The sequence below is a fragment of the Gekko japonicus genome, unplaced genomic scaffold, assembly GCF_001447785.1.
Source record: "Gekko japonicus isolate JY-2015 unplaced genomic scaffold, Gekko_japonicus_V1.1 scaffold144, whole genome shotgun sequence".
Classification (NCBI taxonomy): domain Eukaryota; kingdom Metazoa; phylum Chordata; class Lepidosauria; order Squamata; family Gekkonidae; genus Gekko; species Gekko japonicus.
This window is the reverse complement of record NW_015162478.1, coordinates 494,317-565,795: the sequence shown is the minus strand read 5'-3', so window position 1 is coordinate 565,795 and position 71,479 is coordinate 494,317. Positions and strand designations below refer to the sequence as shown.

At 46.5% G+C, this 71,479-nt stretch overlaps 3 protein-coding genes across 3 annotated transcripts in view; all 3 read right to left on the bottom strand.

Annotated features, from left to right (window-relative positions):
- Nucleotides 1–12,535, bottom strand: part of SLC12A4 (solute carrier family 12 (potassium/chloride transporter), member 4) — an 83,370-nt gene extending 70,835 nt beyond the window's left edge. The window contains exon 1 of the mRNA XM_015405820.1: nt 12,314–12,535. Within this exon, the coding sequence (XP_015261306.1) occupies nt 12,314–12,461 (148 nt within the window). The 5' untranslated portion in view covers nt 12,462–12,535. The remainder of the gene's footprint in view (nt 1–12,313) is intronic.
- A 19,169-nt stretch (nt 12,536–31,704) lies between these two features.
- On the bottom strand, nt 31,705–64,360 carry LOC107105790 (dipeptidase 2-like). Its single transcript, XM_015405816.1, has 11 exons — nt 64,184–64,360; nt 57,049–57,316; nt 53,958–54,084; nt 50,732–50,861; nt 49,225–49,372; nt 46,805–46,874; nt 42,476–42,652; nt 39,171–39,258; nt 35,571–35,646; nt 34,671–34,806; nt 31,705–32,118 (listed from the first exon to the last, which is right to left on the bottom strand). Exons 2-11 carry the CDS (start codon nt 57,270–57,272, stop codon nt 31,933–31,935), a joined length of 1,362 nt encoding a protein of 453 aa, XP_015261302.1. The 5' UTR covers nt 57,273–57,316; nt 64,184–64,360; the 3' UTR covers nt 31,705–31,932.
- Nucleotides 64,361–68,513: 4,153 nt separating this feature from the next.
- LOC107105777 (dipeptidase 2-like) overlaps nt 68,514–71,479 on the bottom strand; it is a 26,976-nt gene continuing 24,010 nt past the window's right edge. The window contains exon 10 of the mRNA XM_015405801.1: nt 68,514–68,720. Coding sequence (XP_015261287.1) covers nt 68,619–68,720 — 102 coding nt within the window. The 3' untranslated portion in view covers nt 68,514–68,618. The remainder of the gene's footprint in view (nt 68,721–71,479) is intronic.

The following is a 71,479-nucleotide window of genomic DNA, read 5'->3' as shown; positions in this document are numbered from 1 at the left end:
CCGCACCTTCCCTGACAGAACCAGCATTACTGGAGATTTCTAAAAAGGCGTCAAAACACGTCTGCTCCTTCTCCTCTGAAGCTGGCGTTACTCGTCATCCTTTGAGGCAAAAACAGCAACAGCTGCCTCAGAGGAGCATTTTAATCAAGGGTGCATTTCTCCAATTATAAAAATGACATGAAAGGGGAAATCTGCCAACACCTGATAAGTCAGAAGAGCTTTATGGGGGAAAGCTACGCTTCCAGGCCACCTTCATAGCAAACACGACCGTTGAGATAAAAAATTTCTTTCTGATGAAAGTCCAACCCCCCTTTTTCATATTCTTCAAGAACTAAAAAGTTCCCTATTACTAGAAACCACAAGTTTTTCAGAAGTCTGTAATTTCCTGTTAGTATAAGAGTCATTGTTTCAGTTTGGGTAGAAAATAAAAGAAGAAACATATCATAACAGAAGTTATTCACTGTCACATTGATTGCTTATTTGCCTCTAAGTGCTACTACCAAGAATCTCCAGTCGTTCAGCTGTTTGTTTGTTTTTACTGCCCTGCTGCAGTTTAGAGGTTTGATTTTTATATTACCAATTCCTACAGCTTGCATAGGATGGCAAAGAGCCCTTTTTTAATCTTCAGATAGTTTGCCAATCTTTTCGCTGTGTTGATGCTATTCCTCTGGAAGTCATTCCTTACCAGACGGTTAGAAGTATAAAAATCAACTCAACACAAAGTCCCAAGGAAATCATTAAGGCTTTTGAGAACTTTTATAAAAATTTATATAAGAAAAAGACCACAATAGAGTCTCAGGAGACAACTAGTCTACCCTTGGAGAAAAAAGGGAAAGAAGCACTAGAGGGCGAGATTACAGTTCAGGAAATAAGAGATGTAATAAAATAACTTTAAAAAGGCAAATCGCCAGGGCTAGATGGTTTTACAGGCGAATGCTACAAAGAAATGATAGAGATTATAACACCCGAATTGCAGGTAGTATTTAATGAAATTTTGAAAGGGAAGAAGGTCCCCGAGACATGGAGGGAAACAGAAATAATATTGATACTAAAACCTCAGAAGGATCCAGAAGAAGTAGGTTTGTACAGACCTATAAGCCTCCTAAATCAAGACTACAAGATCTTTGCCAAAATACTGGCAAATAGACTAAAGAAAGCCATTCCGACAATCATAAAAGGGGATCAATATGGGTTCATTAAAGGTAGAAATATAGCACACCCCATTAGAAATATTCTAAATGTCTTATACCATGGCCAACAAAAGAAAATAGGACTACTAAAATTGGATGTGTATAAAGCCTTTGACACTCTTTCACATGAATATTTATGGCAAATAATGAAGAAAATAGGGATAGGGAAAGGGTTCTTACAGGCAATTCAGGAGACATATAAAGGAGGGAAGGCGAAAGTAAGAGTAAACAATGAACACTCACAAGCATTTCCCATACAAGGAGGAGTAAGACAAGGATGCCCACTATCCCCACTTATATTCATAATAGCAATAGAACAATTAGCGGAACGGATTAGAAATTCGGAAAGAATAGAAGGCTATAAGATAGGCAATGAAGAAATGAAGCTCAATTTATTTGCTGATGATATAATAGTAACCATGACAAACCCTAAAGAAGGAGGTAAAGAGGTTGAGATTATCCTAGAAAGCTTTGAAAAGTGTTCAGGGCTAGGAGTTAACATGGCAAAATCAGAAATCATATATCTTAATGTAAATAGAGAAGAAAGGCAGGAGTTAAATAGGAGCACGAACATAGGAATGGGTGTTAAGAAATTTAAATACTTAGGTATAGTTTTGCAAAAAATATTGACAAAATGATAAGGGATAATTATGAAAAATATGGGAAAAAATAGAGAGGGATATGAAAAGATGGAAATATAAAACACTAGAGATATCATCTAGAATAAGAAGTGTTAAAAAGTTCTGTGTACCAAAGTTAACGTACCTATTCCAAACACTGCCACTGGGATCGATGAAAAATTTTTTTTGAACAATGGAACAGAGTATTAAAAGAGTGGATATTCAACAGCAAAAAATTTAGGTTTCATAAGAGAATAATATATAGTCATAAATCAGAATTAGGATGGGGAATCCCAGACCTAAACAACTATTATGAAGCTTTTCAGCTTAAACCATTATTAGAAATAGGCGAGGAAAAGGTATAGAAGTGGGTGAATTTTGAGAACGAAATCTATAGTAATATAGGTAGATTTGGCATTTTCTCTATAGTAACGACAAAGGACTTAAAACTAACATTAGGCCCTAGAAGAGCATTTGGAAATTTGGAAGAAATGGCAACCCTATTGGCTAGGGAAAGTCTCAAGATGGGCTCCCCTCGAAACTATCAACAAGGAAGTGCAAGAAATTAAATGGTGGGAAATGCTAAAAATTAAAGGCTATTATAGAGTGGGCGATATGTTTAGTGGTGGAAATCTAAAACCCTTACAGGAAATAACAGAAGAGATAGGCAAAAAATAATGGTTAAAAATAGCAGGGCTATATAAGACAGTTAAAATGATCAGTGAAAAGGAAGACCTCTGGACAGACGCACCAATGGAAGTATTATACAAAGAAAAAGGGAATGGTAGGAAAAATATATAGAAAGATGTTAACAAATAAAGATAAAATAACAGAATACTTACAAAAGAGATGGAGCCACGAAGGTCAGATAACAGAAAGGATGGTCGATAAAATTATGAAAGGAGTGGAAGATATCAAAGTAACCAGGTTTAAAGAACTTGAATATAAATTCCTTAGAAAATGGTATAAGACACCAGCACAGCTAGCTAATATGATCCCAGGATTGAGTTTGGTGTGCTGGCACTGTAAACAGTCTAAAGGTTGGTATGCACACATGTGTTGGGAATGTGCAAAAGTAAAGTCATTCTGGAGGGAAATTGTTGAAATTATTAGAAAAGTATGCAACATAACATTAACTATAGACTTTAATCTAATGTTGTTAAGTACAATAGGAAGCCCGTTACAGGATAGGACTACTCAAAATTTAGTTAAGGCTATGCTACTGGCGGGAAAGGCGGTTATAGCTCTAGGTTGGAAAGACAAAAGTAAATGGACAATAGAAATTTGGCACAACTATTTGTTTGACTTTATACAGTCAGATATCGTGGCGTCAACCAACAAGGGAACAACATGGGAAGAAAAATCCACGGAAATTAAGACCAGATGGAAGACCTACCTAGATTGGATACTGAAAGAAAAAAGAAAAGACATTCAGTGGGAAATTAAGATTTTGTGCCCATGGCTGGGGTGAAAAGATTAAGATTAAAAGGGAGGGAGGGAGGGGTGAAATTGTATATAGCTACAAATATTTGATGTAACAGACTGAACAAACAGGGACTCCATGAATAAACCTGAGCATGCTCACAGCTGTAACACGGAGGTATAGAAGAAAAAGCAGAACGTGCTGTTGGGTTATGACCAACTCATAGCGACCCCAACCGTGGGGTGTTCAAGGCAAGAGACGTGCAGAGGTGGTTTGCCATTGCCTTCCTCTGCATAGCAAACTTGGTCTTCCTTGGTGTTCATCACCCAGTCCAAGTACTGACCGTGGTCAGCCCTGCTTAGCTCCCAAGTCCTGATGAGCTCAGGTCACACTAGGCCATGCAGGTTGCTAACTTTGAATAAGAGTAGAGCACACTGCTACCTTTGAAGTATAGTAGTGGATCACACTGTCCTCCAGACCTCTGGGAGCTCCTGTATTTCTTAGTCTGAACTTTGGCATTCATTCTCCCCCCTCATATCACCTTCTCTCACTGTTATTGGAATCGTATTGCTTTGTGACACACACAAAAAATGCAACCAGCACTGACCATACTCTGTGCATGCACAAGAGCCTCACACACAGAGATTCTCCCCTTCCCCCAGATCTTTGCAATTGTTTCATTGGCTGCTGATTATTTTAATTATTTATTTATCTGATTTATACCCCACCCTCCCTGCTTTATGGCGGCTCAGGGCGGCTTACAATGGTAAATACGGTACAGTTTATTTATTTATTTTATATATTTATACTTTAGATTTCTATACCGCTCCAAACCCCGAAGGGTCTCTGAGCGGTTTACACAGTTCTGAATTATCCCTAACTAAGGCCACATGTTTACAGAGGTCGGGGCTAACTATCGGCACCCAGGTGGCAGGGCTCGCTGTTCTCGGCTTTTTCCCGGGCGGTCTTTTTCGGGCGTCGGTGTTCCGATGTTCCTGGTGTCTCCGGTGTCTGGCGAGGTCTTTTCGGTCCGGCGGCTTTCTTTCTAGGCGGGCTCCTCTAGTGCGTGGGACGTGTCGACTTACAGCCCAGCTAACGTCCGATCCGGCTCCGCTGCACCTGTGCACGTCACCACGTCCTCCTATGGCTCTGCCTCCGTCTCTGCCTCCATCACTCTGCTACCTCGCTCCGTCGATCTGATGCCTCGCCATTCCACCGTCGCCACCATTTTTCGCCGCTGCTGCTTTAATGCTCCTGCCGCACACCCCCATATGGGGGAGGGTGCCCCCTGCCACCTAAGGGCAGGTACCCATTAATCTACTCGCAATATTTACTTGCTTTCGAACCGCTGGGTGGGCGGTTTAAAATCACATTAAATCATCTAAAAACAGTTCAACAGTAAACAATCATGATTTATAAAGTGCTGCATAATAAATAGTTCGTTGTTATAAGATGGCGTTCTGGTTCAATTTGAAGTATGGGCTGGTTACTTACAAAGCCCTCCCAAGGGCCTAAGACCTTTACAACTACGGGATGGCCTGTCCCATTATGCTCCACTGAGTCAGCTCCACTCATCTGAGTAGGGTCTCTTGAAGACCCTCGCCAGTAGACAAGTGTGTGAACCTATTACGGCCTTCTCAGCTGTAGTGCCTACCTGGTGGGACTACTCACCAGTCCGCTTGCCCTGGAGGGCCCAGGCTAGCCTGAGCTTGTCAGATCACAGAAACTAAGCAGGGTCAGCCTTAGTTAATACTTTGATGGGAGACCACCCGGGAATACCAGGGTCATTACACAGAGACAGGCAATGGCAAACCACCTCTGTTGCCTTGAAAACCCCACAGGGTCACCACAAGTCAGCTGTAACTCAACAGTAACCTTACACACAATTTATGGCTATGCCATGAAAAGGTTCAACTGCTCATTCCCCACACATCCAGTCGCTATTAAAGGGACAGCGGCCACTCTGCTCACCTGAGAAAGTTAGGGAAACAACCCCTCCCCCTGTGCTTCTGTCCTTCCTGACTATGTAAAACTGAACTTATGTTAGGAGAAATTTGCAATTAAAACAAAAGAACAAGAAATTATGTTAGAAGAGATGACTCTGCGAACTGACTTACTTTTTATCTTATTTTCCAGACAGTTTTTGTTATTTACTGGTTTTAAATATTGTGTTCTATGGTCATCTAACAGTTTTAAATAGCTTAAGCAAACTGCCTTAACGTTGTTTGAAAATACAGGCATATAAACTTTGTAAGCAAACAAACAGAAACTTGTTCTCCAATTCGACATATGCCCGAAGGCACCATTTCAGCAAAAAGACGGCCTGGGCATGTCTCCCATAGTGCCCGCCCCAATCAGCCTACCTCCTCTACTTGGCAAGGCACATACATGATGCAGGTACAACTGAGGCAAAGATTAATACCACCTGCAAACAAAAGGTTAAGTGAAAACACACCCAGATCCGCTGGTGCTTGAAGATCTAGCAAGCTTAAACACAGCCTCATCTGACTTCAGGAACTGCCTATACAGCAATGGAGAGAATACTTTCCGGAAAAAGGACTCTCAATTAATTGCTAAGAAACACATGTCCAAAATGCACAGATGTTCCACATCTGAGCCAGTCTCCTGCATCTTCACCAGCCAACAGCTGGCTACAAACACTCCATAACTGCCATAGAACATTCAAAGCCTTGGTAGTCTGTACCCACAAATGTGATTGGCTCAGACTGAGTGAGCATCTTTTTGGGTGCTCTGGTGGACGGATTGCCTGCCCAAAGTCCTGTGCATCATGTGCACACGCTTGACAGTGCTGGCAGTAACTAGGACATTATGGGAAGTACCAGCAGACATACCAGACAATGCCACAACGCCACGTCTGCTCCAGTGCATTTTAATCCCATCTCTCTTCCAAGCAGCTCAAGGTTTGTCTTTCCCCTCACAACCAACCCTGTGAAGTTAGGTAGGTGGGGAAAGGAAGAGGTGAAGAGAGGGGGAGGGGGGAGAGAGGGGAGATGAAGAATTGAGGTGGGTTGAACATATGAAGCTGTCTTCTACTGAATAAGACCATTGGTCTATCAAGGTTGGTATTGCCAACTCTGGTAGCGGCTCTCCAGGGTCTCAGGCGGAGGTCTTTGACATCACCTAACCCCTTTAACTGGAGATGCTGGAGACTGACCCTGGGACTTTCTGCATGCTCTGCCACTGAGCCACAGGCCCAACTGGGAACATGTATCGATGGATCCTTGCTGTCTCAGGATTTTACCTATCATGGCTACAACTGGCAGCTATGCCTGCTGAGCCTGCACATGTGCAAAACGTCCATGCCTGGCGCGATGCCCAGCAAAGCGTGGTTCGTGGAATGAGTTTTTAAATCCCCCCTATGTGATATCTGTGGATGTGTATTTAAAGACAAGCCAAAGGAAACAGAGTAAGCAGCTGAAAAGGAAAAGCAAACAGCAGCATGAGATTAAGGAGTTTAACTTACTTTTTAAAAAAACCGTGTTTACATAGTTTAAAGAAAACGGACTTCTATAAACGTGAATGTCTACTGAACAGTTTTTCCATGCTTTTCTGCCCAATCTGTCTCCTCATCCTGAATGGCTTTTGTACACATGGGTCCCAGGATCCAAAGCCATTGCCCCCTCCAATTTTCCCCCCCTACTGAGCAGAGCAGTTCACATCCTGAGCAGAATATAACTTCATCATAGGCCATAGGCAGTGCAAGACCTTGCATGGTTCCAGACTACTGCTAAGCGAGCGTCCTGTGTTAATGAGCACCTGCTCACCCACACAGCTTAGAGGAAACACTGTCCGTAGCTTAGTCTTCAGAGACACGAAAAGGGGCCCCTCTTTCTTTTGCCAGTAGAAAAGTGGACATGATCCAACCCACACCCCTTAGGACTAGATCCTCTAATTTCTTAGACCTTTGAGCCACACAGTTTGTACAGAAACCTCAGCAAATACAAAAGCAAACCCAGAGCACCCCAAAGTCCAAACGAACACCTGCACTGGTTGTTCTCTGGTGGAGGAAAATCACACCCAGAACTGCACTCGCACTCATTTCAAGCTGGACCAGGGTTATACTTTAAATTTTTTGCCAAGGACTAAAGTACCCCAGAATCGGTATGTGGATGATTTCACAGAACCACAGATACTACACGTTATCCCATCTGATGTGGTTCTTTCAGCATGTGGGACAGATTTTTGGCTTACACAAATCCAGAGGACAGTTATCCGTTGGCTAAATGGAACCTCCATGTTCAGGAGCAGTGTATCTCAAGAGTATTACTGAGAGGTGGCTTTGGCCTCTGTGTCCAGCCTGGGAGTCTCCTGGGTGTACCTGGTTTGCCACTAACCAACCATGATGCTGGATTAGATGGGTGGTTGGTTTGATCCATCAGAGTGTTTCCTCAATAACCCTTGTGATCTCCAGACAAAAAAAGAACCCAGAAAGGCTGGCTGGGAAAGACCTCTCAGCACAAGACTCAGAACCTACTGGACTGAATGAACCAGTCATCTGAAGGTGGTTGACGACGTCCCAATTTATTTATTTCTATTTATTATTTATTAAAGCATTTATACCCTGCCTTTCCTTGTGGTTCAAGGCAGCTGTACCCAACCACGCTATTATTCAGCAGCATGTTATCTCAAATTGTATTTAAAAGAATGAAATGAGAGGATCCCTATCAACACCACCCTATTCAGCAGCATGTTATCTCAAATTGTATTAACAAGAATGAAATGAGAGGCGTTTGAAAAGGGAAGGGCTATAATTCAGTGGTAGAGCTTTCCCAGGTCTCAGGTTGGGGGTCTTCCCTATCACCTACCTTTTTTCCCCTTGCCAACAGGTTGCAACTAACTTATGGAGACCCTGTAGGATTTTAAAGGCCAGAGACATTCAGAGGTGGCTTGCTATTGCGTGCCTCTACAAAGAGGCTCTTCAATTTCTTGGTAGTCTCCCACCTAAACACTAACCAGGGCTAACCCTGTTTAGCTTCTGAGACCAGGATATCCAAGTTAGGGCTATTGCCTACTACTCAATCCTTTTAACAGGAGATGCCGGAGATTGAACCCGGGACCTTCTGCATGCAAACCAGTTACTCTACCAGTGAGTCACAGCCCTTTAAAAAAGCTGCCTTATCCTGAGGCAAAACCACTGGTGTCATCAAGACCAGCATTGCCTGCTCTGACTGGCAGCTGCTCTCCAAGGTCTCAAAGAGAGGTCTTTCACATCACCTACCACCTGAGCCTTTTAGCTGAAAATGCTGGGGCCAGAACCTGGGACCTTTGGGATGCCAAGGAGATCTTCCACTGCTTTGCTACAGCCCAAACCCTCCCTGGATGTCTGCTGACATCCTCCCTACTGGGGGGAGGGCTGAGAGGGGATAGGAAGCATAGAAATCAAGATTCACACACGGGCACCACATTTGTTACTTCCACCTGGAATGCTAACTACAGTTTGTTGCAGATGTTTTGAATGCAGCCCAGGCGAAGCTCAGCAATCAGCGCAGCTTCTGTGCCGAACCTTCCACGTACTGGTAGAATGGAAAATGCCGTCATGTTGCAGCCAACTTTTGGCAACTCCATAGCGTTTTCAAGGCAAGAGACGAACAGAGGTGGTTTGCCATCACCTGCCCCTGCACAGCAACCTGGGACTTCCTTGGTGGTCTCCTGTCCAAGTACTAACCAGCCAGCCCTGCTTCGCTTCTGAGACTGGGCTAGCATAGATCCCAGAAAACCTATCTCATCCAAAACCTGGTAGAACTCTCTGTCTAATGAGACCCAGGCCCTGTGGGAACTGGGCCAGTTCCGCAGGGCCCGTAAGACCGAGAAGTTCTGCCAGGCGTCTGGTTGAGAACAGTGGTGACCAGTAAGATCTGCTGGCCCTCCCTCCTTCTTACCCCCTCCTCTATGCTGGCTGCCCCCCAGTTGTCCACCTGAGATGGGTATGAGGGTACCATCTGATTTGATGTACTTAACGAAGGGCTAGGTTTTAATCTGTAACAATTTGGTTTTAAAGTGTAATGTGCAGCTGTACTATTGTACGTTTAGTTGCTGGAAGCCCTGAGCCCTGCTTATGGGGAATGGAGGGGGGCATAAATCAAATGAAGGAATGACTACATAAATAAATAAAGAATTCCTAGAGCTGCATTCCCCTGGAAGAGAAACCCAAATCGCCATTTTAAAAGGAGAAGTTATTTGTCAGCTACCACAATTTAGAACTGCCCTGGGGCACAAATGCATCCCAACCTGCCACGTGCCCATTTCTCTGCAATTAAGGCAGATTTTTCTTGCCTAGAGTCACAGGGATGAACTGCTGAGCCAGCAGCCCAGGGCTCCACCACCCTCTGCCTGCCTGTGAAAAGAACAGCTGGCCATTCTTTCCCAGGATGGACTGTCCCGGACATCAACAGTCCCCCCATTCATGAAAAGTTGAAATGAACTGGCAGGGAGAGTGGAAGACGGGGGGGGGGGGGGGGGGAAAAAAAGGGGGGGGGGGGGGGAGAGAAGAAAAAGAGAGGGTGGAGGAGGAAAACGTGGAAAGATCTACATGCCCTCTGACGCCTGCAGAAATGCCTTTCACATTTATGATTCTCCAAAAGTATTTGGGATTACCCTGGTTTCTAAAGCACCTAAAAAAAGATTTCTAAATTCCCCAAATGTTTAGGCTTGCCAGAATCCCCTCATCTTGTGAGGCGATGTTTGTAAGGAAGATGATACCCAGAAAATTGGTACGGGACAAAGAAATGTGATGTACAGTGCAGGCCACTGGCCCAGGAAGAAACATGGGAGGGCTCAGTTTCTAAAGTGACAAATGCCAGCCTGGAAATAACATCCCCAGAATTTGAACACCCTGATCTTCAATATGTAGAGACTCCAGCTATTCAGCAGTAAGCAAAATGCATTCAGTACCTACTTAGAAGAACCTCTGCCTTTAAATACTTGGCAGGTGCACAGCACTTCCACGTGTGTATTTATTTTACTTTATTTATGCCCCTCTTTTCTCTCCAATGGGGACCTAAACTGGCTTACAACATTCTCCTTTTCTCAGTTTTATCCTCACAAAAACCCTGTGAGGTACATTGAGCTGAGAGTGAGTGACTGGCCCAAGGTCACCCAGCAAGCTTTTGTGGCAGCATGGGGATTTGAACCTTTGCATGCAGAAGGCCCCAGGTTCAATCCCTGTTCTCTCCAATTAAAAGGACCAGGTCATGTGGTGGTGGTGGTGGTGGAGGTGGAAAGTGCCGTCAAGTCACAGCTGACTTATGGTGACCCTGTAGAGTTTTCAAGGCAAGAGACATTCAGAGGTGGTTTGTCACGGCCTTCCCCTGCACAGCAACTCTGGGCTTCCTTGATGGCCTCCCATCCAACTACTAGCAGGGTCGACTCTGCTTAGCTGAGATCTGACGAGATCGGTCTAGCCTGGCCTATCCGAATTAAAAGGAGCAGCTAGTAGGTGATGTGAAAGACCTCCGCCTGGAACTCGGGGGAGCTGCTGCCAGTCTGAGTGGACAATACTGACCTTGATGGATCAAGCGTCTGATTCAGTACAAGGCAATTTCCTTGCGCGTACTATCCTGACCCAAATTGCTCCATACAAGGTGCTATTTGCGTTGCAGCAGAAAATCCAGGCACCGCCATCACACCTGGAGTTTGTCCTTCAGGTATCTGCCCTGTAGAGATCCTCTAGATTCCTACAGAATGGAGGTGGAATGCACCCCAAGGTCTCCCAGTCCAATCCCCCACCACGATAGAGGCAGTGTTCCCTCTAAGCTGAGTTAGTGTGAGCTGGCGCACAGCTGTTTAGCTTCCAGCTCACACATTTTCATCTTAGCTCAGGAAGGGATGGCTCCAGAGCAAACTGATTCATGCAGTAGCCAAATGGCTCGCTCACAACTTTAATGCCAGTAGCTCACAAAGCAGAATTTTTGCTCAGAAGATTCCACAGCTTAGAGGGAGCACTGGACAGAGGACGTCCCATACCACCAACCAACCCACATGCTTGGAATCTGTCTTTTCTTCACCCTTTGTTAACCCTTTAGGACCCTGCTGGGCCATTTTGAGCACTTCACTGCATCCGGATTCCTTTAATAAACTCAGAAGAAGGGATTAAGATGCAGGCAGGTGCTCCCTTTTCTCTCACAATAGAGTTACCCTCTGAGATTGCTCTGGGTACTCAACCGGTACCTCATTCAAACTTTGCTTCTGAGCCCTTTACATCCATTCATGCAAGGAAAGCCTACCAGCAGCTACTAACCATAACAGATGAATGACACCTTTATGTGTATGGGCAGTATACCTCTGGGCACTGGATGCTGGGGGGAATAAGAAGGCTGCTGTATCTTTCCCCCCGCACAGTCAGCCATCTCAAAGGCATCTAGCTGGTGGGAAAAGAAAGCCAGACCTTTGGTCTAAAGCTAACAGGGTATACATAAAACTACAGTCGATGACACCCACAGCTTACCACCTGAGGCCTAGCATCACCATTTCTCAGCTTGCCTCCTAGCAAGGGCTGCCGCTGAAACGCTACACATGCTCAGAAACGTTCATTCCGTGATAGCTCTTACAGCTTACCACCTGAGGCCTAGCATCACCACCATTTCTCGGCTTGCCTCCTTGCAAGGGCTGCCGCTGAAACTCTACACATGCTCATTAACGTTCATTCCGTGATGGCTCTTACTCGGAGTTACTCCAAGCAGTCAGACTAGGGCTGGTTTAAACCTCAACTGACACAAGCTCCACCCCCATCTTGCCTCCCAACTCTGCACATGCTCAGAAACGCTCATTCGCTCGCGTGAACCAGCCCTAGCTTCGGTGCTACCCAGCCCCTCGAACCCACAGGCGGAGTAACACCCCCACCCCACATCGAGCCTCCTTTCGAAAAGAGACACAACACACTGTCTGGGACAGACGGGCTGCTCTTCCCGACAAAGCTGGCACCCCGCCTGGCGCAACGCCGGAATAGCGGGACTTTCCTTCTCTTTAAGAGCGAGCGACGCCCCTTTTCGCGAAGCAGCCGAGACAAAAGGCGAACTTTCCCCGAGCAGGCGGGCGGCTCCGGGCCCCCCGCCCCCACTCACCGTCGGAGCTGACCGTGTCGTAGGCATCGCGCGGGTGCAGCTGCGCCGCGCCGCCGGGCTCGCTGTAGTCCACCCAGCTGAGCCCTTCCAAGTTGTCGTAGTCCGTCCGGTGCTTGTCCTCCACCGGCACCACCGTGAAGTGCGGCATCGCCCCGGCGGCCCCTCCGCCGCCGCCGCCGCCCTCCCTCTCGCCCTGGCCCCCCGCGGTCGGCGGCGCTCGGGCTTCCCCGGGGCGGGCGCTGCACGACGGAGCGAGCGGGAGACGCGCCGCGCAGCCAGGCTGGCATTCCAGCTGCCTTGGGTCACTTCCTTTCAGGAAACCCGGCTCCTCAACTCCACCCATTCCCCCTCCAGGCCCCGCGAGGGGAGCCAGAACGCGCGGCAGAGGCGGGACGGGGAGGAGGCCGCCGTGTGGACAGGGGAGAGGGGGAACTGGGGAAGGAGGAGAAGGCGCCGCCGCCGGCAGGCAGGCCCTTCTCGCTTGGGGGGCGCAAGGATTCTCCGACAGACATTGGGAGAAGGGGGGGGGGTCTGTCTATCTGTCTGATCGTCTCCCTCTGACACGACACCTGCTCAGAAACACTTCTCAGAAGCACAGTGTGAACCAGCTACTCAGTCAGTGCCGGATTTACGCATAAGCTAAATAAACTACAGCTTAGGGCCTCGCAATCTGCTGGGGCCTCAAGTAAAAATGATTTCAATTATTAAAAAGGCGTATATATTTTAAATTTTTCTGAGACCAGCTGATGTAATTTAAAACAGTAGGGGGCCTCTGGGTTTTGTATAGCTTAGGGCCTCAGCAAGTCTAAATCCGGCCCTACTCTTCTGGATCTTATTTCAACCTCTCTTTGTAACTTCTGTTGTGTATATGAATCGGCCCCTACCGCATCTCGCCTTGGGAAAGGTTACATTGAAATAAGTTTAGTTTGTCTTTAAAATGTCGCTGAACCCCTGTTTTTGATTTTCTTTCTGTAGACTCACCCACCTCCCTGTCTGAAATGAAGTCCTGGGTGTGTGAATGCACCTGTTCCACACAGCCAAATATAGCCCGAATTTCCTCTTGGCTCAAGGTAGCGTGTCTGTGTACGAGGTGACATGAAGTCCCAGCAGATCTGTGGTGTCTCCGGCAAGTGGCTCTCAAGGCAAGTGAGAAGCAGAGGCGGTTTGCCGTCGCCTCCCTCTAGAGTCTTTCTTGGTGGTCTCCCATCCGAGTACCGACCCTGCTTAGCTGCCAAGCCCTGAGGAGTTCAGGCTATACCGTGCCACCTTCCCTTCCTCAAATGACACCTTGCTGGCTCAAGCATGAGCTGATGTCATCTATCTGTCCATTTATCAATCTATCACATTTCTCCTATCCTTCTTCCAAGAAGCTTAGGGTGACATATTTCTCCTGTCCTCCATTTTGCCCCCACAAGAACCACGTGAGGTATGTGAGGCTAAAAGAAAACAACAAGCCCAAGGTCACCCAATGAGCTTCCTGGCCTAGTGGGGAGTGGAACCCAGGTCTGCCAGCTCCTTGCCCAATGCTCTTGGATGCTCTTTCATAATTCAAGCCGGGGTTCCATCCTGTCAACTGCTTGTAATGCTGGAGGTGGGCAGGTGCCTGTGTGGGGGCTTAGGTCTGTACCAAGTAAAATAATGATCAAAAGGGAGAAGGTTTCTGAGCACGCACAAGATGATTGTATTCCATTTCCCCCCCTTTCTGCCTATCCCTTCCCTCCAAGGCAGCTGGCAACAAGAATTATAATGTCAGATTAAACAGTTTAGGTTTTTATAGGTACTTACCATTTATATACCACTTTTAAGTGTGCTCAAAGGGCTTCATGTTCATTAGAAACAGGAGGCTTGTGGGCACCATGTAGAGGAGCACAATTTTAATTCTTGCATTTATGCCACGATTAAAAACTTAAAGGCCTTTAAAGGAGCCCCAGGCCCTCTGCTTGTTTTTGCCTCAGCAGACGGGTGTGGCAGCACTTCTGGAGTTATTGCAGGACTTTTCCATGGCTGCTGCGAACAGGGACCCCTCCTCAGTAGAATTTATTATCCGCATTATTCGACCATGTAGATATTGTCTCCACAATGCAAACGGGGCCAATTGGGGAAAGTCCCAGTAGGCCGGTAGCTGCCCCCCCCATACCAGGGCCACCTCCAGCTGGAGCCACCCAGGCCTCAAGTAAGAGGCAGGAGCCAGCAGGCCATGCCCCGGGAAGGTGTGTGGGGTATGGTGCGGAGAAGCGGTTATCTGGTCGAACCACTCCTTGCCTGGCAAAAGATGGGCCTGGCTTGGCCTTGCTTCGCCAGCGTGGGGCGGGCACGGCTCAGGCAAGGGATGGCCTCAGCCCTTTGCTGAAGGCACCTGGCCAAGACACATGGCGTGGGGCTGCCTGAACAGACTCCTCTCTCCTTCCTGGGGAGGGGGGAGGGTTGAGGCCACGGTGGGCAGAGCAGACTGGGGACGGGGTTGTTAATTTCCCTCCCAGTCCACTCCTAGTGGCAAATGGAGACTGAAACTTGCTTAAGTTCATGGCAGAGATGAGATCCAAATTGGGTCGTTCTGAATGTGTCACTCATCCTCTTTGGTTGTGCTTACACAAGGGAATACTTCCGTGTTCTGCTCGAATGGCTTTGGTGAACGCAAAAGCATTCACAGGGTAAACAGTGCTTCTACATGTTAAGTTATACCCTCCCCCTACCACCACCACTGGCAGTCGTCTTGCCATTTTTTATTGATATTCTGGATGTTGTTATAGTGTTTTAGAACAAAGTTGGAGTCCAGGGGCAGCTTTAAGACCAACAAAGTTTAATTCAAGGTATGAGCTTTCGTGTGCAAGCACACTTCTTCAGATAATTGTGATATATCTACTACTGTTGCTATTTGAAAACCTCCATCCATCCATCCCCCACCTTTCTCCACAATTGGGATCCAAACAGTTTACGTTATTCTCCTCCCCCTCTTCGTTCTATCCTCACAACAAGCCTGTGAGGTAGATTAGGCTGAGAGAGTGTGACTGGCCCTGGGTCACCCAGCAAGCTTCTGTCGCTTGTGTGGGGATTCAAACCTGGGCCACCCAGATACTAGTCCAACACTCTCAACCTCTGGAGGAGAAATAGCATGTGGGAAAGGAACTAGTGCTGCTGACTGGACAAGGAGGTGTGGAAATCTGCACTCTCTGTTCCATACTTCCAAATACAGAACCAGGGAGAACCTAGAAGGTTGGCTAAAGGATGATGTAGATCCTACCTGCCAGGAGATCCTACCTGCCCACAGCCACTTCTGACAGAACTTAAGGAGAGCTGACAAGACCTGATTGTAGAAACCACAAGATAAATACTTTGTATAAGTCGTTCACCTTGATTAAGATACAATAAAGTTTAATACAGTATTGGTCCTGGATATATATTTTTTTGAATTTTATTTTATCATCAACATGTAACATATAACAGTAAAAAACATAACAGAAATATAATGAACAAAATAAAGTTGGATACTTGATTCATTTCTTTGTATGTAGCAACATTGTGAAATAGTGGAACCATCATTGAATACAGAGTGTTTTGCTTGCCACCTGTGTATCTGTGGAATATATGTAACGCATTTGGAAGTTGTTGCAAGATTGTGATGTCATAATAAGAAGTACAATAATACACTTTTCATGTAAAAATTGAACTTTATTGTATATTAATTGAGATGAACGACTTATACATGATATTTATCTTGTGGTTTCTACTTTCTATACTGTGTGTCCCTTTATTTTTGTGAAGACCTGATTGTAGGCAGTCTTCCTCACTAGGTGAGCCTGCCACATTGCCAGGTAGGGCTTCAAAGAAACTAGCAATTTTCTCATAAGAGCAGAAATTTCTCTTACCAAGTCCCAGTATTTTTATGTCTATTAGAGTCTCTGAGTCGTTAGCATCAGGGATGAATAAGAACAGTTTTCTTTGTTTAGTTCAAAAGCACTTATTAAGAAGTCCTTCTTCAAATGTCCTTTTAAGCACCCTGCCGTATTTGCACTTGTAGAATCTCAAGAGGAACTGGGTTCAAGAAGATCACTTAAAGATTATGATAAGAAGGAGCATGCCTTGAAAAACAGATCTAGGCAGAACTAGGCAGGTTCAGTGGATGGAGTTTGAAGAGCTACCACTTACGGGTGAGGTAACCAGCCAACACTGATTTTTTAAATGCAGATTTTTTTCCTATTCCCATTGTTTTAAATGGATGCAGCCATGTCACACATTTTAAAAGAGCCCCCCCCCAAAAAAAAAACTAGATAAGGCAGATCGGTACTTTGAGTGGGGCAGTGTAGCTCTGTGACTAGACATGACCCATAGAGATAAAACCTCATCTTCTGCTTTCCCTTGACAAAACCCCAAGCTCTCCAAAGAACAGGAGAAGAAATCCCTTCTCTGCAAAGCATGCTTAGATGGGAAACAACCGTAGCCTGATTCCGTTCATGCTTCTCACAAGTAAATATATATATATATATATTTATATATATATATATATATATATATAGGATTGCAGCCATAGAAAAACACATGATCCCATTCCATTAGGTCCTGACCCTCCTTATTAAAGATTAACAAGGTATTTCTTGGAAAAACTAAAACTAGTACTCACAAAATTCCTTTCTTGTCTCCACGACTGCATCCTTTCAAAATACACAGACACATTGGCACCTGAAGGAGAACCTCTAGTCCACCAAAGCTTTAGATGGTATAAAATTCTGTTTGTCTTTCAGGTGCTACAGTGCTTCTATTGATTTAGAATCCGTTATGTCCCCTACAGATTACAGGTTGACAGGATAGCTCGAGCAGTGGTGTGTGTGTGGGGGCAGGGGTCAAAGCAAATTCAACGAATTCCTTTGAAGTACTGGGAGCGGAAGAGCAGGTTGATAACACTAGAGAGGTTCTTCCCAGGAGTGTTGATAAGAAGGTTGAGAAGGAGATTCTTGGAATGCAATGATAGTCTTTGTTTGGCTTTTACAAGCTGGGTGTGGAGTTTCATTTGATAGCTGTAGAACCAGAAACGATAACAGGGTAAGACTCAGGACACTGGTGAAGGAAAAGGTGAGGAGAAGACTTGAAATCTCTGATTTTCCCCAGTCTGTTTTTGTCTTTATTTCTCTTGTGAAGTTCACAATGTCTGCCACAAACCACCAGATAGGATTTGCCAAATTCTAGGGATGCACATACATCCGCTAGTTTTGCTCAAGATCCGTTCACTGGTCATGAACAGGGAACTGTTTTTTCCCCCCTCAAACAGTTCAGCTGTTTGTGAACAGTTGAGGCCCATTTACTGTGTTCCTGCTCATGTATTAGTACACTATGCACTGCAACAAACAGTATTTCACACATCTGCATTATCACAGGAAGTCAATTTCTGCCTGTCCCCCACAGATCTGTTGTCACTGGATGCCACTCAACAGCCAATCATATAATCATATTTCATCAAGTTGCAAGGGACTCATGACGCCATCCATGGGGTCTTCCAGGCAAGAGACAAGCAGAGGTAGTTTCCCATTGCCTTCCTCCACACAGCAACCCCCGTCTTCCTTGGTGGCCTTCCATCCAAACACTAACCATGGTTGACCGTGCTTAGCTTTCAACCTCTGATGAGCTCAGGCTATGCTGGACTATTTGGGCTGCTATCATATAAATAAATAGGGTGCAAATCAGTTGGGAAGCAATGATAAACATTTTTAATTGTACAGTTTGGTGTTTAACGCTGTGTTATCAATGTCACAAGCATTTTTGCACAGCATTGTTGGAGTTGTTCCCCCCCCCTTGTGTTATTTAATTACCTGCCATGACAAGCAATGACCCTGCTCACCGAATGCACAGATACCACAGATACTGAAGTTCCATCACAGTTACTGCACTGCTGCAAAGCTGTTTGACAGCCGTAGGAAGCAGACAGTGGACAGGTAAACAGATCGGATGTTTTGGACATGTGTGATTGCAGCTGTCAAACACAGTATGTCTGCCTGTAGGGCATGTTGCTGTGAAGTTTGTGGCATTCTTATCAAATTTATCATCTACCAGAGTTCCACAGGAAAGATTCCTCCCATAATATCTTTTGGCCTTGCAAAACTACATGGTGACTTGTAGACAGAAGCATGTGGGAAGCATAACTAAGCACATCTTTGTGGTATTTCTTCTGATCAGCTAAGGGCAATTCTAGGCATCTGAAATGTTTTTGCAGTTGTTTTATACATCTTGGTCAGAGATAAACGTCTCTTGCTAAAAGTGTTGAATTATCACCACCTTCTCCTTTCTTCCCAAGAATGTCATTCAGTATATGGAACTGTTGCAGCTAATTGATGCTTGGAGAGCAATTAATCCCAAATCTAGAAATTATACCTTTTATTCAGACAAATTTATTCCAGAACTAATATGTGTTGGATGTCCAAAACTTTAATCATGACTCTAAAAAATGCAGAGATTCAACCAAAGATCTTTGTGGACTGTAATCCTTTATGGATATCATAGCGAGGAGGAAGAACGGGGGAAAGAAGGTAGAGATTAAATGATGACCTCCTACTTCAAAAAGATATAATTGAGAAGTGCAAAAAAGGCTTGGTAGAGTTTTTTAAACTAACCACTACAGAAGAGGCATCAATGACATTAATCTGGGAGGGAAGCAAAGCTTTCATGAGAGGAAATCTTATAGCGATAGCATCTGAGAAAATGAAAGCCAGAATGGAAAGAACGACTAAAATAACATGTCATGTCCATTCCAGATTTGCCCATGGGAACCAATCTTTCTGCATTTCCCGTATATAAGTACTTCCTCTTCCCATACATGTGCTTCCCAGAATTGTGACTTGGACTTTTACATATTTTTTTTCTTGGTAAGTGTTGTATTTGATGTATTGTGGCCCTTGGGGAGCCACTGCTTATCAGAGTTCAGCACTGAGATACATCAGAGGTACCCCAATTATGTGAGCTAGTGGGTAGTGAGTTCTACCACAAAATGGCTGCCATGGGAAGGCATGGCAAGCCACAAAATGGCTGTCAAAGGGTCTGGGGCTAATCACATAGCGTTAGGAGGTTCCAAGCCAAGTATTCTCTTATGTTGCAGGCAGCAGTTTTGGAATGGTTGTTTCTTGCAGGCCCAAACTGATGCATCCTGGGCTCTTCTGGAATACCTCCAGTTCCAATGAGGGGGAGAAATGTCAGCATCAGCTTTATTGCTTTGGGGAAGAGATAGCTTGAGGTCGAAGGAAGTGGGTGCCATGAAACATATTAGGGAGACCCTGTCTCTGCCTGCTTTACCTGCTGCCATAAATAGCTGGGCCAGTGGCATGACATAATGAGATGATTAACCTCCAAAAGCAGGATGCTTAGGACAGCAAACTCAGAGAGCTGGGAGATTAGAGGTTAATGCCTCACTGTAAAATATAATAAATAAATAAAACACTCCTTGTAGGGGGGCAGATACATGCCAAAAGAGCATCCCATGAAGCTCCAATGTCATTTCCAGCCACTTTACAGGAACAGACGTCACCGTGTTCCGCAGGGCCTGTAAAACGGAGGTCTTCTGCCAGGCCTTTGGAGCTGCCACCACCACTGACATCTGGCAGCCTATAAAGAGCAACCCCGACCCCCTGGGCCCCCCAATTACTGCCCAACCTGATTGCCTTGGACATCTGAAGAAGATTAAGGAGCTGACCGTACACCAAGGAATTAAATGCTGGCACTTTAATATGTTGTTATATTTATGGTTTTAAATGTGTATGTTAATGGATTTTATATTGTATATTGTATTATCATATTGCATTGTTTTATATCATGTGCGTAAGCTGCCCTGAGCTTGCCTTGCTGGGTGGGCGGGGGGAAAATCTAACAAATAAATAAGCACTTTGATTGACAGGCTGCTGCCTGCATTGCACCCCTTTATCTCTGCTTGATCAGAGCCAGATGAGGAGAGTTTTATAAAAATCTCGTGAGTCTTATCAGAGGGTCAGTCGTCATTTGGATTTTGGCAATGGACACAACTGTACTGTACACCAATACATTTGGGGAAAAGTTCAGAAATCAGAACTTAATGTCTAAGGGTCAGCACAAGCTGAATTCAGTTTGTTTACAGTCTACAGAACTGGGGTTTAGGCTTGACAGAAAAGGCTGGGCAGTTGGTCGAAAACTGCCAGCCTAGCCAAACAGAAAAAGGGTTATCGCACCTAGGAAAGGGAGGATATCCCTTACCCAGTTATTCAGAGGGGACCTCTGGTTTGAGAAGTGAGAAGGGAAACAGTCTTAGACTCCTCAAGAGTACAAAAAGGGAAAATTATAATCCCAAAAAGGGAAGTATGGATATATAGGAAGAAAGTTCTAACTTCCAGGAAACTAAGACACATTGTTGCTGAAAGAAATCTGCAAGATAAACCAATCTCTCACAATAAAGAACTCTCTCTTAGATTTTAACCCTGTTAAGCCTTAGAATGTTGCCTGTTCAAGGTATTCTAATTTTCTTTCAAAGAACTACAGTTTCCTCAACTCATCGTCCCCTGCCCTATTCCTGATCCAACTGTGCCCGCTCAATAAAATCTGTCTTTTTGTTTCAACTTTACTTCGTGTCAAGTGCCATTTCCAAAGGGTTATATAAGAGGGCTCCTGCTGAGTTAAAATAAAACTCTGGCCTGGGCAAAAGCCAAATAACTTCTTTAACACTGGGTGGGACACAAAGAAATGTATAAGTTTATCATTCAAACACACTACTAAGAGGCGGCTCAGTCAGAGTGATGAACAGTGTTTAGTGGGAAAATCTGCCTCACAGAGGAGAAGGAGCAGGGGTCTCTCATGCATAACTTTGGCCAAATAACGAATTGATGTCACAGCACTGGTGCAATGCTCTAGGATTCACTGAAAACTGTGGTTTTACCAGCAGGAAACGGAAGAGGTAAGGATGGGAGGAAAGAGGAAATAGTATAGAGAAGGGAATGCAGGGAAAATGAGGTGCCTTCCCCCAAGTCCTTGTGGGTTCCCCACTGTGCATCTGGACTTGGTCCAGCAGCCAGCACTGTGCAACTTGACCATAGCTTTCCTGGGTAGAGGCTGCCAGGAGGAGGGAAAGCTGAAGATGGGGGGAGACAAAGGCAGGTTGGCTAGTGGGTCAGAAGGAAGCAGGAAAGGGAGAGAGGCTTTGGGGGCTTCCAGGGAAAGGAAAGGAAATGGTGGGGGAGGGGAATTGAGATATTTCCCATGAGTCCTTGTGGATCCACCGCTTGTCTAGATTTAATTGACTGTATTTTATTGTTGATTTTATATATGTTGTTTGCGGCTTGAGGAACTTCCTGGGTGAGGGTAGCATATAAACCTTTAAACCGAAACAAACATATACATAAACAGTCTGCTAATGTGGACCTTAAAGTGGTACATGTATGTTCTGTAGTAGTTACTCCTTGAGGACTAGAAAGATAGTTGACTTAAACACACACACACACAACCTTGTGAAGCTGACATTAGCATTCCCAAAAAAACATCTTGCAGTCCACTAGTTCAATCATACTGGAGGGCAGTCAGGAATCCGGGGGTTCTCTGGGAGGGAAAGGATTGTTAAACCTACTTCAAAAAAAAGGAGCAGGTCCACTTGAGACATTTCCTGATCTTGAAGGCTGTTTGCCAACTTTCTGGGGGAAGGGTTCACCAACTGCGGAAGACAAGTCCGCAATTTAGAATGCAAGCAGACTGGTGAACAGAAAGAGGGAAAGCAGAAATGAGGAAGGACACTTTGGTGGCATTAAGAGCTGAGTCATTTTCAGGCCAGCTGAAAAGGGGGATTTGGTTGGGGCGGGAGGGGAGATGGATATAGTAGGGAATCGCCCAAGGGATTTTTTAGTTCATTAAACATGCACACCAAATTAATGAGCCACCTGTGGGAAATGCCAGAACAGCTTACAGATTTTCCCATGTGAGTGGAAGGACTTCAAAGAGAGGGCGGAGGAGAGCTCAGAAGGTAAACCCCTGAGATGCTGGTAGCACTGCTGGGGCTTGACTTGCTCAGAGCCTGTCTGGTCATGTGTGGGCACCCCAACATCTCCACCTCCAGATACTGCAGTTTTTTTAGCACCCGGACCCAAAGGTTGCCTTCCATCGCAAACCCACGTCAAGCCAAGATTCCCAGGTTTGAATTGCCAGCCAATTATAAATCAGGATTGACTGAATGCAAGCATCACTCCAGACTACAATGGAATTTCCTTAGCCCCGTAGCTATGTGACTGTGCCATAGGAATGGTTTCCACAGGAAGCCACAGGCTGGAAGTGGAGCCAGCGTCAGCGTACCCCTAAGGGGGGGCGGCTGCCAAGGCCCAGGGTTCCGGGTAGGGCCCTCTGCTGCCAGCCTCCCACTCACTTATTTGTTAGCACTCCGCTGTATTCCCGGCTATGCTGCCCAGTGCCCCTGGGAAAAGGGCTGCATGCAGCAGTGAGCACGGGCAGGGGAGGGACACACAAGGCAGGTGGGAGGCACACAGGTGGAGGGAAGGGAAGGAGGACATGTGGGGTGGCGATGGGGGTGGATAGAACTCTCTGCCCAGCCCCTCCCCAAAATATGGACGTGGCCCCGCTGGGAAGTCTTGCATACAAATACCCAAAGGGGGGGGGGAGCATTGAAGTGGTTCTGTCCCTCACAACTTGTGACTTTTTTCTTTAGAAGTGAAACACGAAGGCAAAATCGTTGCTTTGATCAAACCATGAAGGGCTTCCAGTGGGCAGATTAAAATTCCTTTGTGGCTTGGATCCAGCCCAGGTGCTGCTGGTTGGCCAAACCAAGACAGCATGTCTAGAAGGCTGCCAAGTCTGCTTAGGATGGCACAGTCAGTGATTTCTAAAAAGACTTAGTTGAGGCCGAATCAAGAACGAGAAAGCTCGCTTCGTTGTGAGCACAGAGAGGCATTTTCAGGAATCTGCTTAAATTATTTATTGGATTGTTTATTTCTAAGACTGACATGGGGAAAAAGCAAGAGATGGAAATCTTGTTTGTTCTTCGGTTAATGAAGTTACTTTTGTCTCCCCCTGCTCCCATCTATTCCTCCTGCTGCTGATGGCGCTGATTCAGTAGTAGAGGTTGCGCCCTGGCCCCCGCCCCCCATTTAGACACTGTTTGGTCTCCTAGAAGAAAGTTATTCCACATGCCCAGAAGAGAAAGAGAAGGGGGGGGGGCACAGTGCATAGCAGAATGGCATAGACTGTGAAGTGCCATAGTGTCTGTCAAAGTGTAACCCCGTGCAGGTACCCCCGCGTAACAAGACGTTCCTTGACTTCTTCGGTCCAGCCTCAGCATTTGCAGGACGCAGGGGATCCCTCCCCAAAAAGAGGGGAGGGGTAAGTGGAGTGCTAAAAAACACAGAAGCCAAAAAAACAAGGGGACTCCTTGTAGGGGGGCAGAGACGTGCCAAAAGAGCATCCCATGAAGCTCCAATGTCATTTCCAGCCGCTTAACAGGAACAGATGTCACCATGTCATGGAATGCTCTAGGGTTTCCCTTGAACTCAATGAAAAAAATAATAAAGTATTTTGGAAATCCTAGGCCCCGGTCATACAGAGAATTTGCAGCGTGAAAGGCACGAATGTCGGGCGGATTTTCGGGGCGCGATCACACCGCAACATTTGGGAAGCATAGCACACCTGTGGCCAACCCATGGCATCCCGCCGAAGATGCGGAGTTAAAAAGTACCAAGGAAAGTGCACTAGTATCCAGAAAATGCGCGGCACAGGTGGGCGTCTGATCGCGAGAGCAGTAGTATCCTGTGGCATCCAGTGCCCGTCCAAGTTCCGTCGCAAACCGGATGTTTTTCGTAAGCGCATACGCACAAACACGAAACTGAAAGCAGTGCTGCTCTGCAGAACCGCACATGCGGACAAATGCAAAATGCTTGTGTGATCGCACCACACTGCTTCTTTGCCATGCTGCAGCATCGCCGTGTGATCGCCAGCTAACAGCTGAAACATGGAGACTCGGGGGACCGTGTGATCGGGCTACCGCGCTTTATTTTGCTCCGGGGCAAACAGCCATACCTTCCCCCCGCGTTATCTGGCCCATGTGACTGGGGCCCTAGAGCATTGCCTTCAACTGCAGCTGCAGTTGCAAAAGGCATCTGCATTGGCACGGGAGCTTCCACATGTGGGAGTCTTCAGCATACTTTTCTCTGTCTTTACAAAGTTTGAGCAAATCAAAGCAATGTCAGCTTTGGCCCAGTGGTGAGTTTCTCAGCCTAACCTGCCTCACAGGGTTGTTGTAAGGATCACACAGATGAAGGGGAAATGACCCACATTGGGTCCCATCAGAGGAGAAAAGCAGGATATAAATTCCCAAATAAATAATCAAACAATATTCCATGATGATTATAACATGAGACATTAATAGGCGTGTTGCAAAACCAGTTACGCATTATAAATATGACATAGGAAATCCCTTTTGGAAGTTATAAGCACCCCCCCCCCCCCGAGGAGGCCAATGTCTGTAAATAATAGAAAATATTTTGATCATAATAACACAACACACAAACATTGGTGTTATGGCACAATTGCAATGCTCTTTGTCACTTAGTAGGAGGGCAGTCAGCCTGTTTCATAAGAACTGAGTAATGAGTGTAAGATCCAGACCTTGCACAGACCCTGCAATCGATATTGGATAGGAAAGGCGACGACTTCTTCACTGGGTTGTTGCTTTAAGAAATTCCCAGGGACTGCAAAGTCCTTCCCCAAATCTCCAAAAGCTTAGGGAGATCTCAAGATCTGGTCCTGAGTCACTGATTAAAAGATGGGATCAGACAAAAGCTTCCCAAAGTAAACAATTTCATTTCCTAACAGGATTGCCAACAACCTGGAGGAAAAAAATGTCAAGTCCCTTTAATAGCAGCTTAAATGTGGGGAATAGTCAGGTGGAGGTTCTCATGGCACGGAGGTAAATAACATTCTAGTAAGCAGCTATTAAAAGGGCAGGAAATTTTTTCCTACCATTTCCTAACAGGATTGCCAACAACCTGGAGGAAAAAAATGTCAAGTCCCTTTAATAGCAGCTTAAATGTGGGGAATGGTCAGGTGGAGCTTCTCATGCACGGAGGTAAATAACATTCTAGTAAGCAGCTATTAAAAGGGCAGGAAATTTTTTCCTACACGTTTGTTAGCAACTGTATTTCCTACAGAAAAGTGTAACAGAAGAGCCACTCTGCTCAAGACACTTTTCAAGGTAAGAGATCTGCAGCCCTACGGGCACTGCTGAATAACTTCTTGCAATGGCAAGTAATTTAGAAGTCACTGGAGGAGCTGAGTGCCTCTTCAGTTACCCTTCCTTTTCCATGAAATCACACTTTCCCCCCCACTTTGTCACATGGCTTTCAATCAAGATTGCAGTGACTCAACAACAAGCCTTCAGGTACTTGCGTTCCTGCCCCAAAATAGCCCTGCTTATAACCATCCAGGAAACAGGGGTGAGCTTGACTGCCCTCCTCCTCCTGCTACTCCTCAGTCCTGTCATCCATGTTCCCCCACAATGCATCACTCCTCCCATGGCTGCCAACAAACTGGGGGGAATGTCCTGCCCCTTTAATAGAAGCTTAACAGGCTGTTATTTACCAGGTGATATTATTTACCTCCCTGCTATGAAAAGCTTCATCTGCTTATTAAGCCTCTATTAAAGGGCAAGACCTTTTCCCTCTCCAGGTTATTGGCCAACTGGAGGGAGCGTATAGCCGCTGAGAACACGCCAGTGGGGCCTGTCACTTCAATCCCAACCATGCTTTTTCTGATGATGATGAACCACACCAGGAAGCCAGCCCTAGACCATGAGAGATGCCGTTCCATATGCCTGCGGTGTCATTAACGCTTACCAAAACAAGATGCATTTATAAGTAGCCAAGGAGGGGTGGTTTGTTTTTAGGCAATGCAGTACCTGACTCTTTAGAACATATGGTCTTTTACCTCTTTTTGGGGCAGCAAATTTTTTTTTTTGGGGGGGTGGAATATGTAAAAATTATTGTAAATTTCAGTGGGGTAGCTGTGTTAGTCTGTAGCAGCAAGTTGTACACCACACCCCCCCCCCCCCCCCGGAATCTTGTGGCCCCTTAAAGGAGCATTTTATTCCAGCATGAATTTCTGTGGCTTAGAACCCATGATTAAATTTGAACAGTATATAACTGCAGTTTTCTCTGTAATTTGGTATTGCATCAATTGTTTTGTCAGCCATCAATCAAACTCTCCAAAGGTTGGCATGCACGCAAAAATTGGAACTCATACTTCAAGAAGTAGATTGGATTTTATTTTAATTTATTTTTGGATTTTTATCCCCCCGAAGGCTCAGGGCGGCTAACAAGGGCATAAGTGCCAGGTTAAAACAATAAAACAATATAAAATTACAGTAATACAATATAATACAATTAATAAAATATCGGTGCTCCTGTAATGCCTGTTGTGCTGTGTGATCATCCTTTGAGATCAACTTTAAGGTGCCACCTGGTTCCTTTTTTATTATGCCTGCTACTGATTTTATAGAACCAGTCTCCAAAGACTATAAATCCACTGCAGGCCTGAGTACTCATCAAAACCATTGCAAAACTTTCTGTACCGGCTGGTTTTTGACAGCCAGGCTGGTTAATGTGCAGTTGCTTTTGGATTCATTCATCATATTTTGTTGATTTCTGCTCTGTGGTTTTAATTTATTGTTAGTACTTGTGAGCCTTTGGGGTGACTTGGTTGCAAAGGGTTACATAAAATAGATGGTTTTCATTTACCGAAGGCCAGCAGAGGGCACTGATGTCTTGTACATGTTGGTTCCAGTAAAGGTTCCAGCTTAGAGCAGGAAAAACCAGGACACACAGAGAGAAACTCTCTTGTTTGGTGTAGTGGTTAAGAGCTGCAGAATCTAATCTGGAGAACCGGGTTTGATTCCCCACTCCTCCACATGAAGCCAGCTGGGTGACCTTGGGTCAGTCACAGTTCTCTTAGAGCTCTCTCAGCCCCAGCTACCTCACAGGGTGTCTATTGTGGGGAGAGGAAGGGAAGATGATTGTAAGCCGCTCCAAGACTCCTTTGGGTCCTGAAGGGTGGGGTACAAAATCTCCTCTTCTCCTTTTCCTCCTCCTCAAATTCAAAGCAACTGAATGAGGACTGAGCGTGCTGTAGAAGGCACGGGCTGTTGAGAGCAGTTGAGAGTCAGGTAAAGGGAAAAATAAGTGGCGGGGATAAGGAAATTCACCTGTTCTATCTGTTCAGTGGTCATAGAATGGGGAACTGGGGGGGATGTGAGCATGTGTACAGGTGAAGAGGAGGGGAATGTCCATACACTCTGCAATTACCCATGGTTCTCTGGCTGGTTCCTGGGTTTGCCAGGTTCCCCCGGCCACTGGCAAGGGGTGGTGGTGGGTAGAGTTGCCACATCCAGGTTGGGAAATCCTCGGAGATGGAGACTGGAACACCCGCGGGGGGTACAATGCCATGCAGCCCATCCTACAAAGCATCCCTTTTCTCCAGGGGAGCTGATCTCTGTAGTCCGGAGATGAGCTGTAATTCTGTGGGATCCCCAGGTCCCACCTGGAGGCTGGCATCCCTACTGATTCCCTCCATTCCACTGTTGCTGGTTTATCGTGTAGTTGACAACCTCCAGGTGGGCCCTGGAGAGCTCCCGGAATGCCAGCTGATCTCCAGACGGCAGAGGTCAGTTTCCCTGGAGGACATGGCTGCTTTGGAAGGGGGACACTATGTAGGACGGCTCGGCCTCCCATGAGGGTTGGAGGGACTCCTGCAGTAGCCTTTTTGAGCAGCCGCAAAAGATTTAAAAAAACCCCAAAACTCTCCCAGCATCCTCTGTGCCGGTACTTCAGTTCTGGCACTTCACTTCCAAGTGACAATGGGTGGCTCTAGGAATGCCCAGAAACTCCGTATTTGTACTCAGAAGCGACACAGTGATACCAGTGACGTTGCTGGCATCACATGGCCCCCACCCCTCCCGCCTATTGTCAGGCTCACCCTGGCCTCCCTAAGTCTATGGCATTACACCCTGCTGAGGCCCGCCCCCCCCCCAACTCTGCTCTCCCCCCAGAATCTCCAGGAATTTCCTGACCTAGTGTCGGCAGCCCCAGTTTATCAGCAGGCCAGCAAAATGAGGACACCCTCGGAAAATGGGGGATTAGTGCATACTCACTATGAGGATTTTCCACATTTTCCAAAAAACGGGTGCTTATGCAAAAGGAAAAGGACAGCTCCCGGAGAAGCCACACAAAGGAGGAATGAGCAAGCTTGTTGCCTTCAAAATGTTGAGAAGAGCTGAGAATCAGTTGAAGTATGTGGGGTGGGGGGTTCAGAGAGAGATGGGAAAGTGGCCTCTCAGGGTCCCGGGCCCCCCCCCCCCGGCCACCTGCAGGGTGTGTGTACGGTTGTCAGCTATGGGTCGGGAAACACCTGGGGATTTGGGGGATGGGGCCTGGGGAGGACAGGGAGCTCAGTGGGGTACAATCCATACAGTCCACCCTCCAAAGCATCCATTTCCTCCAGAGTAACTGACCTCTGTATTTTGGAGATGAGCTGTAATTCTTGGGGATCCCCAGGTCCCACCTGTAGGCTGCCATCCCTATATCCCTGTGAGGTTATAGAATCCTGGATGTGCAAATTTAGATGGGGTTCCCCCCCCTCCAGTTGTTTCTCTTCCCCTGTGATACTTCACAAGCCCCAGCATCTTTCTTCCAGTAGCAAACTTGTTAGCTGAAAGCCTATCAGGAAGGCAGATCCACAAATCTATACTGTTTTATAATCTTTGCTTTGGCAAACTTAGATTAACCAGACTTTACCTTCCCCTAACGATGCCTCTGAGCATTGTTATAAGTTCCTGAGGGAAACCTTTAGACTGTCAGTGTTTTAGTGAGAGGAGAGCCATGGTTACTCACATTAACAGCTTGTGTACAAATGCGCAAGTTGAGCAGATGGAAAGCAAGCAGGCAACCAGACAACACTAGTTCCAGATCCACTGCCTGGCAAAGGACACGAAAGGGGACCTAATTATGTTCTATTTGCTTTATGTTACTTTGAGCTAAAGAATGTGTGTGTCAGAAGGAGGGAAGAACCAACCTGGAGACAGGTGGAATCCAGCTCCTCTGTATTTCAGAATCCATCTTGCATTGAAGATATGTCGGCTAGCACATCTTCAAACATTTTCACCACTTAATGTCAAAATAGAAGATGACTTCTGTGGAATCAGAGAAAGAATCTACCTATGCTGCAAGCCTACAACCACTTTCCGGGGAATAAGCCCCATAGAATAATTGGACTTACTTCTGAGTAGACCATCTTGGGATTGTCGCCCTGGTCTACCAGTTTGTTTCCAACAGTGATCAGCCAGATACGGCCAGGAAGGCCACATGTAGGAATGGGGGGGAAAAACACACACCCAACATTGTTTCCTGACAGCAATCATATTCAGAGGTAGATCTCCTCCGATCATGAACGTTCTATTAAGCCAACAAGGACAGTAGCTGTCGACAGACCAATCCTCTAGTGATTTGTCTACTACCACTTGGACTAAATCAGTGACTGACACCACATCTTGTGGTAATGAATTTTGTATTTGAAATATCTCTGCCCCTACCTTTAAACGGGCAGGTCCCGGTGAGCCCAATCTTGTTAGATCTTAAAAACTAAGCAGGCTCAGACCTGATTACTTGCTTGGACGGGAGATCACCAAGGAATACCAGGGTTGCTATGCAGAAGCAGGCAATTGCAAACCACCTGGGTTCGTCTCTTGCCTTGGAAACCCTGCGGGGTTTGCCATAAGTCGGCTGCGAGTTGATGGCACTTTCCTCCACCACCACCCTTTCAACAGAACAGTCTCCAAGGCGGACAGTTAGAAAACACAGTCCGATTTTGAAATAGGCTTTGTTTTTAATTTGTTTGAGAAGTACAATAAGCAAAAGCAAACAAACCCTGGAACAATAAAGCAGCAGCAGAGTTAGATTAAAACAGCTGGAAATGAAACAATTTCAAATTACTCCTCGCCCAAAATTCATGTAAACGAATGGAGATTTTAATATTTCCAGGGTCGCGTCGGGAGGCTCCTGGACTCCAGATGACGTGGCAAAGACTACAAAAGTGAGCTGTGCATGTGTGCAGCTCAGACCACGGCCATGCATGAGGGGAGGGAGGCCACAGAACCTTTCCCAACAGGGCTCTCCCTGCTGCAGTTAGCATTTTAAGGGGGGGGGGAAGGAACACATCCTTTAAAACTCCAATAAGTTTTCTCCTTTAAAATGCTAATCGCAGCACAGGGAGCTCGGTTTTGATTTGAGATCCTGAAGGTTCAAATAAATCCCCTCTCTCCCTCTTTTCTGGGGCAGCCCCAATCTGAGTCCATGGCTGTGTAGAAGACACCACTGACCCTTTTTTTACTGAGACTGATGAAGATCTGTGAGGCTTCCTCATATCTGTTTGTGCATTGTATCGGATCCACCTAGGTGGTGGGTGAGTGGGGTTGCTAGCTCTGCATTGGGAAATACCTGGAGTCTGGAGATCTTGGGGGTGGAACTTGTGGAGGGGCGGGGTTTGGGGAGGGGAGGGGCTTCCGTGGGGTATAATGCCATAGAGTCCACCTTCAAAAGTGGCCATTTTCTGGAGGTTGGCAACCAGCCCATGTGCTCATAGACCACAGAAAGGAATCATTTCTACACCCAAATCTCCCCAAAATTTCCCATATGGAGTCAGCAACTCCAGTGCCATGTTCTATAATAACAGAAGGCGAAGGACAGTCTGGCAGGAGGCACTGCGTTCCTGGCCCCTGAGGTGAAGGTCAGAATAATTGTTAATGCCATCTGGGAGGTGAGCAGCTTCAGCCACAGGGGATCCAGGATGCTTTTCAGCAGAGCCATCCCTCTGCTCGAATGGCCTGACATCAAGTGAAAAGTAATCCAGAGATAAGACATGGCAAGGATTGGGTTAATGGGGCAGGGCAGACAGCAAGGAAAATGCGTGCCTTGATGTCCAAGCAGCAGCCTCGGACAAATCGCTAAAGTGCACGTGGGGCAATGCATAGAGTTGCCAACCTCCAGGTGAGGCATGGAGATCTCCTGGAGTTACAACTGATCTCCAGACTACAGTTCCTCAGGAGGAAAGAGAGGCTTTGAAGGCTGGGCTCTATGGCATTATACATCACAGAGGTCCCTTCCCAAGCCCCACTCTCGCCAGGCTCCCTCCCCAAATCTCCAGGAATTTCCTAACATGGAGTTGGGAACCACAGCAATGTGCAGAGCAAAAACAGGACTGGGTATCTTGGCCCCATCCCTGCCTAGGATCAAACTTGCTGGCACCATTCCCATCTGCAATGTGTACACACTGAGGCTCCTTCCCCCGATTGGAGCTACTAGAAAAACGCAGGCTTGATGCCCACATCCTGGCAAATGAGCACGGGTGGTGGCTGGTGTGTGTGTGTGGAGAACATCTGATCCTGTTCCCCTTCTGTGCAGGTTCCCCATATGTACTCATGTCGTGTGGACGGTGCTACAGTCTCTCCTTTTCAGTGTTAAAATTAAGAAGTAGGCGCAGCGGTTTCGGCAGATGGCAGCATCCAGTTTTCATATTGGAACTTCTCAGCAGGTGTATAATAGGCGGGTAGAGCCATGACTCTGTTGCGTGAGATGATCTCAGTGTGATACGACAAACATCCCCAAAGTGACCACTAGACTGCTCAGCTGTCCCCAGGAAGGCGCTGCGTAGGACCTGATGGTCGGCACAGGAACCTTCTTCAGGTCTAAGCGACAGGAATGCATGATCTTCCCGGGGGGAATCTCCTTTTCACTCGCCCTCTCTGATGATCTTTTGTGCCGCATCTAGAATTCACAGTCAGTGCAAAGCATAAAGACCTTTGTATCACTATGAATGCAGGAAACTGCCGCATATGGAGTTGAACCGATTGTCTGTCTGTCTGTCTGTCTGTCTTCTTCTTCACCATCATCACCATCACCATCACCATCACCATCACCATCACCATCATCTGACATATTCCGCCCTCCCCGCAAGTGGGCTCAGGGCAGATCACAACAACAATTTTTCAGTCATTAAACACAGCCATAATAATTAATTAGTTAAAACAATTAAATAAAAAGCACGTCATTTTTAACAGGTAGCACTAGAAATACAGAAACGTAATAGTCTCAAATGACTGGAACAGCTCGGCTGTAGCCCAGAGACTGTGGATCTTCTTAGCTTGGGCCGTATAAAGTTGGGGAGCTTCAGCAAGGGAGGCTGAATAGTTGGGCGCCTGTCGCCTCACCCAAAGGCCTGGTGGGACAGCCCTGTTTTACAGGCCCTGAGGAACTGTAGTAAGTCCTGCAGGGACCTGATCTCAGGTGGGAGTGCGTTCCACCAGGCTGGGGCTAGGGTGGAAAAAGCCCTGGTCCTCCTGATTAGTCCATCTAGTTCAGCCCTCTCTGTCCCTCCCTTTGATCCCCAACATTGCACCAACTAGGGTTGCCAAGTGGAACTTACCTTGGCGGCGCGGGACTCCTGGGTGGATCCCGGAGCGTGCGTGTGCGTGCGAAGTGCACGTACGCCGCACACATGTCACCAGGAAGTGATGTTATGACGCTGGGCATGCTGGGGGCAGGGCCACAACCATACAAGGGAAAACAATAGAGTTTTCCCTTGTATGGCCGTGGCCCCACCCCCAGCGTGCCCGGCGTGCCCGTGTCACTTCCAGATGACGCGCACATCGGGGAGGAGTACCCCCCGGGGCCCGATCCGGTGCCGCCGGGGAACGGGCCTCTGGGGCGGGGGTTTCCCCACCCCCCGGGGGGACTTGGGATTCCTAGCACCCACTGATATGTTTCCTTGAGCCCATTTGCTTCTTCCCCAAAGCTTCTTCCCCCCAAAGCAGAGTTTTTCCTTTCCTTCACTGGAGCAGGAGGTGCATCAGAAGATCACAGGAGGCATCACCATTGCGTTAGCAGGGGACAACTTTTAGGAAACAGATGTCTCCATGATAGGAGAATGCTCAGCTTCTGCCTGGCCCTGGCTCCCGTGGCAGCCATTTTGTGGTGCACCCAGGGCTTTGTTTTCTGGGGGAATGCACCAGAATGGAATTCCAGAACCTCTTTGACAAAATTCTTTTTAAAAAATGTTTAAAAGTTCATGAGTTTTCAATATACAGATTGAAAACTTCATTTCCTTCTTGAGAGTTCCGGCACCTCTTTTTTTAAAAAAGCCCTGGGTGCACCCATCCCCCGTTCTCAGAATTCCCAAAGCACTCACAGGTTTGATGGAAACTGGGGGACCCCTGATCTAGCTCATCCATCTAGATGGATTGTCCAGTGCTGTGAAACCAAAGTCCTGCAGCACCTTGGAGACGAACCACGTTTATTTCAACATGAACTTTTGAGAGTCACAACTCAGTTCTGGTGTTGCCTCACTCAGCTGCTGGGGATTGCTCTCTAACATCTCCAACATGAACACAGGGCAATGACATGGACAGGATCATGGGGAGGAAATCTTCCCCAGACCGGCTTCCTGAGATCTGGAGACTGAACCTGAGACCCACCTGAGATACAATCCCTGGAGCAGTAGTCAGCTCAAGGACAGGGGTGACCTGCCAACAAAAGTCCGCATGGTCAAAGCAATGGTATTCCCAGTAGTCATGTATGGCTGCGAGAGTTGGACTATAAGGAAGGCCGAGCGCCGAAGAATAGATTCTTTTGAACTATGGTGCTGGAGAAGACTCATGAGAGTCCCTTGGACTGCAAGAAGATAAAATCAGTCAATCCTAAAAGAAATCAACCCTGACTGTTCCCTGGAAGGCCAGATAATGAAACTGAAGCTCAAATACTTTGGCCACCAAATGAGAAGGGAGCAATCACTGGAGAAGACCCTGATGCTGGGAAAGATTGAAGGTCAAAGAAGACGGGGACGGCAAAGGATGAGATGGTTAGACAGTGTCATCGATGCAACGAACATGAAATTGAGCAAACTTCAGAGGACAGCGGAAGCCAGGAGGGCCTGGCGGGATCTGGTCCATGGGGTTGCGAAGAGTCGGACTCAACTGTGCGACTGAACAACAATTATTATAACAGTCTTCATCTATGACTGGAGAGTCAATAGCTATTAGTGAAGAAAGCCAGAAATATTTTGAGGTTGTATATTTTTTGATTATCAATCACTAGGTACAAACAGCAGGAGGCGGCAAACTTTAGCATGCCCTATGACATTCCAAGGGACCTCTGCCTGATGGGGCTGCTGAAATAGCAATGGGAAATGTCTGTTCTTATTCCTCAACGAGGACTTAGTGGATAACTCTTCAAGCCTTAGATGAACTCTGCTATTCCTGAGAAAAATACCTGAAATGTAACATGGGCTAAAAGGGAGAAAATAAACAAGCCCCAAACCTTACATTTTCTACCGCTCTGAAAACACGCAGAATGTTGTCTCTCAGAACACCACGCACTTCCGAATCGGTCCAGCGTCTCCTCAGCAGTTCCTCAATCAAAGCTGGGTATTTTGAAACATCTTCCAGCCCCTCTGGGAAGCTGGAAACAAAGACATTGTGCAATAACTTGACATGAAACATGGCCTGTCAGGCAAAACACAGACAGAGAAAGGATTTAACACAAAGAATCCTCCCAGGGGTCAATTGACTGTGAAACCTCACAACGGGGAGGTTTGAAACTTCCTTGTACTAAATAAAATTCAATACTTCAGCTCAGAGGCCTTGCTGACATCTCATCATTTCTGACTTCCCGCACTGTTTCAGTGTACCTTGTTATGTTGACAGAAAGGAAGAAGCAACAAAAGTGTGAGAAGTCTAAAGTCGTTTATAGATTTTAGTCACAGACAGGTTCAGAAAGCTTTTCTTGGCAGAACATGGACATTTAACCAAATAACAAGCCGGGGGGTTTCCCTGTACAGAAAGTCTCCGTGTTCTGGGAATGGAACAACCCATTAGACTCAACACTCTGCTGCCGCCAAAAATGGCATCCCTGAGTCAAATACTCCCCTCTGCCCCATAGCATATATATTCAGTTTTTGGTGTCATCTCATCATGACTTTTTGTGCTCCCTAATATACACATCATTTGTTGTCAATGGCAAATGCTGGGTGGCACACAATATGATGATAGCAAGAGTGAGAGCTGATTAATCCTACAGTTTTCAGGAGAGGACCTGACTTTTTCAGCAGTAGCCCTGCATGGCGCATAATGTATTGCTCTGCGAACTCTCATCATCATCATCATCATCATCATCATCATCATCATCAATAACAACAACAACAACAACAACAACAGTTTACTAACTTCTTTGCTCCTTCATAGTCACCGCCAATTCCTATTGATTTGAAACCTGCAATTTTCTTTATGTGGTCAAAGTGATCTAGGAATATATTTTGAAAAGATGGCAAAGCATCAATACACCATAAGGAAAAATTAGGTAATGGCACTTAGAAAGACTGACATATCCGTAACCAGTTCTTTGTTGATTAAAAACAGCAATGCTGTACATTTTCATTTACTTATTTTACTTATGATCACACATGCTGTTTATATAGATACTTTATACCCAGATTTTCTCCCCATTGGGAGCCCAAAGTGGCTTGCAATGTTGGTCTCCCCTCCTGTGTTTTATCCTCACAACAATCCTGTGAAGGAGGTTAGGCTAGGCGAGAGTGACTGGCCCAAAGCTGCCCATGGCAAAGTGGGGATTTGACTGCGAACCAAAGGGCTAAGCTAACAATGTATATTATAAAAGTACAAATATTTATTAGGGTGTACACATGTTAAAACATATACTGATAAAAATCTTTATCTAAGTATCAGACTTATAAAATCTTATCAAATATTAATACATGTGATGGGTAAACACTTTCCTACTGAAGACCAAATGCGTTTCGGCCCCTAAGGGCCTTCCTCAGTGGTCACAATTATCAATATAGTACAGACACACATTCATAGACCTGTATACAGGTTCTTTAGTCCTCATATATTAAAACCAGATGTTGTTTCCTTGTATATTCCACCAATTATTCTGGTAACAGAGATTTCATAGGTCTGAATGTGTGTCCCTCCATCAAGGTAAAGATTCTGTGATAATTGTGACCACTGAGGAAGGCCCTTAGGGGCCGAAACAAGTTTGGTCTTCAGTAGGAAAAGTGTTTACCCATCATATGTATTAATATTTGATAAAATTTTATAAGTCTGATACTTAGATAAAGATTTTTATCAGTATATGTTTTAACATGTGTACACCCTAATAAATATGTGTACTTTTATAATATACATTGTTAGCTTAGCCCTTTGGTTCGCAGTCTTATCTTGGGTTGAGTTTCTCCCCCCCCCCCTTTTTCCCAGTTAAAGTGGGGATTTGAACCTGGGTCTACCAGATTATAGTCTGATGCTCTAACCGCTATAAATTACCAGTAACATGCTCCTTCTTAAAAAGGAGACCAGGGAAGAAGTGTCCTCTCAATCTAGCTCCATGCCATAAAGCAAAAAGATCTCTGAGTACTTCTAGCCTTCAAGCAGGTCACGCTGGGTTCCCAGGTGGTCTCCCATCCAATTAAAAGAGCCAAGCCTTCGTCATAGACTTTCTCAGTTTGCTACTCTGAAAATAAACCTTTAATAGTGCAAGTTATCTGTGTTGATGCCATACATTTTCAAAGCCATTTTCTGGACCAATAATACTTCATGTTTATATATACACTCTGTATCACACAGTGGCCAGAAATACCAGTGCCATCAGGAGGTCCACCAGTGGGGCCAGGACATTAGAAGCCCTCCCACTGTTGACCCCCCCAAGCACCAAGAAGACAGAGCATCACTTGCCCCAGAGTCCCTATCTATACCTTGTGGCTAATAGCCACATCCCTCAATCACCTCAGTAATGTTGAGTAAAATTTCAGTCCAGTAACATTGAGCAAAATTTGAGATGTTAAAATCTGACAAGATTTTCAGGATATAAGCTTTGGAGACTCAAAGTTCCCTTCACCAGATATTGACAATGGGAGATTTCACTCTTGAAAGCTTATACGCTGAAAATGCTGTTGGGCTTTCAAGTGCTACTGGACTCAAATTCTCCTCAGTAACGTTTTATCTTGGAGTGAGTTCTTGCATCCCCAGCCATTCATCATTACCATGCAGGTTTCTCTGCCTTACGCCATCAGCTGGTGACAGCGAGCGAAGTTTGGTTTGGGATACTGCTGTGTCACATGGTGAGTGGTAAGCTTAATGGTTGTTCTGTCTCACAGACTACAGAAACAACGTATTTTCACAAGGTCACATTTTGCAGTGTTCCCACATACCGCAATGGCCAACAGCAAAACATTTGGGGAGGACAAAGCAGCCAAAATATTGCAATTGGTTCAATGAACAAAAACGTTTGATTCGATTTTAGGCCACTTCCCCCAGAGTGCCGGTTTAATTAATAATCCTTGTCTGGCATCATGACTGGATCAGTGCCGTGTTTCACAGATGCTCAGCCCCGCAGAACAGGGCCAGCTGGGGGACGCGGCAGGCCGCCAGAGCGAAGCAAGCCACAGCTGAAAATGAAAAATGAAAATGTTTATATCTGATGAAGTGAGCGCTGACTCATGAAAATTTATGCCAGAATACATTATGTTAGCATTTAAGGTTTCATGGGGCTTCTGTTTTGTTCTACTGCTACAGGTGACCAATGGCCAACTATGGCTGCCAATGTAACCCACTATGGTGGGTATTCTCCCACCACTGAATCCCGGTCCCTGTTGCTGCTTGAACGTGGGGGGGGGGGAGTGGGGGGGGACACACCGTTGACATCCATTGCAGCTAAAACATGGAAGTGACCTTACTGACTTCCTAGGATTTCACCGTTCTCTGCAGAAGCCTAAAGCAATAGTGGTTTACTTATTTTATTTAAAACATTTTGACGACATCTTTCTACCTGATCAGGGTCTCCAAGGTGGCACGCATCAAAATATTAAAACGTCTGAACAATTCAGAACATCATTTAAGATTACAAGATAATTCAATAAAAACACATCAACAAATAACACCAGAACCAGAGAGGAGAGCCAGTAACCGTTATCAGGGGGATGCCCAGTGGAACAAAGCAGTCTTCATCTGCTGGCTTAAGACTCCAATAGAGACAGATGAATCTCCATGGGGAGGGAAGTCGAAAGTTTTGGTGCCACGATCGAGAAAGCCCTTTCTCAGGCTGCCACCCGTCTAGCATCAGTTGGTGGGGGCAACCAAAACAGGGTCACTGGAGTGAGTACGTAGGTTGATATGGGAGAAGGCGGTCCTTAAGGTATGTTGGTCCCAGGCTGTACAGGGCTTTAAAACCTCGAATTGAGCTTGGAAGCAAATTGGAAGCCAGTGTAGACAAAACAAAACTAAAGTGATATGGTTCTTATGACCCACTTCAGTCAGTACTCTGGGCTGCTAAGCATTCTGTACCAACTGCAACTTCCGGCTGATGTCACTTCTAGGTTTTAGCTGGAAATTATGTCGATGCATCATCTGTTCCCTGCCTCCAGCGTCTCCTAGGGGTTCTAGGCTTGCGCCTGGCAACCCTAATGCAACCTACCTGAAGTTATCACAGCTGAAAATGCAACTCTAGCAACCAGCTGATAACAATTACATTGCTCACAGTATTCAAAGCCCTGACCTGGATAGCCTAGCTAGACCAATCTCATCAGACCTTGGAAGCTAAGCAGGGTCAACCTTGGCTAATACTTGGATGGGAGACCTCCTAGGAATACCAGGGTCAACAGTACTCAAAAGACAGAACGTGTTATTAGTGCTGCTGATAAGATCAAGAATCCTATGAAATGTTACCAAAGCAGACACAGATAATGGCTTTCTTGCTTTCTTCCCAAACAATTAGAGAGATGTACAGAAAGGGACAGTTCAGCATCTACAGACCTGCGACTGAGGAAATGCTCACAGTTTGGTCACCACAGGCCAGCATTGTAGTTGAGAGCGACACCATGATAATCCCTTTATTCTTTTTCTTAAAAAAAAAAAAAGAATAGGAATTTTTCAGCATCCCCTGAAAACAAATCAGCAGTAGCTACAACAATAAGAATAGATGGTGAAATTCCAGATGGCGAGGTTCCAGATGTAGCAGTCGGCATTGACCAAAGACAATGTAAGGTATATTTAGGCCCCTGAAAACAAATGTGTGGGTGGATAGAGCCAGGAAGTCTTCCACTGAGAAGAACCATTACCTTAAGGAGGAGATAGCCTATCATTTTGTTTGTTTGGAGGCATGAAATAGTGCCGATGTCATCTCTCATCTTCTTTTTCTTTTTTAAAAGAGCAAACAGTGATAAACAGGAAATCGTAGGCTGGATATTCCAGACCTGTAGCCTGAAAACATTTAAGGGGGGGGGATGACTACAGTGTTGGTGAACACATCGTAACTAATTAATTAATTAATTTTACTATGAATGAGCTATAAGGTTTAGGAGTGGAGGGAGCTTCCCCAAATTATCTAGGGATACATTTCTCCAAGATCTGTATTACAACCTCAGTTATTTTCCGTGTTCCTTGTACAAATTTGCCCCACTAAGAATTTTGGCAACATAATGCAGAGCTAAAGAAAATGATCTCGTGTTTTCTATACAGAGCATCCTGGTTTTCCCCTTTGCACTTCGTTATTGCATTGAATTCCTGAAGCTAATTGGCAAGCATCAATTTATGGAACAAGTTAAAGGTCAAGTGTAATTGCAAGAGTTAATGATATTTTTAGACTTGGGAGAAAGAAACGCCCTTTTTTTTGGCTGGAAAAGACAGCAGGTACTGGAGATCCCTTTTACAAAGTGAAGCGTTAGCTTGGAGCGCCAAACTCAGAATCTGCACAGGCTCGCTCTTTTCTAAACTGCCCTCCTGGCTTCAGGACTGGCTGCAAACTCTCCTTCGCTAAAATTTCGAACTTTGTGACAAGACTCCCTTACGTAAACAGAACTCTTATTTGACAGCCGCCACCGGAGCAAGTTTCCCCCGGAGGCCACACATTTCCCAAGCAAGCTTGTTCCTCTGTCAACTGGGCAAACAGCTAACCATCCCCACCTCTGTTGCAAAAAGCGGCTGGCCCGGCCTCCAGACCAGATCACTTTTGCCAGTGTAAAGTAAAGGTAAAGGTTCCCTTGCTCGAAAGCCAGTCGAATCCGACTCTAGGGTTGCGGTGCTCATCTCCGTTTCAAAGCCGAAGAGCCAGCGCTGTCCGAAGACGTTTCCGTGGTCATGTGGCCAGCATGAATAAACACCAAGGCGCACGGAACGCTGTTACCTTCCCACCGAAGTGGTACCTATTTATCTACTTGCAATTTCTTGCTTTCAAACTGCTAGGTTGGCAGGAGCTGGAACTAGAGACAGGAGCTCAAAAGAGCGGGATTCCCCAGCCAGATCGATGCAACAAACCCCAGCCCACAAACTGCCAAACAGACTGGCTGGGCTGCAGCTGAGCCTGCCCAAGAGAAAAGAAAGCCGCTATGTGCAAACACAAACTCAGAGTGCCTCCACTGATCCCGGATGGTTCTACTTTCAGGCCCGGGAGGAAACAAAAAGAGAGTGAGAAACCCAGGTGACGAGCGCCATGGAAAGGAGTTGACAGCCAAGCCGGCTGAGTGGGAGGGCTGGGCCACCCTGGGAGAACCAGTGGGGGGCAGGGCTCATCCGAGGTGGGGCGTCACCCTTGTCAGCTCCCCATGGCTATGGGCCTGGGTGGAGATTGGGAGGGAACCCAATGAGGTGTAATCAGGAGTCATTTCGTAGAAAAAGAGGTGCATGAGCTCATTAGCATAACTCATTAGCATAACTTATTTCCATATGCCACACCCCCTGACATAACCGGGAGTGTGTCAGAAGGCAACATCCACTGCTCAGGCTCCACTGGACTGTTTTGAATCGCTAGCTATTGGGGGGTGCAGACCTGCCCTGGCAGAGGAGGGAGAGCTTGTACCTGAATAAAACTTGGTCTTAAAGGTGCCACTGGACTCTCTTGGACTGGGGGGCCAGCGGGGGGCTCTGCAACTTACCTGGCTGCTTCTTGCTCTGACTGAGGGCTGCTGGGAGCAGGGGGTGGGGCTTGTTGCATGTGCCCACCCCCTGGGCTCTTTACTGCCGGAGCCCCGCTCCTGTGCGCTCCTGCAGGAAATGACCCCTGGGTGTAATGCCATGCAATTCACCCTCCAAAACAGCCATTTTCTGTCCGTGAACTGATCTCTGTTCCCTGGAGATCAGTTGTAATCCCAGGAGATCTCCAAGCACTGCCTGGAGGTTGGCAACCCTAATTAGTGGGACCAGCATGAAACAGCTGGAAATCACAAATTCCATCTGTGTAAGACCCAGAGAAGGTCAGAATGTTGCGAATGATCATTTTCAATTCTTTTGGTCAAGTTCTACTACTCAAAATAGAACTTCTAAGTACAGGTAATCAGAATTTCACTATTAACTTTTTATTTGAGGTTGACCAAAGAATCACTAGAAGGGGCGGCGGTGACTCAGAGGTTAAGACGCTGAGGTGCAGACCAGAAGGTCTGTAGTTCGGCAGTTCGAGACCCGAGTGCCGCATGACGGAGTGAGCTCCTGTCTCTGGCCCCAGCTCCTGCCAACCTAGCAGTTCAAAAGCAAGACATTGCAAGCAGATAAATAGGTACTGCTTCGGTGGGAAGGTAACAGCTTTCAATGCTCCTCGGCGTTTAATCATGCCGGCTACATGACCACAGAAATGTCTTCGGACAGCGCTGGCTCTTCAGCTTGGAAACGAAGATGAGCACTGCCCCCTAGAATTGGATTCGACTGGCTTTCGAGCAAGGGAAACCTCTACCTTTACCTCTAAAGAATTTACCTCTAAAGAACCTGTCCTCTGCTATGAGAATACGGGCTGATCTTGTGTTTAATCTACTCTGATAACCTCTTAACCCTTCTCTTTGTCTGAAGTTCTAGGTTGAATATAATAATATAGGGATATAATTTTAGGCAATTCGTGAATTACTGTTGCTTGTTCTGCTTTGGTATGGCTTGTGGGCCCTACTAAAGACTGACTGCTGTTATCTGTGGCTGGTGAATTTGAATAGGGATGTAGGCTTTTATATAAGGTCTTGTGTGGAACTGCTGCTCTAATACCGCTTCCTGGTGACTGCAGAACTGTAATCCTTCAGCAACACAAATGTTGTCCCCCCCCCCCCCTCTGCTGGATCATCCCAGAGATGCACTTTGCTTACCAGACGTTGTAGAATATCATCAGGGACGTTGCGTGAATGGTTGCAGACCGAGAAGGCGGAGGAATGGCTGAAAATGACCGGCGCTTTGGAGGTGCTGAGGGCTGCCCTGGCTGTTGCATCCGAAGCGTGCGACAGGTCTATCATCATCCCCATGCGATTCATCTCCTTTACCACTTCCTGGCACAAAGCAGACATACAGCTCTACTGCCAGAGCACGTAACTCAAATGATGTTTAGCTCGGATGGGGGTTCTAGAACACTGCTCCCTCATCCTTCATTGCATCCCTGCCTGGTCTCCCTAACCGAAGCTGGAAACCCTTTGACCACAAACTATGTCACGTCATTGAACAGCACCTAGCAAATCCTTTGCGATATGTAAGGTCACTTCCTCATGAGAGGGGCAAGTTGCCATTTTGGTCTTGTGGGCCTGGAATGACACAGGAACCTCTGCACAAGGCAATCCTCTGCTTTCCCCTCTTTTGCCTGCCGCCTCCACCCCCCCAAACACCACCTTTAGGAGGCTTTTAGCTGTTTTTGTTTTACTGCCAAACCACCTCTGAATGTCTCTTGCCTTGAAAACCCTGTGGGGTTGCCATAAGTCAGCTGTGACTTGACAGCAAAAAAAAGAAGAAGAAGTAGGAATGTTGCTATAGTGTCTTATCCCTGCTCACTCAGTGGCTCAAGAGCCACACCATGCGGCCCTTCAACGGGAGGGGAGGTTGGCAACCCTAGCATGTGGCTGTTCAACATGCCTCCTGTGGCTCTTCTGCGAGCAATTTCCCCCCATGTGGTACATGTTTCAGGAAGGTAGGCAAGGCCCTTACCTGGTAAAGATTGTGTTTGGCAGGTAGTTCCCACCTTGAAACAGCCACCATCAGAAGAATGGAGAGCCAGGGTGGTGTGGTGGTTAAGAGTGTTGGAAGCTCACTGGGTGACCTTGGGCCAGTCACATTCTATCAGCTTTACTTACCCCACAGGGTTGTTGTGAGGATAAAATGGAGGAAAGGAGTATGATGAAAGCTGCTTTGGGTCCCCGTTGGGGATAAAGGTGGGGAATAAATAAACAAACGTAATAAATAAATGAATAAAATAAACTGCAATCTTCCCTGAAGTACAGGCCCCATGCCAGGGATGGAAGTCAATGTGGCTCTTTTAGTTGGTATTAATTGCAAATGTGGCTCTCCATAATTTGTGCAGTGAATACCACCACACTACAATGATAAATTTACTACAGATATATATATAACTAGCAGTAAAGCCCGTTGTGAAAACAATACAACGGGATCTAGAAAGAGGCTCTGGGGGAGTGCTCTGGCTTTGGGCAAACAGTGTCAATTTGCTGTGGTGACCCCTGGCCCCACTGGTGGACCTCCTGATGGCACTGGTATTTCTGGCCACTGTGTGATACAGAGTGTTGGACTGGATGGGCCTTTGGCCTGATCCAACATTGGCATCTCTTATGTTCTTAAGTGACATATTGATGTCACTTCCGGGTGAAAATACTCTAGGAGTCACACCAACTTCTATGGTAGATGCCGTAGTAATTGGAGGGATGCCTAGTACAGAGTTGCTCAGTGCAGTGATGTCACTTCCAGGATTTCACCTGTGTTTCGCCTGCTATCCTAATGTTTTCTAATCTATTCCATTTTCTAGCTTAAAGTTTCATTAAAATCCCATCGGGGGTGTGGCATCATCCCGCAGGGCTCTTTTTGTAGCAGGAACTCCTTTGCATATTAGGCGACACACCCCTAATGTAGCCAATCCTCCAAGAGCTTACAGAGCTCTTCTTACAGGGGCTACTGTAAGCTCTTGGAGGATTGGCTACATTAGGGGTGTGTCGCCTAATATGCAAAGGAGTTCCTGCTACGAAAAGAGCCCTGGGCGACACACCCCTAATGTAGCCAATCCTCCAAGAGCTTACAGAGCTCTTCTTACAGGGGCTACTGTAAGCTCTTGGAGGATTGGCTACATTAGGGGTGTGTCGCCTAATATGCAAAGGAGTTCCTGCTACGAAAAGAGCCCTGGGCGACACACCCCTAATGTAGCCAATCCTCCAAGAGCTTACAGAGCTCTTCTTACAGGGGCTACTGTAAGCTCTTGGAGGATTGGCTACATTAGGGGTGTGTCGCCTAATATGCAAAGGAGTTCCTGCTACGAAAAGAGCCCTGGGCGACACACCCCTAATGTAGCCAATCCTCCAAGAGCTTACAGAGCTCTTCTTACAGGGGCTACTGTAAGCTCTTGGAGGATTGGCTACATTAGGGGTGTGTCGCCTAATATGCAAAGGAGTTCCTGCTACGAAAAGAGCCCTGGGCGACACACCCCTAATGTAGCCAATCCTCCAAGAGCTTACAGAGCTCTTCTTACAGGGGCTACTGTAAGCTCTTGGAGGATTGGCTACATTAGGGGTGTGTCGCCTAATATGCAAAGGAGTTCCTGCTACGAAAAGAGCCCTGGGCGACACACCCCTAATGTAGCCAATCCTCCAAGAGCTTACAGTAGCCCCTGTAAGAAGAGCTCTGTAAGCTCTTGGAGGATTGGCTACATTAGGGGTGTGTCGCCTAATATGCAAAGGAGTTCCTGCTACAAAAAGAGCCCCTGGATGTATCGAGGAGGGGCAGAAATCCACATGTTTCCTCCCCCAGTTCCCCCAAACCTGCTTTGGGTATGGACTTTTAGGAAAGACTGTGCCAGAACAACTTTGGGAAAAGTCACAGTGGAAGGAGTTCCTGCTACAAAAAGAGCCCCTGGATGTATCGAGGAGGGGCAGAAATCCACATGTTTCCTCCCCCAGTTCCCCCAAACCTGCTTTGGGTATGGACTTTTAGGAAAGACTGTGCCAGAACAACTTTGGGAAAAGTCACAGTGGAGCTGGGCGAAAGGCAGAAGGGGGACAACTGGATGGCAATGTTGTGAAGAGGGTCCCAGAAGAACCACTGTGGGTGGGGAGGAAAGTGCAGCAAGAGCTTCAGGTGGAAGTGACCTAAATCTTATATAGCTGGAGGGGTAACAGGGAGCAAGAAATTTTTCACTGGGGAAGGGAATTAAAGTGTGATATTAAAAAAAACCCCTAAGGGTAGAGTCTGGCCTGATTCAGACATGTAGAAATAGTGTGATTGCAGGGCTTTGTAGACTGTGTTGTTTCCAACTGCAGCTGGAGGGGTGTATGTTACGTTAGAATCTGCACATGAAAACTCATAGCCAACTTGATGTAGTGGTTACAGGATAGCCCTGACCTGGATAGCCCAAGCTAGCCTGATCTTGTCAGATCTCGGAAGCTAAGCAGGGTCAGCCTTGGCTACTGTTTGGATGGGAGACCTCCCAGGAACACCAGGGTCGTGATGCAGAGGCAGGCAACAGCAAACCACCTCTGAAATGTCTCTTGCCTTAAAAACAAGGCTAGCTCGCCACTTAGTGGTGAATAACGCTAAAGAGCTAGAACTTCTGCCTGCCAGACAATCTTAGGATCTCCTTGCTATTCTATACACAACACCGTACAATAATTATTATTAGTTACAGCATTGTGCTAGGACAGGGGAGACCAGGGTTCAGATCTTCATTCTGCTATGGAAGCTTTGGGTCTCTTTGGGCTAGTCACTCTCCTTCATACTAACCTACTTTCACAGGGTTGGTGTGAGAATAAAATCGAAAGAGGCGACACCTACTGATAATACTTCAGCATATCAAGAATGCTCTGTAAGGAAGCCCAGTTACTATGGGGGAGGAAATTCCCTGCATCTGCTCCTCCACCTAAAAAGATAGCCCTGGTTAAAGACTTGGGGGCAAATGTTATAAAAAGCATAGCTAACTGTTCCTCAAGAACCAGTCTTAGGTCTACTATGCTTGGGGGTTTTCTTTTTCATCCTGCATTGATTCCCCCCCCCCCCTTCAGCACTCACTTTGCTTTATGGGGCTTTGCAGCTGTTTGTCAGTTTCAGAAAAAGTCTGGTCAGTTTCAACAGTGGGTTTCCCCCCTTTGTCTTCCTTCCTTTCTGTTCCTTTTCATTCATGGAACTAATACTGAAATGCATGCACAAAACCTGACCACAGGATTTAAATGGAAGGTGCTTGCTGGATGCTACTGTGCAGCTGTGATAGTGCGATTGCATAATTTTTTTAAAAAAACTTTGGACGCCACCCCTCACACATTACAAGTGCCGTTCCTACCCCTATTGAGAAAAAACTGCATTTTTTGGTTGTAGCTGCAGAATAAATACACCGAAGAAAAAAGAGTGGTGCACAGGGCAGGCACAGAATTCAAAGTCAGGCTTAAAGGCTCGACTGCTCAGATTCTCTGCAGTAAGTTGTGTGTGCATCATAGGGAGCTTACTTTGCCAAAAGCGGTCAAGCCTTTCGTGCCAGGATAGAAATTGTGCACTTGTTTTGATGACGTTTCTGCCCTAAAGAGGAAACCAAAAGAACAGGAAATGTACTCAGGAAAGGTTTAAAAAGATGCGTATGATTAACAGCATGGCATTCGAAAATAAAGCAACATTTACAGGAACACACGCAATTGAATTCTAAAGGAGCAGCCCCTTCCATGATGCAGTCAAACGTTGTTCACATGCAAGCCCAAACCAGTACAGCTGATTAACTGGTCTAGTTGCTAAAGGAATGCCCTGTGATCTGGTGTAGTTGCTGAAGGAATGCCCTGTGATCTGGTGTAGTTGCTGAAGGAATGCCCTGTGATCTGGTGTAGTTGCTAAAGTAATGCCCTGTGATCTGGTGTAGTTGCTGAAGGAATGCCCTGTGATCTGGTGTAGTTGCTGAAGGAATGCCCTGTGATCTGGGCAATCCCTGGTTCAAATCTCACCTCCACTACATACTCATGTAGTGGCCTTAAGCAAGCCCTTCTGTCTCAGTCTCAGCTGCTATCTGTGATAAGGGAAGATAGTAACACTGGCCTACCTTTCAGGACTGTAGGAAAGATTACAAAAAAGACGATACGTGTGAAACATTTAAAACACTGAAAGCTCTAGAAATGCTAAAAATGATCAATACTTTGAATCCCCGAGGGCTGGATTAAGAACAAAAAGAGGGTATTGGTATATATTACAGGGCAATCCTTCAAGAAATCACCTCCTGAGCCACCACAAAACCACGTGCAAGAGAAAATCCTGGGGACTGCTATCTTGCCCACCCAACTCAGTAACACTCAGAGGATCCAGAGAGTGGGACTTCAGAGGTCGCAGGGAGGGTCTGTTCCCGGACCTGGGTCAACATGCACTCAGTGCCAGTTCTGCATGAAAAGTGTGAGCTGAGTTTGTGCCACCTCAACTTGCCTCAGGGCTCTGTAGGACAGGGAGAGGATGTTTTCCCCTTCAGCCTTCACTTGGTTTTTCTATTTGAAACTGGGCCGTCTGGTTTTGCTTAAAGCATTTAAAAAAAATATTTGTGTTTGTGTGTGTGTGTTTGCCTGGAAGTCATGGCTGACTTCTGGTGACCCATACTGGGGTCTTGGATGTTTCTCAGAGAGGTGGCTTGATTAGCCTGTCTCTGTGTCCCACCTCTGGTATTCCTTGGAGGTCTCCCATCCAAACACTTGCCAGGGTCAGCCCTGTTTAACTTTTGAGATCTGACATGATTGGGCTTGTCTGGACTATCCAGGTCAGGGCAGGTTTTGTTATTAGCATTTTAATGGAGGGTTGCTTTTAAAAGATATATCTTTTCTCCTTTAAAATGCTAAAAGCAAAGCAGGGACCCAGGTCTCGAACAGCAAAATCAAGTGGAGGCCGAAGGGTTAAACAAGCTTCCTGGCACAACCCTGTGACAAACTGAGGCTATGCAAGACTGCAAGTTGCATTTCATAAAGTATATGTCTGTCTGAGCCCCGAGCTCCAGGTGTTGTGAAAAACAGCTGGTGAAATAAGTTGCTAGTTCAAGTGCTTCCCACCCTGAACAGTTTAGAGATCTCCAGGCAGCCAATTGACAGACACACTAATTTCCCCTCTGTAACAGACATCCAAATCCTGGCAACTTGTGAACTGAACAAAGGATCAACTGCACGTCTTCTGTGTTGTTGGGCCTCAGTTGTCCACCTGCCCCTCCATGCTAGTTCCATCTACTCCCTCCCACCATTTCAGGCAGACCCACAGGATCTCTCCTTAACATAAAAGAGTTTTGTTGACCCTCCTGAACATGCTCCAGCAGCCTTTCGCTCTCGCACCTGCCACTCTGAAGGATTCCTGGCTGCATTGGCTAGCTCCCTTGCCTCCGTCCCGCCCACAGAGGTGGCGAGCTGGCCGGTGGCGTCTCTGGCTCACTGTGCTCTGAGCCGGCCAAAGGGATGGGCGCTCCGCTGGACGGAGGGTAAGCAGGTTCACTGGGAGAGGCGGAGAAGAGGTGCAAGAGCCCACACACATTTGTCGTCGTCTGGGGCAGCTGAGGTGGCTCTGACGCCACTCCGCGCTGCGTTCCGCCGCCACCACACTGACAGGCCATCCTGATGCGGGCCCGCTGCCATGCCCAGACCCTCCTCCTCTCTGACCCTGGCGGTGGGAGCTGGGACACAAGTGCCGGTGGAGCAGCTGTGCTCTACCCGCTGCTGGGCCCACCGGATGTGGCCGCCCCCGCCTCTTCTTCTCCCGAGGGGCGGGCTGGCAGGCGGTGGCCCAGCTAGAGCTCATTGCATTTGTCTCCGCAACGGGCCTTCTTCCTAGTAGAAATATATCACAGGACTATTAATCAGTCCTGGCCAATGGCAAGATGCCATCTTTTGAAGGGGAAAAGGGACACTTGTTTGTGGGTTACCAGGGTGTGTTGCAGGTGTGTGTCAGCCCCATGTACCGAACGCCCAGGTCGTAATACATCCGCAGAGCCGCAAGACTGTTGTCAATGGCGTGACCCCCTTCGATGCCGATCAAGCATGCAATCTTATTTTTTGGAATGTTTTCAATGCCTGGATTTTAAAAGCAAAGTTAAAGTTAAAAGGAGACAGTTACACAGAGAAAATTTTGCAATGGCCTTTGGCTATAGCAACAAAGTTTGATTGATGGAATACAGAGGAACTGAGCAGAGTAAAGATATAATGTGGTGTATTGGCTGGAGTGTCAAACTAGGATCTGGGAGACCCAAGTTCGAATCCATACTCTGCCAAGGAGGCTTGCTGGGGGACCTTGGAACAGTCACACACTCTCAGCCTAACCTCTAAAACATCAAATGTTCTGGGTCTGGATTATCTCAAGATAAAATCCCCCAAAATCTAAGACCAGCCCATAAGGCCCTGCTTCACATTCCAACTTTCACAGAAAGACAACTGGTTTCTGTTACAGCCTGGAACTCTGGAATGCTCTTCCAAACATGTTTGCTCCCCCCCCTTCCTGACAGAGTTCCATAAATTAGCAAAGATGGCTTTGTTCGGTCATACATTTGGGAAATGGCCTTTTTTTCTCCTGTAATATTGCCGTACTGTTGTTGAGGCTGTTGTGCTAAAACAATCAAGGCAAAATTATTGATATTAAATTTATTTTATGTGTAATTTTATGAACCAAAGGTGGCATATAAGTTTGGTAAACAAACAAATGAGTGAATAAACACGAGGGCTGAACTGAGTTTACTTAATCTTTTTTCCAAAATGTTATAGTAATGTAAAAAAAAAGTCTTGGTATTTCAATTATTTTTTCTGCAATAACCATGGAAGTACTTTATTACTTTATGTTGTTCTCATTTCACCTCTTCGGTTTATCTGATATTATCATACACCCAGACTTAATTGGCTATTTTAACGGTGTGATGCCATCCCATTTTCTGATTGGCTGGGATTGCCCACGTGATCTATTCATGAAGCATTGCCCTCCACTCTCATTAGATTCTATTTGTCCTCGGTCACATCATTAGGCAGACAAATTCAATCATGTATGCAATAACCTTAGAGTCCTGTGGCACCTTTAAGACCAGCAAAGGTTTATTCAAGGTGAGAGCTTTCATGTGTAAACCACACTTTTTCAAATAGTATGCTTTGCACATGAAAGCTCATACCTTGAATAAACTGTTGTTGGTTTTAAAGGTGCCACGGGACTCTGAATTTGTTCTACTGCTTCAGACCAGCACGACTGACTACTTGGATCTATGCAATAACTTGGATCTATGCAATAACCTGTTTGCTGACTGGCTGGGGATGCCCACATGATCCATCTACCAAAAAGAATAGCTGGGAGAAATGAACTGGGGCAAACCAACAGCAGAGGAGCAATGGTGAACTTCCTGATCTCTCATATTTCCCCCTGATGTTTCCCTGTTAGGACAGAGGTCGCTTTACCATGAGTAGTTGTCACCATCTCAAATTCCTCATAGGATTCACACATCCGCTTGACAACATCAATCTGCTCCAGCGTCAGGCGCACAGCATCTTTGTTCTGAGCGCTGCAGAGAATATACACTGACCAAAACTGAAAGATTGACAAGATGTATCTTTTTAAAATTTGCATTTCATACCTACTTCTATACCTATATATCTCCCTCTGCCAAAGAGGCAGATATGGAGAATTATTCTTGAGAGTTGTGCCACCAGAGGACTGCCACTCTGCAAATGGCTTGCCAAATAAGATATCCAACCTGTTTTTATATAATAATTCCTTCTTTTTGTAAAAAAACATTATACAATTTTATATTATTAAGCCACCATGTAACAATTGAACAATAACAATGCAACAATGCAACACACCTTACAGAAAGCCAATCAAGACTGCGGTCACATGGAGCATTAGCCACGCTACAGAGACGGAAGATAGGCGGATTTTCCGGGCGTGATCACACCGCAACATCTTGGAAGCGTAGAGCTCCCGTGGTGAACCCGAGGCTTCCCGCCGAAGATGTGGAGTTAAAAACTAGTACCTTCGAGGTACTAGTTTCCAGAAACCGCGGGGCAAGGGCTGGCGTCTGATCGCGTTTCCGGAGGTGGCATCCGGCGCCCGCCCATGTCCCTTCGCAAACAGGTTCCCCCCCCAAGTCTCCACAAGATGCGCACAAGCACCCAACGGCGCATGCGCACAAAGAGGAAAGTGAAAGTGCCGTTTCGGCTTAAAAACAACAACAAATGACCTCGTTTGTCACGGCAGCGGCGCCTAGCCATTGCTGGTGTGATCGCACCGCGCTGCTTCTTTGCCGTGCTGCAGGATCATCGTGTGATCGCCACCCTCGTTTACCCGCCGGCGCCAAGGGAAGGACCCGTGGTGTGCTGCCGGCGCGTCTGATCACGTAATCGCGGATCAAACTTTGCTGGGGCAATTAGCCACGCCTCCCCCCCGCAATATCCGACCCGTGTGACCGGGGCCCAAAATAGTTAACATCCAATTCAAGAGGAATTCATAGAAGAATGTGCCCTCTGCTTCTGACTTCAGCTTTCAGCTACTCAGCCAACGGGAGCAGGTGCCCAGTTGCTCCTTGTTTCAGTGAAGCCTTAATCAAAGCCAAAACCTCGTCACACATACATTCCACATAAGGCATGATACATTTGCTGAAAATGATATATCTATTAGTGAACTTCACGCAATGTCACAAACCACGAAGTTCCTAACAGCAGGATAATTGGACTTACCAATTATTACCTGAATATCTTCATGGAACATATAAAGCCATTAAAACTTTTCCGTAGGACATAGTCCTTTCAATATTATGACCTCTGGCAACAATATGCATATACAGGTACAAACGTTGACTAATAAATAAAGCTTAGCCTAAATGGAGACAGCAGCGTGGAATTAACTTGACATCTGACAGCAAAATTTAAAGCAACAGTAGTATTGGCATAGAAGACAATTTTCAAACAAAACACGGGAGTTTAAATTTGAATTTAAATCACTTTGTGACATTGTGTGAAGTTCACTAATTGATATATCGTTTTCAGTAAATGCATCGTGCTTTATGAGGAACTGCTGTGTGTGTGAAGACGTTTTGGCTTTGATAAAAGCTTCGTCAAAATGAGGCGCAATTGGGCACCTGTTCCCCTTGGCCGAGTAGATGAAAGCTGGAGTCAGAAGTGGAGGGCACGTTCTTCTATAAATTCCTTTTGAATTTGGACTTTATTTTGGTTGGCTTTCTGCATGGTGCGTTGCATTGTTACATTGCTATTGTTCAATTGTTACATGATGGCTTGATAATATAAAATTGTATAATAATTTTCTTACAGAAAGAAGCAATTACATAAAAAGAGGTTGGATACCTTATTTGGCAAGCCGTTTGCAGAATGGTTTTTGTTTTCCAGCGAACATTACCCTGTGTATCCTTTTCATAGTGTTTTCCAGAGGACTGCTTGAATGTCTGCAAATCAATGGGCTGGGCAACACAGACAGGCCAGAAATTATGCAGGACTATTGTTGCTAGGACAGTGGTAGCTCTCAGCTGCTACATAAGCTGGAGAGAGTGCAGCAGGAAGTGAAGAAACCTGGGTAAGGCTGCGAGCAGAGAGAACAGATGCACAGCTGTTCAATGAGCTGCTTTGAGCTACTCAGTGCCAAACAGGTATTGTAGCGATGGTGGAGCAGACAGCTGTCCCAAGCCCTGGTGGAGGAACCCAGTGGTACCTTCCTGGCTCTCTATGACTCCCGAGAATGGAATCTCAAAGGGCAGGAGGCTAAAGTCAGGAGCAACCCTGACAGTTCCACTAGCCAGTGGTCCTTTCTTCACTAGTAAAATGTACAATGCAAAACATTCTTCAGTGCCTGGGTGGTGAGGTGAAGACTGGGGCTGTACTTCCTGAGGCCATGGGCCCCAAAGTCTCCCAATGTGGAGGGATCATGGCCAATGCTTCCTCTAAGCTGTGGAGTCTTGTGAGCAAAAATTCTACTTTGTGAGCTACTGGCATTAAAGCTGTGAGCGAGCGATTTGGCTACTGCATAGATTAGTTTGCTCTGGAGCCATCCTTCCTGAGCGCAGACAAAAATGTGTGAGTTGGAGGCTAAAATGCTGTGAGCTAGCTCACACTAACGCAGCTTAGAGGGAACACTAATCATGGCTCAGTAGTAGAGCATCTCCTTTGCATGGAGGCAGTCCTGGGTTCAACCCCTGGCATCTCTAGTTAAAAGGATGAGGGAGGAGGTGATGTGATCTAGATAGACCAGGTTGTCTGACTCAGTAGAAGGCTAACTTCACGTGTTCATTGACTATGTAGTAAGTGGTTTATATCCAGACCGACAATGCATTTGCCACTCTGGAGAGCTGTGTCTGTGTGTTTTTAGATATGGTAAAGGAATATTTGCTTGATCCCAAAACACAAAAATTAACTGGGCCACACCGCTTTTACCTACATGGGGGCAAAACAGCAATTTTGTGGTCAGAATGTCAACATGGTGTGTGTGTGTGTGTGTTAAACACCCTCTCCCCGCAGTGCCACAGTCTTGATCTGAATTGGGCCCCCACAAACCTATTAGGTTTCACACATGGAACTTCCTCCTGGACCACGTCTGTGAACAGTCTGTGCATGGGGACACATGGATTTTGTAATGCATGACTCATACAACACAGACAAGGATATAAGGGATACCTGCCTGAGCACCAACATGGCCAGTGGTGAGTTTCTCGATATTTGTGGCTGTGGTGTTGAGTGTCCTTAGGTCAATTTTACTCAGCTTGTTTTGATAGAACCATCTCAGCTTCAGGGGCAGGTCATTGTGTCTAAAATGGCAAAAATGTTGGAAGTGAAGGACTTTGCACTGTTTCTTAGCCTCAGCCTACAAAGGAGGTCTATAAGAGAGTCAGAGAGAGAGAGTCCAGGACACTGACTATCTTTTCTTTCACTCTCTGATACTATCCCTTTGGTGTATAGATTCCTACTCTTAGGGAAACTTCCTTCATTCCAGCCTCACACACTCTCTCTCTGCACACAATGCCAGGTTTCTCCATTTTGGCACCATGAGAGCAGGACGTACTTTCCTGCATCTCTATCCACCTAGTTAGTTAGACTAGATTAGAATCCTATCTCTCCCCAATCCTGCCTAGAATAGAGTTCCATATAGTAAAGTACTCATTAGTTTAACAAAGATAAAAAGGCTCTGTGTAAAATTGTTCCTGCAGCACACACAATCCAGATGGGCTCTGTTGCGCTGTAAGCCCTGAGTACTCTGCTAACTACTAGAAATAATTCCCACATAAAAAGAGCAAAAGATGTTATACGGTGGCATACTAAGCAGTGTTACATCATTCTATGCTCATTGAATTCAATGGACTTGGGTGTGACTCGTTTTAGGATGGGAATGGTAGTCTTCGAACCCTTCCTTGCCTGGTCATCCCCTTCAGCTGCTTCACTGTGGCAGGAGGAAAAAGACAGACTGAGGGAAGTTCTCTTTTAGGACTGGTTCACACATGCATATTTCTCAGAAGTCCTGACATCCATCATCACCTTCATGGCCTGGATTTTTGGTGCAATGCTTGTGTTATCCACTTATAGCATCACTGCAGATCAAATACATGGTACTGCAGCTTTGCTTGCCCGAGGGCTTGCCAGGTGGCTATGGTGGACAACCTCCTGCCCTTGGCCCCAGTTTCCTGCTGGAATGGCCGTGGGAAAGTGCTCTTTGCCCCATTGCAGTGTGCCCTATCGGCAGATGTGAACCCCTCGGGGCCATTTCTGATCTGTTAAACAGTGGGGAGGCAAAAGCCCTTTCTTCTCGTGTGCCACAGTCCTGATCCAAACCAGACCCCGTGCATCTGGGAGCCGAGTTCCCATTAAGGAACTTGCAAGCACTCATGGAATATGTGGACCTAGGGAGGGACTGGAGAAAAGCATTAGGGGTAATTACACCTGAAGCCCATTGATTTCTGTAACTCTGCACAGGCCTTAGGGTTGCCATCTGGGCTGGGAAATTTCTTGAGATATGGGAGTGGTGCCTGTGGAGAGGAGGGATTAGGGAGGGAGGGACCTCATTGGTATATAATGCCACAGAGTCCACCCTCCAGAGCAGCCATTTCCTCCAGGGGAACTGATCTCTAACATCTGGAGATCAGCTGTAATTCTGGGAGATCTCCAGGTCCCACCTGGAGGCTGGCAACCCTAACAGGATTGCGTGGCATGACACCTGGTTTCCAGGAAAAGGCTGCAATCAGAAGATTTTTATTTCCCCAGAGACTCGGGAAATTTCCTCTCCCCTCCATCCAAAACGATGGCAATTGTTCCAGGCCAGAGCCAGAGCCGGAGAAAGCACAGGTGAAACAAAAAGGTGGGGCACCCATAAGCTGCTGGGGTAAGATGGCAATAATAGCCAGGCCTGTAATTCTTGTAAAAAGAACCATCCCTAGGAGGGACTTCCCTGGAGGGTTGCTTGCTGGCAGGGGGACTTACCAGGAGAGGGAGGCAGGCCTAGGCTACGTCGCCAGCAACATGGCGACATCACTTCTGGAGTGAACCGAAATAGATGTCATCCCATCGGAGCTGTCCAGGTGACGATGGTTGAAGCCATTTTTACCATAGAGCTTTTGCCCAAATACCAGAGCATTGTGGCAACATCACAGTGTGATGACATTGCTTCCAGCACATGCTGGAAGTAACATATCCATGTTGCCAGGGATGTTGCTGGGACTCCTGGTAAGTCACCCCTCCATCACCCGCCAGTTGCCAGGAGGTACGTGGCAACCCCACTTCCCTGTGTACACAACATTAAGGGTGTGTTCAGATGGGGCATTTGCAACGGTATAGGTGCCAGTTGGAATCCGTGTACTTACCGGTGTTCACATGGCGAACATCTGCCTTCCGTCCCTAACCGTTGCAAAGAGCTTTAAACCGGTGTATTCTGCCACTAGGTCCCCAAGTGGTGGTATCCTGAGTGCAACGGTTGTAACTGCTTTACCCCCCGTCTGATCGCTCTCCACCGTTGTAGAGCCACTTCCGTTCGGAAGCCCAAGGCTTCCGATTTTCGCCCGCCATTTTTTTTTAGGTCGGCGATATGCGCTTGGGCGAAGCTTTGCCCCGGCATTTGTTTTTTTAAAAAAGAAAAGGTCCTTAGTTTAACGTTTTAGAGGAGTCCGGGACCTCAGGGAGGCCAGTTTGCTCTTTAAACTTTAAAGGTAAATCCTCTCTTCAGGGCATGCTTTTGGGGACGGGGGGTTTTGTGCATGCGCGAAGATTGCCATTCTGTGGATGGCTGTCTATGCGCATGCGCAAACTGAGTTTAAAAAACCAAACAAACCGCCAACGCCCGCTGTGTGTGAACGGGCATACAGCGATGGGCTCCGCAGACAGGAGGTAAGTGTAATCGCGTTTATGCCGGCTGAAACGCCCCGTCTGAACGCACCCTAAGTGTCTTCTGGATGGAGGGGAGAGGAAATGTCCAGCAACAATCAGCAACATTTACAATTAGCATTTATTTATTAATGCGATTTCTTCCCCTCCCTCCGCGCACGCTCACACACAGACGAAATAATCCACTTTTAGCGCACTTTCCAACTGGATTTTGCCAGTTCACACAGTAAGATCCAGTCGGAAAGTGCACTGAAAGTGGATTGAAAGTGGATTATTTAGTCTGTGTGTGACTGCAGTCAAGAAAAACAAAACAGTACATTGTACCTGAACAAGAATATATAGAATCTGGCCCACCTGAGTCCAGGGTTGCCATACCATACTTAAAAATAAAAAAATCCACATACCCATCAATTAAACGTGAACTCCTCATGCGCGCAAGAGCCCGGTTCCTCAAGGATGCATCAGCTCCATATCCCAAATGATCCACAAGTAGCGTCAAGAAACACAGAAGTATTTTCGGCAGATCCCTCTTTGGGCCCACAAAGAAGTTCATTGGATAGAGACATCCGTAAAATGGCATCTTGGCTAGAAAAGAGCTCCAGACTGGCAAGGTTTGCAGAGGTTCCATCGGACTTTCATTCACACGCTGATGAGGGCTGTTGTCTTTGGCTGCTGTATGACCAAAGTGGAAAAGAAAAGAGCGAATAATAGAAGGAAGAAAAGTATTGCAGACTCAGCCAATGGTACATTTCAGTGATGACTTTCCAGTTCAAATGAGTCACCAGCTTTCAGGGAAGCTACCGGGATTCCCTCCCACACAGGAAAATGGTGCAAATGTCCCTTTTTAGGAAGGATCTTAGTTAGGGATAGCCTCATTCCAGTCCCCAGAGGGGCCTAGAAATCTCCCCAGGCAAACAGCTTTTGCGTGAAATCACACACAACAGGAAAGAACTGGTGAGAAGAAACGGGTTTCTGGTCATTTAGGAGTGGTAACGGCATGAATGAATAATGTGTCGTTCATCCGGAATGAATAATGTGTAGTTTTGAGCACTTTTAAATTGTATATTATGTTTTTAACTGTACTAAAGTATTGATGTTTTATTAGCAAGTTTTTTTCTTGCCATGTAGGCCGCCCTGAGCCCCACGGGGAAGGGCGGGGTATAAATTTAATAATAAATAAATATAAATAAATAAGATTAAAAGACGGCTCTCCCCTCCCCAAATGCATTTCCCATATTTAGCAGAGATAAAGCCCTGGCGGTCATCCCCATCTGAACAGCACAAACCACCTGGACTTAAAAAGAGGGTAACTTGTCCAGAGAAGACTCTATCCTTTTGAGAAAATAGTAAACATTCGCACATCTCTGGTGCTGTTGTTTTCAGATCCCATGAAGAAGATACGTAGATACTCCCTGAGTCTTAACCTAGGATCACTGCCAGAGTGCCTCCAACAAAGTGTTGACAGATTTTTCTTCTTCTGCTGTATCCTGGATTCTACACAAGCCTGCATTGCAGTGACTCAAAGACAGAGAGGGTGTTACAGCTTTTGGCTGACATCATGCTTTGATGTTAATGTGTTGAGTCTTCCAAACAAAGCTGGAGTTGCCAACTCTGATTTGGGAAACCCCTGGGGATTTGGGAGTGGAGCCAAGGGAGGGAAGGGACCTCAACAGGGTATCAGGCCGTCGAGTCCTCCCTCCTCCAGAGCACCCATTTTCTCCAGGGGAACTGATGTCTGTAATCTGGAGACAGCTGTAATTCCAGGAGATCTCCAGTCACCACCCGGTGCTTGGCAACCCGAAAACAAACATTGCCAGTTGTAGCATCCAGCAAAGACAGCTGCTTACGGCATGGTGTATTAACATTCACCATGTGCCTCCTGTGATAACGCACCCGGCCCCTACTTGAATTGGACTGCTGGAAGCTGGCAGATGTTGTGCAGTGTGAAGCCTGAGATTCCACATGCAGCAACTGGTGAGGATCATTCCAAATGACAGATAACATCAGAGAGGAACATAATATTTCTCTGGATTTGTTGATCCTAGCTTTTGAATCTCTGCCGGCCAGGCTGGTGCAAAGCAAGTGAAGGCAGCACAGAGCAGGCGTAGGAAAGAACAAGAGGCAACCCACAGGGACTTACGGGGTGGCATCTGATTTCTCCTTCCCACACTATTTCCTGTTTCCTGGCAGTCCCCACAGCCTCCCCCCTTTTCCTGCTTCTTTGTACTCTCTTTCCCACCCAACAGCCAATCTACATTTATATGCTCCTCTGTCTTCAGCTCCCACCAAAGCAGACTCTACCTAGGAAAACTATGGACAGTTGTTTGGAGCTGGCTGCTGGGTCCAGCCCACTTGCATGGTAGGGAAACCTCAAAGACTTGTTGAGGGAAGGCACATCACTTTCCTCTATATTCCCCTCCCCACATCATTTCCCCTTTCCCAATCCTGGCAACCCCTATATCCTCTTCCCTTTTCCTGCCTCATTCTCTTCTTCTCAGACATTCACCAACTTACCTTCTATCTGCCTCTCATTTTCAGCTATATTTATTTACTTCATTTATACCCCACCTTTCTCCACAGTGGGGTCCCAAGCTTCTTACATAATTCTTCTTTTTTATCCTCACAACAACCCTGCAAACCTGAGACTTTTTTTTCAGGTTTGTATAAAGATCTTTCTTGTCCATTCATGGTTTCCAATAACTGGATTTAAGTAGCATCAGATCTGGCAGATTTGGCTATTACGACATACAAGTGGGAACTCACAAGAAACTTGCAGGGAGAGTGCATCCTATTCCCCCCACCTTTACTCCCTTTCTTTCCCCACTTCTCAAATAATCATCCACCCCTTCTTTCTCCCCCTCCCTGACAATCTTACCCACCCCTTTCTCTTTCAATCTCCCCTCCATTTTTCTCCCTCTCCCCTTCTCTGACAATTTACCCCCCTCCCTTCCCACCAACCCTTCTCTGTCAATATTCCCCCCTCTGCCTTTTCTTCCCCTCCGGTCTCCTTACCTTGATCTCTTCATCTGCAGGCTGACCGGTTAGAAGGGGGGGGGGAGTTTGAAAAGGACAGCTGTGCCGGTGACTGTAGAGGGGTGTGAGTGGGGTAGGAAGCTATTCCCATCCCTGTCTCTGTAGCTGCTGGCTCAGCTTTTAAGGCTTTCTCCCAGCAGCAGCTCTCCCAGCCACCCACCCGCTTCCTCTCCTCAGCAGTGGAAGGGCCCTGGCAGCAGGCAGGGTCCTCTGGAGCTCTTGCAGCAGTGGCAGGGCCCCGGGAGCCATGGCAGGGTCCTCTTTAGGTAACCGCTGTGCGCCTGTGCAGGAAATGTTTATGTTTTGGGGGATTTAACCCCTCCCAATGTACTTTTTATTGCTTTTAGATTTTTCTACAAACCTGGGGGTTCTCACAAGTTTGGAGAAAAATCTCCCTTCTCTCAGTGTGGGCCCGATCTGCAGATTTAGGCATCTGCAGATCTGCCCACACTAAAGAAATAGATATATAGATGATATGTAGAAGTGGAAGGAGAGAAATATGAGGAACTGCAACTCTGACAACTCAAGACTAACAACATCTTAAAATTCCACAAGGGTCATAGGAGGGATGACAGCCTCCAGGTAGAACCTGGAGATCCCCCGGAATTACAACTCATCTCCAGACTACAGAGATCAGTTCCCCTGGAAAGAATGGATGCTTTGGAGAGTGGGCTCTGTGGTACCCCACCAAGGCCCCTGTCCACCTCAGGCTCCACCCCCAAATCCCCAGGAGTTTCCCAACCTGGATCTGGCAATCCTACCCCCCCCCCATCCCCTGGTGGTGGCCAGGGGGGACCTGGCAACCTTAGGCTGTAGCCATGCCTATCTTCTCCAGCCAAAAATAGCAAAACCAAGAATGGTTCAAAACCAAGAATGGAATCTTAAGCAGAGCTACAGCTTCCTGAACCTACTGACTTCACTGGCACGTCTGTTTAGGAGTGCAGTGTAACAGATTCATTATGGGATTCCTTATTCAGAGGTGTGAAGTGTTACATTCAGTTGGCAGAGGTTAATACCCAAGGCTTTAAACAGCTGGGTGGATCCAGGCAGCTTTTTCTCTCCATCTCACCCAGTTCCCCTCCTGACTACAGACAGATGTGGCTTTTGTTTGTGCCGCTCCCACGGTCCCCAGCCCAGCCTTTTTGGTCAAAGGGGATCCTTCCTTAGTGCCTCCTTTTTCACCAGCAGACAAAATCCACCCCGCAGACAGGAGTGGGAGAGAACTGTTACTAAGGAAGGGCAGAATGCTATTTCCCTTGACATTGCAGAACAAAGAAGAAAACAAGACCTTCTCAAAATCAGGACAGCAGCTTACCAGGAACTGGTGCCAGAGAATATGGACTGCTTTTCTGTGTGGAAATAGATCAAAAATTCTCACACTTCAGGAGACAAAATTCCTGAGAAAGGGAACTACACAATTCACAAGGACAACCAGTGTGGTATAGTGGCTAGAGCACTGGTTCCCAAAGTGGGCAATACTGCCCCCTCAGCGGCGCTGGAACGATCCAGGTGGGCTGGAACGATCCAGGTGCAGATCCACAAACTGCATCTTTTTGTCCACTTCTTGAAGCTAGATGTCCAGGGGGGCGCTGAGTAATTTTTTTCCTGAAAAGGGGGCAGTAGACCAAATAAGTTTGGGAACCTCTGGGCTAGAGGATCAGACTAGGATCTGGGAAGACATGGGTTCGAATCCCCACTGGTGGCATGGCAGCTTGCCTGGTGACCTTGGGCCAGTCACACACTCTCAGTCTAACTTACCTCACAGAATTTGTTGTGAGGAAAGAAAAATAATGTCAGCCCCTTTGAATCCCCATTGGAGAGGAAAAGCAGAGTGTAAATGAAATAAATAACTCAAACCTCTTAACTCCTGAGCTCTGAAATCAACATCTGCAATGTGTGTATCAGGAAATCTTGGAAAACACAGCAACTTATGGTTAACCGCCCCATGAAGTTTACATTCCACATGGAAAAGCTCATACTCTTTTCTAACAAATGGCTGTTGTGTTCTCAAAGCACTGAAGCAACACATCTGTCACTTTGTCAACTTCCTAGAAGTCTTGCTCAAACACAGCAGAAAGCCCGCTGAAGATGCCAAAGACACCGCCTGTCCTCTGTTGCCACTGCTTATTATTTACTAAAAGGGCTTATTATAATGATCCAGGAGCTGCGCAAGAATAAAATCAGGGCCTTGGCTGACAACAAGGTAAAAGCAGTCGGTCGGCAGGAAGGAAGGAAGGAAGGAAGGAAGGAAGGAAGGAAGGAAGGAAGGAAGGAAGGAAGGAAGGAAAGAAAGAAAGAAAGAAAGAAAGAAAGAAAGAGAACCAGGAGAGAAAAGTAAAAATCTTGGCACTGCCTGGGAAGGCTGTACCCACAAAAAATTAATTTGATCATTCCTTTGGAGTGGGTGGGGACAAAGTAGTTTTCCCAGGGCTCCTTTCCTACTAGCATTCATGTGGGCCCTAGATAGTTCCCCAAAGAGATTTTTCTCCCCAGTCAAGGAGTGGATAAAGAATGCCACTAAATACCCCAAAGCATTCTAAAAGATCTTTGAAGTTTATATTTTTGTCTATTCACTTATTTCGAATATTTATTGGTTGCTTCTTTTTGTTATACAGCCAGTGTGGTATAACGGTTAGAGAGCCAAATTAAGCTCTGGAGGATTTGGATTCAGACCCACATTCTGTCTAAAGACTGTGATTAGAGCCCTTCTAAATCTAAACCAGTGGCCCTTCTCGTCCGGCCTCCTGTTTCACACAACATTTGAGTCTGATAGTGCCTTAAAGACCACCAAGATTTCCAGGGTCTAAGCTTTCAAGTGTCAAAGATGAAAGGAGTTTTGGGGTGTGGTCACACGTGTGAGATAAACTGGGGGAGGGGGTAGCGAGGCTATTCCCTCTGGAGGAATAAGACCCACAGTTGCTCGATCACACAGTCCTTTGAAGCTGCAGGGGCAGCCCGCCACTGCGTGATCAGGTGCAACCATGGGTGAGTCGGGTTTCCCTCCCCCCCATTTGTTCTCGATGTGCTTAAATCGGGAATTGATGAATCACATCTCAGCACTGAGGGCTCCCTATGGAGTGTGCGATGATGTGCATACTGAGAGGGGGAAAAGCCAACGGCACGGAGCCAGGATGGCCTGATCAGACCATCCCGACGCCATGAGAGCACGCTGGAGCGATCAGACAGGGGAAAGTCCGTCCATGGCACGTCGCAACCCATTTGCTACCAGACTTTCCCCGGTGTCTTTTTACTCTGCTTCTGCGGCGGAGCAGAATGGGCTGCCGATGGGTGCGGGGTGCTTCCCAGATGTTGTTGTCTGATCGCGCCCTTTAAATCTGCCTGGCATTCGCGCCTATGGCGTGGCTAATTGTGCGTGTGCTCATGCCCTTGAGTCTCGAAAACGTATACCCTGGATATCTGGTGGGCAATGCTCCCTCTAAGCTGTGGAGTCTTGTGAGCAAAAATCCTACTTTGTGAGCTGCTGGCATTAAAGTTGTGACCAAGCCATTTGGCGACCCCATAAATTAGTTTGCTGTGGAGCCCTCCTTCCTGAGCGAAGACAAAAAGGTGTGAGCTGGAGGCTAAAAAGTTGTGAGCTGGCTCACACTAACTCAGTTTAGAGGGAACGCTGCTGGTGGGTCTTTAAGGTGCTACTGGACTTGCTCTTCTACTTCAGAATGACATGGCTACCCACCTGAAACTGTTTCACCCAGTGGCCAACCAGTTTCCCTAGAGGTCAAGGAGCAGGGCATGGGTAGCCAAAATGTTCCTCTGATGTTGCCTCCCAACACTGTTATTCAGAGGCTGACTTCCTCCAAACATGGCGGTTCCCTGTCACCACTATGGCTATGAGCCACAGATGGACTTGTCCGTCATGAATGTCTATTCTCCTTACACAATCCCCCCATGAAACTTGCTTGATGACCTTGGGCCATAAGAGCAGAGCCTATTTTGTTGCTATGACGATAAAAGGAAGGAAGGAAGGAAGGAAGGAAGGAAGGAAGGAAGGAAGGAAGGAAGGAAGGACCACGTATAGTGCACCACCCTGAGCCCCCTGGAGAAAAGGCAGGGTAAAAATATACCAACTAGGTATAGACAACCTGTTCTTATCAACTTACACTTCTGATGCTAACAATTTTCAGATGCCTGAGCAAGGAAAAGGGGTTATAGAAGTGAGTAAGTGACATGAAAAATGGCTGATTTGCCATTTCATTATGTGAACCAGCCTGCCCCACCAAGATAGGCTACAAACCTGAGGTAAAATATCTTATAGCTCTGTGGCAACGAAATACTCAATGGAAAGTATGTAAGCCATTCGTGCCCAGTTTAAGGTACTCAACATAGCCCTAACCCAAACAAGGACACAAACTTTGACTTGAATGTATTTAGAAGGGTAGAACTCTGATTAGGTTTGCCCTGTAAATCTAATATTTTCAGTAGACCGCAGCAGAATCTGGCTTCGCCTGTTATTTCAAAGCATTTCTTGTCCTCATATCCCCCACTTACTTGTTCCATGTGACTTCTCGGGCAGTCGCACTCACCAGTTCCTGCTGCCGTTTGACGCACAAGAACTCACACCTTCTGGTATAGTCTGTGTAAAACCAGCTCTTCCTTCCTCCCCAGAAACTCACAACTCTGAAAAGCTAATTTTAGATTACAGAGGGTCTCTTTTCTCAGACTGCATCAGCATCAGACCGGGACTAGTAATTTTTTGCAGCTGGGACACAGCAGCCCATGACGTTGCTACTGATGCCTGGAGAGAGATTACGAAGGGAGTCACTTGACTTCTGCTGCTATTGCTGCCTTCTCACTGAAAGAGGGAAGCAGAGAGGCAGCCTCATGTTCTTTGGAAAGCCTTTCAGTACAGGCCATGAAATGATACACGGGGCTAACACATGGGACTTGAAAGGATGAGCAGTAATTTCCTCTTCTCTGGAACCCTGAGATCAGCTAGTGCAGATTCTGTCCTCCACTAAGACAAAAACAGACATACACCCCCCACACATCCCACACTTCCAATTTCCAGGATCCTTTTAGGGAGCAGAGCTACTTGCAAACACCCCATCTCACGTTTGCAAATGCTTGAGAATATTTCCCCCTGAATGCATAGGAAGAGAGTAGGGTTGGCCAGCTCTGGGTTGGGAAATATCTGGAGGTTTTTTGGGGGGGGGGCTGAAAAGGGTTGGGTTTGGGGAGGGGAGGGACTTCAGTGGGGTATAATGCCCTACACGTCGCCTTCCAAAGCAGCCATCTTCTTCGGGGAACTGATCTCTGTCACATGGAGATAACTTGTAATAGCAGGAGATCTCTGACCACCACCTGGAGGTTGATAACCCTAGGAAAGAGGCACCATTTCACTAGGCACCAAAGAAATGTAGTCTTTTGAGGGGGACAGAATCACAGCACAGGTCAAAGGTTTGGTCTTGGATAGAACCCAGAGTAAACTCAGGAAGAAAAACAGACAGTGTAGTTGAACAGAAGCCCTGACGTGGACGGCCCAGGCTAGCCCAATCTCCTCAGATCTCAGAAGCTACGCAGGGTCGGCCATGGCTAGTATTTGGATGGGAGACCACCAAGGAATACAAGGGGTATGATGTGGAGGAAGGCCATGGCAAACCACCTTTGAACGTCTCTTGGCTTGAAAACCCTGCGGTTGTGACTGGCACTTTCCACCACCATTTGAACAACATGCTTTATGCCAATAAAGGTGTGTGAGAGTGAGAGTGTTCCCTCCTGACACAAAAGTGGAAGAACAACATTCGTTGTAATGGGGGGTGGGCAGAATTGTACTTCAGAATAAATGGAGATGTTTGTGTTCTGAAAGAATAACTACACATAGAATTCTCCCAGAATTGTCAGTGATCTCCAGATGACAGAGATCAGCTTCCCTGGAGGAAATGGCAGCTTCAGAAGGTGGACTATTTGTCATTATATCCCGTGGAGTTCCCTCTCTTCCCCAAACTCCACCTTCCACAGGCTCTTCCCCCAAATCTCCAGGAATTTCCCAGACCCTCTGAAGCATTTGAAGGAGGGCGGAATAAACTTCTACATTTTCAACTAGTACAATAGTATATGCTAAGGAAGTTGTAAATTATATATATATATTTGCGGTCAGTGCAGTAAAATCAGTTAGAAAATGAGTAGTGCATATATTTCAATTGTCCCCAAAATGACATTCCCCCCCCCCCTGGGGAAAACTGGTTCCCCCCCTCCCATGGCTTCAAATTATTTTGCAAATTTTATGTCTACAGTACCTAGGGTTGCCAACCTCCAGGTAGTAGAAAGGAAACAAACAACTGTGATGTATTGTGCCAAAAAAAGTCTTCACAGACTTGAAAATTCTTTTTCCAGTATTCAGTTTACTTGAAGCAATTCAAATGCCATCAACACCCGTAATTGCTGCCAGCCAGCCGTTTGTCAGACCTGCGTCTTAAAGGGACAAAACCCATCTACAAAGGCAGAATGCCCTGCGGAGGTTTTACAAGCAGTTACCATATGAGGTTTTACAAGCAGTTACCATTTCACCTACATCAGGAATTGCTGCCAGCCAGACAGTCAAGCCCTTTTACAACACAAACTATTTTACCAAGGACAAAAAAAGGTTTATGGATTCATAAGCTCAATTCTATTGCACCTAATGGGTTAAATGCTGAATTGGACCTTAGCTGTTTTTTGCAAGGTTTTTTGTTTCTTTCATTTCTGTGCAATATGATGTTTTCTGTGGTGAAAGATCATGTTGGTTTTGATAAGTCTGTTTTGAAAATGGGTGGAAAGCAATGGTTTTCCTGTGTGCAAAATTATGGTGGTTTTTTAAAATGGTGATCTTCTCCCCCTGTCTTTTTTGTCCTCGGTACAATAGCTTGTGTTGTAAAAGGGCTTGACTGTCCGGCTGGCAGCAATTCCTGATGTAGCTGAAATGGTAACTGCTTGTAAAACCTCATATGCTGGTTCTCCTCCGCAGGGCAGTCTGCCTTTGTAGATGGGTTTTGTCCCTTTAAGACACAGGTCTGACAAACGGCTGGCTGGCAGCAATTACGGGTGTTGATGGCATTTGAATTGCTTCAAGTAAACTGAATACTGGAAAAAGAGTTTTCAAGTCTGTGAAGACTTTTTTTGGCACAATACATCCCAGTTGTTTGTTTCCTTCAGGGGTCGTTTCGTAGAAAAAGAGCTAGGGGAACTCATTAGCATAACTCATTAGCATATGCCACACCCCCTGACATCACCGGAAGTGTGTCATAAGGCCACACCCCCTGACATCACCGGAAGTGTGTCATAAGGCCACACACCCCGCCCCCAACGGTCCCGACCGCCGCTGCCGGCCTTGCAACTCCACTGCCGGGGCTGCGTCATGTGCCCCGCCCCCCGTACCTCACCCGGGGGAACTGCGATCCCCCGCGATCCCCCCCGAAATGACCTCTGGTTTCCTTTCTACCTCCATCCCGTGATCTCTTTGGTTTGCAACCTCCAGGTACTAGTGGCTGGAGATCTCCTGCTATTACAACTGATCCGCAGGTGATGGAGATCAGTTCACCTGGAGAAAATGGCAGTTAGATTCTATGGCATTATGCCCCAAGCTCTGCCCTCCTCCGGCTCCACCCACAAAATCTCCAGGTATTCACCAACCTGGAGCTGGCAACCCTACCAGTACCATGCAAAGAGGACTGGGAAGTTGGAACTGTAGTTTTATTAAGGGGTCTGATGCACCTTCCAGCAATGACAGTCCCCATGTTTGTTTGCAAGAAGCTGTGGCAGGTAAACCAGTTTCAAACAAGTATTCAATTCACAGTGCTGATGTTTCCTTGCTGCAGCTGAATTGGATATCTTTTTTTGTTTTAGATTACCTCCATAAAACCATTTCATGATGACTGCAAGTTTGGAACAGCAATTTCCAGATTTTCTACAGGGAAACCTGGAGAACTTTCATGGACTCATCTGCCATGGAATTCTGCTCACTGAGGAAGATTCTATAGAGTCTTCTAGCTAAGGTATACACACAGTTCAAGCTGGACTTGGGCCAGCAAGCCCGTGAACCTTAACCCTTGCCCTGCATGAAGAGACAGCATGTTCTACAACTAGGGCTGCCAATCTCCACATGGGCTTTGGAGAGCTCCCACAATTACAATTGATCTCCATATGACAGAGATCAGTTCCCCAGGAGAAAAGGGCTGCTTTACCTGCTAAGATCCCGCCCCAAACCCCGTCCTCCCCAAGGCTCCACCCCCAAATATCCAGGAAGTTCCCAATCCAGAGCTGGCAAGCCTCTCTAGTCTAGAATACCCCGTACATTTCCCCGAAGCAAAGCACTGCAAGGGAACACTGTCAGTAGCTAGTGGAATGACTCCCATGGAACCTTCTCCATCGTCCCTGCTGGACTTCCTAGGATTGCCAAAGTTCTCCAGACTGTTTTGAAAATTCAGAAAAGTAACTGAAGCAGTTTGTTGTATAACGCAAGTTACCCCAAATCCTAAAGAGGCCCTCCCCTTGCACCTTTTCAGGCCTCCCTGCACAGCTCACCCTGGGCCCATACATCCCCCCCTCCCCCACACATATTTGATAGGGTTGCCAACCTCCTGGAGGCCTGGAGTTTTCCCAGAATTAAAACTGACCTTAAAAGCACAGAGAGATCCGTGCCACTGATTACCGGAGAAGATATCAGTTGCAGAGGATGGACTCGGTGGCTCCCTTCTCTTCCCAAATTCCACCCTCTCCAGGTTCTGCCCCCAGATCTGCAGGACTTTCCTTAATACCTGATCCTTAATAATACCTGATCACCTCCAAAGACCAGATGCCATCAGTTTTCGTGTTTGCACAGCAGATTTATTATTCTCTCTTTTTTTCTAACATGGCTGCCACGTGGGCACGACAACAGTGAAAGATTAGACTGTCGAGTCTCTCGGTCGTGAACTTCGTACAAAATGGCAGCGTCAGCAATTATGCACTAACCGACAGGTGGTTTCAGTACGAGGCGGCACGCGTTGGCTACCCGTTCCAGGTCGATTTGTTCTTCATTGGCTGGCTGAGAAGCCTGGGCGTCCCGCACCTGCAATTCAAATCCAGAGCTAACTCGAAGGTAAGACCCACACCGGACATATGAATCTCTCCTGTACGGAGTAAGGTCATTTCAACACCTAGCTCAGTACCGACTGCTCTGACTGGCAATGGATCTCTGGCAAAGAAAAGCCTTTCCCAAAACTTGCCACCTAAGATTCTCTAATTGGTGCTGCCAGGGTTTGAAGCGATGGCCTTCTGCATAGAAAGCATGAGCTGTTTCCACTGAACCACTTATGTAAAGCCTGGAGTAGTACAGAAGGTCGTGCTAAGGTCAATTGAGTCCTGCTCGGAAGCATCCATGACATGCATTTAACTTGTTGAGCTCATCTGATGGTAGAAACCCTTCTCTGAGAACACAGGTTTGGGCTGAGTGTAACACGGGGAGGTGGGGGAGAAGATGGAAGAAAGAAATTGGTGCCTGTAGACGATCAGCCATTTATAATACCATAATTTAAAATGGTTACTGAAAAATACTTCAGTCGAAACACATTCAGGTCTTTATATGAAGCTCATTTTTTGGGCTGCTTTAGTGATGCTGATTCATTATACTGGGCAAATTAGTAAAAAAAATTTCCCTTTGGAGGAGCCTTGTGATGGATATGACAACCCTAGACAGCTAACTGCACTGAATGTTCTCAGAGCTATGGTTTTACTAGCAATAAGACTTTAGATCAGGTGTGTCAAACATAAGGCCTGAGGGCCAGAATCAGCCCATCCAGGACTCTTACCAGGCCCTCAAGCAACTGGCATGTATTGAAATGTATGGTATCCCTTGGGAAAAACCTAGTCTTGCATATGATTAAATACATTTATTGGGACTTTTGTGGGTTCCCCAGTGAATCAATTGCTGTCACTGCAAGGAATCAATTGCTTTTGTTTGTATTTTGAGCAGGGCTACTTTTGGGCAGGAACACACAGGAACGGAGTTCCGGCTGGCTTCAGAGTTGGCCACGCCCACTACAGCCAAATTCACTGCGTGTGTGGCTACAGAGGGAAGGCCTGGAGAGCGACCCCCTCCCGGCGACTCTGAGGCAGGTGGGCCAGGGGGCCATGGAAGGCCATTTAAATGCCTCCTCATGCCTTCCCTGGCCTGTCCAAGGGCCGGCTTGCCCAGGCTCCCCACAACCACGGGGCACCCAGGCAAGCCAAGGGAAGGCATGGGGATGTGGCCTAATATGCCAATGAGCTACACTGTCAGGGGTGTGGCCTAATATGCTAATGAGTTTCTGCTGTTGGGTGTGGCCTGTTATGCTAATGAGTTCCTGCTGGGCTTTTTCTACAAAAAAAGCCCTGATTTTGAGTAAAACAAATAATAGTTGTTTGCCTGTGTTCTTTATAAAGTTTAAATCTCCAGTATCTGGCATTACATTTTATGGCACACATGGCCCGGCCCAACATTTATGTCAAATCCAGCCCTCATAACAAATGAGTTTGACACCTCTGCTTTAGATCATATTCAAAGTTATAGACCGAATTCCCTTCTTAAAATCAATTTGTTTTTGTGTTTATTGCAGGTGATATCTAACGGGGACACCATAAGGAAAGGCATTCTGGGATGCAGTGGAACAGCAGGAGATGAGGAAGTTGCACTCTTGTGGATGCAAATCCCTTCCATTAATGGAAATGAGTGGTGGATTGAAGATGGTGGATTTCATTTAGTATGCCACATCCAATAATTTCTTTTGATATACTAAAAAATATGTTGCCACTAACTTCTTACTTCTGTACCAAATTGGCAAAACAGTGGTCACGAAAGTTCTTTTTCATGATTTTGGAGAAAGGGTAGCAAGCAGTTGGACCTTTGCTGTGGTGAGTGTTCTGAAGACGGTCTACCTCCTCCTCTGCTCCTCTACTGAAAACAGACTCTGTGGTTTTAAGCTTGTCCTGTGCTACCTCAGGGTCCCCCCAACCTTGTTGAGCCTGGGGCCACTTTTTGAATTTAAGAAAAGGTATTGGGCACTACCGCAAAATGGCTGCCACAGGGGCACAGACGATCACAAAATGGTTGCCATGTGAACTGGGCCCTCCAATCCCAGGTTTCCTGCTGTAGCAGGAACTTGCTTGGCAAACCCCCCCCCCACTCCAGTTCCCCACCATGGGAAGGTTAAAGGAGTTCCTCGGCATCATGGGACATCACTTTTGGTGAACTACCATAAGTGACTCCACTGCGATGGGGTGACACTCTAAGATTTAAGCATAGAGATTTGGGTGAATTCTAAAGCATCAGTCCCAGCATAATGGTATCACCTTTTCACTGGGAGTGATGTCACATGTTGGTCTGATGCTGAGAAGATTCTCTCTCTCCCCCCCGCCCCAGTTGAGTTGTCAGCCTTGGTTGGTAAACCTAACCAAGGCAATCCTAGCACCCTTGGAGATTCCAAAAGAAGTATCCTCCTATGATGGAGGCAGGTGTTTACTAAATGGTTGCTTCCTCTAGACATCAAGGTGATGCCTCATCTTCTGAAGCATCTCCTATCCCCAGTGAGGTACAGGAAAGTCAGGATGGGCTCTGCTTTGGGGAAGAAGCAAGCAGGCACCAGGAAACAGAGTGGCAGGCTCCATGGAGCCCACAGGCACCCCACTGGGGGTCACTGTGCTACAGAGGGAGGCAAGAGAGCTCACAGCCTTCTCCCACCCCGTAGATGAGCGAGCTATCTATTCAGATGGTCTTAGTGATCCCCTACTTGTTCTGATTCTACATTCACTAACATTTATGCTTGGTGACCAAGCCACATTTAAGATAAAGAG

Bases quoted from the DNA above. Each gene is read 5' to 3' on its own strand.
- LOC107105790 (XM_015405816.1), bottom strand. From the start codon at position 57,272: ATGGAACCTCTGCAAACCTTGCCAGTCTGGAGCTCTTTTCTAGCCAAG. The intron at 54,085-57,048 runs GTATGTGGATTT...TTGCCATTTTAG, and splicing joins AGTTCACGTTTAATTGATGG to ACACAATGACCTGCCCCTGA. The intron at 42,653-46,804 runs GTAAGCTCCCTA...GCTTTGTGCCAG, and splicing joins GCTTGACCGCTTTTGGCAAA to GAAGTGGTAAAGGAGATGAA.